The following is a 60,948-nucleotide window of genomic DNA, read 5'->3' as shown; positions in this document are numbered from 1 at the left end:
TGAGCTTTAATAGTTCTTTGTGCATTTTGGATAATAGTTCTTTCTCAGATACAGTCTTCCCTCAGTATCCATGGGGGATTGTTCCAGGACCCCTGCAGGTACCAAAATCCATGGCATTGAAGTTTCTTATATAAAAGGGTACAGTGTTTGCATATACCTATACACAACCTCCCATATCATCTCTAGATTACTTATCATTTGATTACTTATCATATAATACCTAATACTAATGTAAATACTATATTAATAGTTGTAACTATATTGTAAATGCTATGTAAATAGTTTCCCATGTGGCAAACTGAAGTTTTGGTATATTTTTGATCTGCAGTTGGTTGAGTCCACCAGTGAGGAACTCATGGATACTAAGGGACAACGGTCAGCAAATATTTTCTCCTTATCTCTGGTTTCTCTTCATATTCTCTTGATCCTCAAATTTTACATGCACATGTTAAAGCTACGTGGATGATTTGGGATATAATTAAAATTCAGATTCATATGCAGTAGGTCTAGGGTGGAGCTTGGGATTCCACATTTACAGCAGTCTCTCAAGTGATGCTGATGCTGGCCTAAAAAGCAAGGCTACAGATCACTCTGGCCACTGTTGGAAGGGATGAAAATGCAGGTGACAAGTTCCTGTTAAAATGATTCTGGCCACAGAGAACAATGTGTGAAATAGGTAGGGTGGTGGCAGTGGCGATGGAGAAAAGTGGATGAATTTGATCACTCTCTAGAAGGTGAAATCATTAATAACTTGGGGACTGCATTGGGAGAGAGGTGAGAGAACACCATCATGCGTGGCCGCTGTCCAGAGCGGGCAGAGCGACAGAATACAAAGGCCTTGGGGCTGGGAGAGTGAAGACCTCAATCCTGGCCCCAGATCTGCTGCTCACTTGCTCTGTAGCCTTGGGCAGGCTACTTAACTTCTTGGGACCCTTTCTTCTGTCAAATGGGCACCATCATCACTGCTGTGATGTCACCCAGGCGTTTTGAGGCGCTAATGAACTAACTCAGGTGAGAGTGCTTTGCCAACACTAGGGCAGGACACACATGAAAGTGATCATTGTAATTATTATGAAATGTAAATCTATTATAAAGTACTATGGGGTTTATTTGTTACTGACCCTTTCGAGTTAGGTCCTAACAAGGGTCCTCCAGCACAGTGAGCCAACGGAACGAGACTGAGTTTGGTTTTGAAGCCAAGGAAAGTTTTATCCTTTGAAAAAGAACAGAGGGGTGTGAGCCTGTGTGCCAGAGCCCCAATTCTCCTGGAAAGGCTGTGGCCGGGGCTGCTAGTGGTTTCCTCTGCGGGGGGAGGGGAGGAGTTCTCCCAGGCGGAGCACAGAGAACTGCTCAGCACACACAGCACTGCTCAGGCTCGAGAGCCGGGCGCAGCCCTTCTGCACACGGCCTGCGGCCGACGTCTTGAATACGGTGTCTGCCTGAGTTTCTACCCCCGGCCTGTGGATCTACAGTGTTGGGAGCATCCATTTCGCACTAGGAACTCTGGTCTGAAGAGCCCAGTGCAGGGCCCCCAGTACAGGTACCCTGAGAGCAAGTGAAGCTTGCTCAACACAAAGAAGAAATAAGGGTAAGACTTTATTTTATCATCAGAGACTATGTTTATTTCCTGGGAGTTGTTAATGGGCTTTGCTGGTAACATACTGACACTTTCTTTGGCCCTGGGACTATTCAGTCTGGTAGTAAGGCTCAACCTGGAAAGACAATAGAACAAGTGCTACAGAATAAATAGATCATATAAATTGCAGCCCAGTTCTTCTGGGCACTGGGGCCTTAAGTGTGAATTTGGGGGCCTTATTTTACCTATTGGGCTGCAGCGTATACTTTTAATATGAACTCCTAGGAGAGGCCCAGACAAGCCTGGTGTTCAGCCCCTGTCTGAGCCCAGCCCAGGTACCGCTCAGTGAATTCTTTCAGAGGTGAATTTGGGGCTTCCATTCTTTAATGCTGAGCCTTGCTGGTGTATGATCCTGGGTATTTCTAGGTGGGAAAATGTCTAGCTTGTCACGGAGCCCAGGACTTTGTGCCATGATTGTGATAGCATGGAGAATTACTTTTCCTACAAGAAGAAACTGGTTTTCCTGGGAGATCGGTAATGGGAAGGAAGAGACTCAGGGCTCCTCACCTTTCCTCACTTACTTATCTTAAAGAAGGGATAATCCGGTCTTGACTCTGGGATATTGTGGCCTTCAAGGTGTTTCTGGTTTGCCTAGATATCAAGTTTGTTACTTGACAGGGTACCTGTACAGGCCCTGCACCGGGCTCTTCAGACCAGAGTTCCTAGTGGGAAATGGATGTTCCCAACACTGCAGCTTCTCAGGCCGGAGGTTGGTTATACTTGTCAGGAAGGGTCAAGCCCAAGTAAATTATTAAAAAGAAGTAGCTATGTTTACAGGCCAATATCACTGATGAACATAGATGCAAAAATCCTTAACAAAATTCTAGCAATCAGAATCCAACAACACATTAAAAAGATCATACACCATGACCAAGTGGGCTTTATCCCAGGGATGCAAGGATTCTTCAATATCCGCAAATCAATCAATGTAATACACCACATTAACAAATTGAAAAATAAAAACCATATGATTATCTCAATAGATGCAGAGAAAGCCTTTGACAAAATTCAACATCCATTTATGATCAAAACTCTCCAGAAAGCAGGAATAGAAGGAACATACCTCAACATAATCAAAGCTATATATGACAAACCCACAGCAAACATTATCCTCAATGGTGAAAAATTGAAAGCATTTCCTCTAAAGTCAGGAACAAGACAAGGGTGCCCACTTTCACCATTACTATTCAACATAGTTTTGGAAGTTTTGGCCACAGCAATCAGAGCAGAAAAAGAAATAAAAGGAATCCAAATTGGAAAAGAAGAAGTAAAGCTCTCACTGTTTGCAGATGACATGATCCTCTACATAGAAAACCCTAAAGACTCCACCAGAAAATTACTAGAACTAATCAATGACTATAGTAAAGTTGCAGGATATAAAATCAACACCCAGAAATCCCTTGCATTCCTATACACTAATAATGAGAAAACAGAAAGAGAAATTAAGGAAACAATTCCATTCACCATCGCAACGGAAAGAATAAAATACTTAGGAATATATCTACCTAAAGAATCTAAAGACCTATATATAGAAAACTATAAAACACTGGTGAAAGAAATCAAAGAGGACACTAACAGATGGAGAAATATACCATGTTCATGGATTGGAAGAATCAATATAGTGAAAATGAGTATACTACCCAAAGCAATCTATAGATTCAATGCAATCCCTATCAAGCTACCAACAGCATTCTTCACAGAGCTAGAACAAATAATTTCACAATTTGTATGGAAAAACAAAAAACCTCGAATAGCCAAAGCGATCTTGAGAAAGAAGAATGGAACTGGAGGAATCAACCTACCTGACTTCAGGCTCTACTACAAAGCCACAGTTATCAAGACAGCATGGTACTGGCACAAAGACAGAAATATAGATCAATGGAACAAAATAGAAAGCCCAGAGATAAATCCACGCACATATGGACACCTTATCTTCGACAAAGGAGGCAAGAATATACAATGGATTAAAGACAATCTCTTTAACAAGTGGTGCTGGGAACTCTGGTCAACCACTTGTAAAAGAATGAAACTAGAACACTTTCTAACACCATACACAAAAATAAACTCAAAATGGATTAAAGATCTAAATGTAAGACCAGAAACTATCAAACTCCTAGAGGAGAACATAGGCAAAACACTCTCTGACATACATCACAGCAGGATCCTCTATGACCCACCTCCCAGAATATTGGAAATAAAAGCAAAAATAAACAAATGGGACCTAATTAACCTTAAAAGCTTCTGCACATCAAAGGAAACTATTAGCAAGGTGAAAAGACAGCCTTCAGAATGGGAGAAGATAATAGCAAATGAAGCAACTGACAAACAACTAATCTCCAGAATATACAAGCAACTCCTACAGCTCAACTCCAGAAAAATAAATGACCCAATCAAAAAATGGGCCAAAGAACTAAATAGACATTTCTCCAAAGAAGACATACAGATGGCTAACAAACACATGAAAAGATGCTCAACATCACTCATTATCAGAGAAATGCAAATCAAAACCACTACGAGGTACCATTTCACACCAGTCAGAATGGCTGCAATCCAAAAGTCTACAAGTAATAAATGCTGGAGAGGGTGTGGAGAAAAGGGAACCCTCTTACACTGTTGGTGGGAATGCAAACTAGTACAGCCACTATGGAGAACAGTGTGGAGATTCCTTAAAAAACTGGAAATAGACATGCCTTATGATCCAGCAATCCCACTGCTGGGCATACACACTGAGAAAACCAGAAGGGAAAGAGACACGAGTACCCCAATGTTCATCGCAGCACTGTTTATAATAGCCAGGACATGGAAGCAACCTAGATGTCCATCAGCAGATGAATGGATAAGAAAGGTGTGGTACATATACACAATGGAGTATTATTCAGCCATTAAAAAGAATACATTTGAATCAGTTCTAATGAGGTGGATGAAACTGGAGCCTATTATACAGAGTGAAGTAAGCCAGAAAGAAAAACACCAATACAGTATACTAACGCATATCTATGGAATTTAGAAAGATGGTAACAATAACCCTGTGTACGAGACAGCAAAAGAGACACTGATGTATAGAACAGTCTTATGGACTCTGTGGGAGAGGGAGAGGGTGGGAAGATTTGGGAGAATGGCATTGAAACATGTAAAATATCATGTATGAAATGAGATGCCAGTCAAGGTTCGATGCACGATACTGGATGCTTGGGGCTGGTGCACTGGGACGACCCAGAGGGATGGAATGGGGAGGGAGGAGGGAGGAGGGTCAGGATGGGGAACACATGTATACCTGTGGCGGATTCATTTTGATATTTGGCAAATCTAATACAGTTATGTAAAGTTTAAAAATAAAATAAAATTAAAAAAAAAAAAAAAAAAAAAAAAAAAAAGAAGTAGCTATGTTTCCTTACCTATAAGATGGGGATTATTAATATCTGTATTGTAGAATTTCATGAGTATTTGGTGAAATAATGCAAACAGAATTCTTAGCACATGCCTGGCTACCATAAATGGTAGATTTGCAGTTGCCCTCTGAAACCAGTACTGCCAGATGATATGTAGGGAGTTCTCTGTGAGTTTGTTTAGACCACATGGCCCTGTTCTCTACCTCCTCCCTAGGAGATTAAAGGAGGAGGAACCCTGGCTGGAGGAAATGGAAGATTCCTACAGATTTTTAAAATCTTGGCTCTGTAGGTCCCCATCTAGGAAGAAAGATCATCAGGCTGAGCCTGCTGCTGCTGCTAAGTCACTTCAATCGTGTCCGACTCTGTGCGACCCCATAGATGGCAGCCCACCAGGCCCCTCCATCCCTGGGATTCTCCAGGCAAGAACACTGAAGTGGGTTGCCATTTCCTTCTCCAATGCATGAAAGTGAAAAGTGAAAGTGAAGTCGTTCAGTTGTGTCTGACTCTTCGCGACCCCATGGACTGCAGCCTACCAGGCTCCTCCGTTCATGAGATTTTCCAGGCAGGAGTACTGGAGTAGGGTGCCATTGCCTTCTCCGAGCAGATTGAGCCTAGGAAGATAAATATTTAAACCCATTTAGCTGGGTTGCATTTGTAGATGGCTGCGGAGAAGGCAATGGCACCCCACTCCAGTACTCTTGCCCGGAAAATCCCATTGACGGAGGAGCCTGGAAGGCTGCAGTCCATGGGGTCGCTGAGGGTTGGACACGACTGAGCAACTTCATTTTCACTTTTCACTTTCATGCATTGGAGAAGGAAATGGCAACCCACTCCAGTATTCTTGCCTGAAGAATCCCAGGGATGGTGGGGCCTGGTGGGCTGCCATCTATGGGGTTGCACAGAGTTGGACACAACTGAAGCGACTTAGCAGCAGCAGCAGCAGCAACCATAATGAGACGCTATTGAAACATTTTAAATGGGGGAGTCATACATTCTAACACAATGCTAAATAACCACCCCAAATACTTTGAACCATGCTTCCAGCAGTGGGGATTGGTTTGCTCTGAGTCATTTGTACCCTTATCAATTATAAAACAAATTTTCACATATCCGACACCTTGTGGCACACCAGCTCCTTTCTTATTCAGTATCTATTTTAATATTCACAGGTGTTTTATGAAGCAGCTTATTATCTTCATTTTATAAAAGATAAAACTGAAATCAAGAAGGGTTAATGGCAGTAGGTATGTGATTCTCAATATTTATTACTTTCCTCTTATTCACTCTTTCATCAAATGAAAGAGATGTAATTAAAAGACGAGGATGAATTTGCAAATGTTAAGGTGTTTGGGAATTTCTCCCAGTTGTTGAACTGTAAATTATTGAAGAAGAGGCCTGAATGAAGCTGAGCCATGCTTTGTGGCTCAAATGTTTTTATGCTTTCATAGAAGGAGTAATAGCTATTATTTATTGAATAACTAATATGTGCCAGGCACTGTGTTAATAAATTTATATATGTTAGCATATATAACACAATTACCTTGTGAAGAAAATATTATCCTCCCCACTTTGCAGGTGAGAAAACAGACTTTCCTGAAGGCTCATAATTGCTATTGGTGGTACAACCAGATTAGAACTAGGATATTCTGAGTCCCTGTCCTGGATTTTTTTTCACTGTGGCAGGGAACTGAGAAAGAAGATGTTGGAGAGGTCTTATAAAGGAGACTGCAGTAAAGCCTTTGGTCTGTTGTTCCTTAGAGGCAAAGAGGAGCCCTGGGGCGCATGCCATATGGCAGAGAGGAGAACACCTGCTTGGTAAAAACCTGTATTAGTTTAGAATCTACAATTAAAACCACCAGGCTGTCAAGATTATTTCTGCCCCAATTCAGAACATGTCCCTGTGACTCAGTCCTCTTTATCTGCTTGTTAGTATTACGTGGGGGATATGGTTTATATTGTACTAGCCTGGCATTGTTTTCATACTAGTTTCGCATGGATCATTTGGCTTGTTTTGTAAAATAAGTGGATGGGATTGTTATCTCCATGACACAAGAAACAATGAATCAGAGAGATTAAAAGACTCTGTACCCTGGATGAGTCAGTAGTAGAGACCAACACAAAATTCAGTTCTCCTGAGCTTTTATTTATTCACTCATAGCACACATGTTTTTGTAGCACCTTCTTTTGCTGAGGTATTGATGATACAAAGTTGAATATGCTCTATCTTTGTCCTTAAGGAAAAATTAACAACAGAATAGAGGTTGAGGGCTGCAAGAGATGTGTAATTAGTATACAGTGGGGGTCATATTTTATGCAGTGATTTATTCTGTCTGGTAGTACAATGAGGTTTGCATGGAGCTGTTGGCACATTAACTATGGGTTCATTTAACAAAGATGATCTTAAAGTTTCCTTCAAGCTCCAGAATCGTTTTATTTGTGGCTCACTGATCTGAGATCTGGCCCTCAAATTCTAGCATTTTAGTGCCTGAATTCTCATTTATAAAATAAACACTTTCTATGTAAAAGGCTCTTTTGGTACCAAAGACTCAAGGACTAGTAAGGTCTTTGCTCTTGATCTCACAATTTAGTGAGGATTCAGAAATATAAATAAGAATTTATAATGTCAGATAAGCACTGCTAATGATCCTAGCCAGAGGAAAGGGCAATAGTTTTTGTGTGAGGTGACATGAACAAAAGCCAACTTAAAGATATATCATGTTAGGCCAGAGAACTTGGACTTTGTGCTGAAGCTATGGAAGTATTTTAGATCAGATATTGATATAGTTGGATATACATTTGAGTGTAAACTACAATATCTGAATAAATTTGAGGGCTTCCCTGTTGGCTCAGTGTAAAGAATCCACCCACCAATGCAGGAGACATGGGTTCAGTCCTGGTCCAGGAAGATTCCACATGCCTGTGATCAACAAAGCCTGTGCACCCAAACTATTGAGCCTTGCTCTTGGGCCTGAGAGTTACAGTTACTGAGATGCCAAGCTACTGAAGTTCACATGCCTTAGAGCCCATGCTCTGCAACAAGAGAAGCCATTGCAGCGAGAACCTGTGCACTGCAACTGGAGAGCAGCCCCTGCTTGCTGTGACTAAAGAAAAGCCTACACAGCAACAAAGACCCAGCCCAGTTAAAAATAAATAAAATCAGCCTATCTCTCTTGCTGTGCTAAATTGCTTAACTTCAGATGCCATTGCCTTCTCCTCTTAACTTCAGAAAAGATACGTTAAAAATCAATTCAAAATAATGCACCAGCATAAAAACAGGATATAAATGGACCATTGCCAGAAATTCATGGAAGAGAGAAAGCAGATAAAATCAGATTGATCGGAACAGAAGAAACCATAGCTTAATGTGTATAAAAAGGGAAAATCCTAGTAAAATCAGACAAGCTCTAGAAAATACTGGCTGAGAGAGAAACAGGAATGAGTCATGGGTCATCTTCATGGATAAATTATTTTAAATTCTGTATTCAAAACAGGAGGGGCAGTCTCCATTTTGCAATTCACATGAGGTAGCAGAATTTTGATTCCAAGCTTACACAAGATAATTTTTTCTTTTTTTCACTGAAGTGTAACTGACTTAGAATATGATATTAGTTTTGGAAGTACAACATAGTAATTCAGTATTTTTATGTGTTACAAAATAATCACTGTGATAATTCAAGCTACCATGTTACCATAAAAGTTGTTATCATGTTGACTGTATTCCCTGTGCTGTACATTATGTCCTTGTGACTTACTTATTTTATAACTGGAAGTTTATACTTCTTAATTGCCCTCACACATTTTATTCATCCTCTTACATGCCTCACCTCAGGCAACCAAATGTTCACTGTATCTGTGAATCTTTTTCTTCTGTATTGTTATGTATGATTATTTTGATTTTTAGATTCCATGCATAGGTGAAATCATATGGTATTTGTCTTTCTTTCTGACTTATTTCACATGGCATAATACCCTCTAGGTTCATCAGTGTGATCACAATTGGCAAGATCAAACTAGCATTCAAGCTGGATGTCAATATAAAGACAGCTTTGCACATGTAAAGTTCTGGTTTTATCACTCATAGGTGATCTTGGAAAGGCTAAACACCAAATGGTAATAATAATAACCTCCAGGGTTAGTGATTATGAACATTTACTTTAAAACTTTTATTTTTTTTCTCAACTATTAGATTAAAATCAAACAGGACTAAAATCCTTGTAACTAACAACTGTTGTTCTGGGATCTCCCTGCAGTATTGACTTGGTAGTATTTTTGAATTTTGGAGTTGGAGTTTCTGTGCAGTGCCTCCCTCAATTTTAGTTTGCTTTTGCAGTTGGTGGAGCCTATATTACAGTAGGTTTGGGAAAGTAAATGGAAAGTAAATATTTAGTATCTTTTAGGTCTCAAAATGGAGTATTTCTATTCTACTCTCAGATTTGATTTATACTTGACAGTATGGAATTCTAATCAGGTTGAAAATTTTCCATTGGAATTTGGAAAACATTGTGCTTTTGTCATTTACATTTCCACACTGGCTATTGATGTCCAAAACCATTTTATTCCTGCTTCTTTATTTTCTTCTTAAGTTGAGAAGCTTGTGGCATTTTTGTTACCATCACGTTCAAATTTTATTACTACTTCCTTATATTCACCTCTTTATTTTGTGAGGAGCTTTGTGGACACTTTCAACCTGGAAAGTCTGCCTTCTGCTTTAGAAAATTAGTTTGAGTTGTTTTGTTGATGAGTTCTTCCCCTCTGTTTTCTTTTTTTTTTCTTTCAGGAATTCTTTTTATTCAGATTATGAGCTTTCTGTTCTGATTCTCTATTTTTCATATATTTCATTCATTCATATATTTTCCTTTCTTTTTTTTTATTGTATTGGTTTTGCCATACATCAACATGAATCCACCACGGGTGTATACGTGTTCCCCATCCTGGTCCCCCCTCCCACTTCCCTCCCCATACCATCCCTCTGGGTCATCCCAGTACACCATCCCTGAGCATTCTGTATCATGCATCAAACCTGGACTGGCGATTCATTTCACATATGATATTATCCTTGTCTTCATTTTGTTTTGATTTATGGGAGATTCCCTCAAATTCATCTTTCAAAATTTTTATTTCTTTTCTAACATTTAATTTCTAACAGGTTTTAAAATTTTTGTTTATAAAATTATACCATTAGATTCTTGCTGGACCATAAAGAAAGCTGAGTGCTGAAGAATTGATGCTTTTGAACTGTGGTGTTGGAGAAGACTCTAGAGAGTCCCTTGGACTTCAAGGAGATCAAACCAGTCAATCCTATAGGAAATCAGTCCTGGATATTCATTGGAAAGACTGAGGCTGAAGCTGAAGCTCCAATACTTTGGCCACCTGATGCAAAGAACTGACTCATTGGAAAAGACCCTCGTGCTGGGAAAGATGAAAGGCAGAAGGAGAAGGTGATGACAGAAGATGAGATGGTTGGATGGCATCACCGACTCGGTGGACATGAGTTTGAGCAAGCTCCAGGAGTTGGTGATGGACAGGGGAGCCTGTTGTGCTGCAGTCCATGGGGTCGCAAAGAGTGGGACATGACTGAACGAATGAACTGAACTGAACTGAACTGATAGCTACTTCAACTTTCTTATGGTTCCTGTTTGCATAGTATATCTTTTCCATTGTTTTGTTTTCAACATACTCATGAGTCCCAAACAGGATAAACCCAAGGCGAAACACCCCAAGACACATATTAATCAAATTAACAAAGATCAAACACAAAGAACAAATATTAAAAGCAGCAAGGGAAAAACAACAAATAACACACAAGGGAATTCCCATAAGGATAACAGCTGATCTTTCAATAGAAACTCTGAGCCAGGAGGGAATGGCAAGACATACTTAAAATGATGAAAGAAAATAACCTACAGCCCAGATTATTGTACCCAGCAAGGATCTCATTCAAGTATGAAGGAGAAATCAAAAGCTTTTCAGACAAGCAAAAGCTGAGAGAATTCTGCACCACCAAACCAGCTCTCCAACAAATACTAAAGGATCTTCTCTAGACAGGAAACACAAAAACGGTGTATAAATTCAAACCCAAAACAATAAAGTAAATGGCAACGGGATCATACTTATCAGTAATTACCTTAAACGTAAATGGGTTGAATGCCCCAACCAAAAGACAAAGACTGGCTGAATGGATACAAAAACAAGACCCCTACATATGTTGTCTACAAGAGACCCACCTCAAAACAGGGGACACATACAGACTGAAAGTGAAGGGCTGGAAAAAGATTTTCCATGCAAATAGGGACCAAAAGAAAGCAGGAGTAGCAATACTCATATCAGATAAAATAGACTTTAAAACAAAGTCTGTGAAAAGAGACAAAGATGGTTACTACATAATGATCAAAGGATCAGTCCAAGAAGAAGATATAACAATTATAAATATATATGCACCCAACACAGGAGCACCACAATATGTAAGACAAACGCTAACAAGTATGAAAGGAGAAATTAACAATAACACAATAATAGTGGGAGACTTTAATACCCCACTCACACCTATGGATAGATCAACTAAACAGAAAATTAACAAGGAAACACAAACTTTAAATGATACAATAGACCAGTTAGACCTAATTGATATTTATAGGACATTTCATCCCAAAACAATGAATTTCACCTTTTTCTCAAGCGCACATGGAACCTTCTCCAGGACAGATCACATCCTGGGCCATAAATCTAGCCTTGGTAAATTCAAGAAAATAGAAATCATTCCAAGCATCTTTTCTGACCACAATGCAGTAAGATTAGATCTCAATTACAGGAGAAAAACTATTAAAAATTCCAACATATGGAGGCTGAACAACACACTGCTGAATAACCAACAAATCAGAGAAGAAATCAAAAAAGAAATCAAAATTTGCATAGAAACGAATGAAAATGAGAACACAACAACCCAAAACCTGTGGGACACTGTAAAAGCAGTCCTAAGGGGAAAGTTCATAGCAATACAGGCACACCTCAAGAAACAAGAAAAAAGTCAAATAAATAACCTAACTCTATTCCTAAAGCGACTAGAAAAGGAAGAAATGAAGAACCCCAGGGTTAGTAGAAGGAAAGAAATCTTAAAAATTAGAGCAGAATTAAATGCAAAAGAAACAAAAGAGACCATAGCAAAAATCAACAAAGCCAAAAGCTGGTTCTTTGAAAGGATAAATAAAATCAACATACTCATGACTTTGATTTTATAGTGTGTAATTATGGATATATTTGGATTTACATTTGCCATTTGCTGTTTGTATTCTATATGGATCCTGAATTTTCCTGTTTCTCCTTCAGTGTCTTCTTTTGTTAAATAAATACTTTTATTTCACTATTTCTACTCTTTTTTAAAAAACATATTTCTTAGTGGTGGCACTCAGGATTGAAATATACATTTTAATTTATCATACTCTTCTTCTAACCAACACAAACTGAATTCCACACAGACACACACACATTTATATATGTTATAGGCCCAACAGTAAAGTGTTGTAATGATTATTTTATACAATCTTCTGTCTTTTAAATAAAATAATGGAAGGAAAAAATGTATTTATAGAATCTTTCATGTTAATTTTCCAATTTACCATTTCTTCTGCTCTTTGATTGTATTTGTGGATTTAAGTTACCATTTGTATTATTTCTTCTTAGTCTGGCAGACTTCCTTCAATATTATTTATTATTTTTTTAATTTTATTTTATTTTTAAACTTTACATAATTGTATTAGTTTTGCCAAATATCAAAATGAATCTGCCACAGGTATACATGTGTTCCCCATTCTGAACCCTCCTCCCTCTCCCTCCCCATACCATCCCTCTGGGTTGTCCCAGTGCACCAGCCCCAAGCATCCAGTATCATGCATCGAACCTGGACTGGCAACTTGTTTCATACATGATATTTTACATGTTTCAATGCCATTCTCCCAAATCTTCCCACCCTCTCCCTCTCCCACAGAGTCCATAAGACTGTTCTATACATCAGTGTCCCTTTTGCTGTCTCGTACACAGGGTTATTGTTACCATCTTTCTAAATTCCATATATATGCGTTAGTATACTGTATTGGTGTTTTTCTTTCTGGCTTACTTCACTCTGTATAATAGGCTCCAGTTTCATCCACCTCATTAGAACTAATTCAAATGTGTTCTTTGTAATGGCTGAGTAATACTCCATTGTGTATATGTACCTTCAGTATTATTTTTAAACAGCTCTGGCAGACTTCCTTCAGTATTATTTGTAAGTAGCTCTGCTGGCAGCAAATTCTCCTTGCCCTTTTTTATCTGGGTATTTCCTTATTTCACCTTCATTTTTAAAATATAGTTTTGTTGGATATAGCTTTCTTCATTTTTTAAAATTTTATTTTATTTTTAAACTTTACAATATTGTATTAGTTTTGCCAAATATCGAAATGAATCCGCCACAGGTATACCTGTGTTCCCCATTCTGAACCCTCCTCCCTCCTCCCTCCCCATACCTTCCCTCTGGGTCATCCCAGTGCACCAGCCCCAAGCATCCAGTATCATTCCTTTGAATATGTTATCCTACTGCTCTCTAGCCTTCATGGTTCAAGTAAGGAGTTAGTTTTTAATCATATTGTCATTTTACATCATGCACCATTTTTCTCTTGATGCTTTAAGCATTTTTACTTTGGCTTTGACTTTTATCAGTCTGACTATGATGTCTCTATGTATGAATCCTCATGTATTTTCCTACTTTGTGTATGTTTTGGGATTCTTGCATCTCTATATTAATATTTTTCATCAAACTTGGGAAATTTTTCTCCATTAGTTTTAAAATATTTTTCTCTTCTTTTTTTTTTCTCTCCCTCAGACTTTTCCATTTTTGTATGTTGGTGTGTTTTATGTTGTCCCACAGTTCTTTGATACTCGTTACTTTTTCTTCAATTTTTTTCCCCTCCAGGTTCCTTATATTGGGAAATTTCTATGGATCTTTCTTCAAATTCACTAATTCTTTCTTCTCCCGGGCTGAATCCTTTGTTTAGCATCACAAGTGAGATTTTTCATTTACTATGTTATTCTTCAACTCCAGTATATCCTTTGTTGTTTTTTTTTTTTTAATAATGAGAATCTATATTTGTTGATTCATTATTATACTTTCTTTTAATTCTTTGAACATATTTGTAATACCTGATTTGAAGCCTTTCTAAATTATTTTTCTTTGGAGTATAGTTTACAATGCTAAATTAGTGTTTGCTGTACAGCATAATGAATCAGCCGTACATTTACATACGTCCCTTCCCTTTTGGACTTCCTTCCAGTTCAGATCACCACAGTGCCTTAAGTATAGTTCCCTGTGCTGTACAATATGTTCTCATTAATTATCTATATATGCATAATATCAATAGTGTATATGTGTCAATCCCAATCTTCTAATTTCTCACACCTCTCTTTTCCCATGGTGTACATATATTTGTTCTTTACATCTGTGCCTATTTCTGCTTTGCAAATAGATTTATAATTTTTTTAGATTCCATGTATATGCATTAAAATACAATATTTGTTTTTCTCTTTCTGACTTATTCTGTATGTTACTCTCTAGGTCATCCATCTCTCTACAAGTGACCCAGGTTCGTTACTTTTTATAGATGAATAATATTGCATTGTATGTATATTTACCACACTTTTTATATCCATTCCTTTGTTGATGGACAATCAGGTGGCTTCCATGTCCTTGAAGCAGCTCTATTTAGAAGATTTAGAATAGTGCTACTATGAATTTTGGGGCATACATCTTTTGAATTATGGTTTTCTAGGGCTTTGTGCCCTGTAGTGGGAGTTCCCTTTTGTTCACACCCTCTCCAGCATTTATTATTTGTAGATTTTTTCATGATGGCCATTCTGACTGGTGTGAGGCAATACCTTATTGTAGTTTCGATTACAGTTCTCTAATAATTAGTGGTGTGAACATCTTTTCATGTCTTTGGTGGCCACATGTATGTCTTCTTTGGGAAAGTGTCTATTTAGTTCTTTCATTCATTTTTTTTATTGGGTTGTTTCTTTTCTTGATATTGAGCTGAATGAGTTATTTTTGTGTTTTGGACATTAATCATTTTTTTTCAGTTGCTTTGTTTGAAATTATTTTCACCCATTCTGGAGGTTATCTTTTCATCTTGTTTATGGTTTCCTTTGCTGTGCAAATGTGTTTAGTTAGGTCCTATACATATATATTTTTTATTTCCATAACTCTAGGAGGTGAGTCAAAAAATATCTTGCTATTATATATGTCAAAGCATGTTCTACCTGTGTTTTCCTTTAATAGTTTATGATGTCTGGAGTTATATTCAGATCTTTAATCCATTTTGAGTTTATTTATGTGTATAGTATTAGAGAGTTTGTAATTTCATTCTTTTACATGTGCGTGTATGTGTGCTCAGCCACGTCTGACTCTTTGTGACTTTTTGGACTGTAGTCTGCCAGGCTTCTCTGTCCTTGGGATTTCCCAGGCAAGAATACTGGAGTGGGTTGCCATTTCCTCCTTCAGGGGATCTTCCTGACCCAAAGATCGAACCCATGTCTCCTGTGTCTCCAGCATTACAGGCAGTTTCTTTCCCCATTGAGCCATTGGAGAAGCCCCTCTTTTACTTGTTACTGTCCAGTTTTCCCAGAACCACTTATTGAAGAGTCTTGTCTTTTCTTCATTGCATATTCTTACCTCCTTTGTCATACCTTAGTTGACCATAGGTGTGTGAGTTTATCTCTGGACATACCATCCATTCTAAATGTAATAGCTTGCATCTAACAACCTGAAATATCTTGAATAATGCCATGGGGTTTTGCAGCCTGCCGAGGATGTTAAATGGCCAACTTCTGGACCATTATTTTGGCTGGTCCTGATATGGGAGAGAGGAACTGCCATATTTTACTTTGTGTGTGCAGCTAGCAACTGTTTTGGAGGCTCTTGACTCAATTCTGTTTTCCATCCTATTTTGTGTGAAATAGTTTTATCTACGTAGCAGCTTTTGACTCCCTAAATTCCCTACGGTTCCACTCACATCTTTTCCTGTGTAGAGCATTGCAAAGTACATAGGCACATGCTGGGTGAGAGCAGTGTGAGAAGTCAGGGTAAAAAATGTAACTGCTTTTAGAGAAAGGCTGTTCATCAAGAAGCTGGCCTCTTTTTTCCATCTTGGATAAGGAGCTAAAAATTAAGATCTTGTGATGGCCTTCAGTCCTTAAAGAGAAGGATCTCCAAATCTGACTATAGGTTAGTTTTGGATGGGTTTGTTGGCCTGAGATGGTAGTCTGCCAGTTGTGAGGGGACCTTGTTTTTACAATGCTTGGCCAAGCTCTCTACAAATAGAAATGTTTGCACTGAATGTTAGCTCTGTCCTGCTGTCTCTTTGGTTTTGGTCCTCCCATTATGGCAGGACCCCTGGCCAGCATTGTGGCTTGTCATGTCAGCCCCATTGGCTATCCTGTCATACTCTGAGGTACCATTGCCTCTGAAGGACAAGTTTTATTTCCTTCAATAGAAGGAGTATACTCTAATTGGAGTATGCCTTTCTTTCTTCCTTTCCTTTTCCGCTTCCTTTCTTTTCCCTCTTACACTGTTGGTGGGAATGCCAATTTTAAATTTTGAAGTAGTTTCAAACTTAAGAAAACCTAAGAAAAATATATTATGACATAGATATTTCTTCTTCCAGAATCATTTGAAATTAAGTTGCAGATAAGATGTCCTTTTATCACTATGTGCTTCAACGTGTATTCATTCTTTTCACTTTTATTTTAAATATTAATTGATTAAGAGAAATGGGTCCCAAATGTTTGTGTATAATAAGATATTGACTAGGCAGTTACACAGGCTGAGAAGTCCCATGATCTGCATTTGCAAGTTGGAGACCCATGAAAGCCAGTGGTGTAGTTTGAAGGTTAGACAGCCAAAGAGAAGTAGTGTAGATTCTAGTCAAAGTCTGATGCCTAAGAACCAAGAGCACTGAGGCCAGGAGAAGATCCATGTCCCAGGTGAATAGTCAAGCAGTGAGCAATCTTCCTCTACTTTTTTGTTCTTCTTAGGCCCTCAATTAATTGGATGATGCCTACCCCACCAAGGAGGGCCATCAGCTTTATCCAGTCCACCAATTCAAATGATAATCTCTTCTAGGGACACCATCTCAGATCCACACAGAAATAATGTTTAACCAGGTACTGGGCTTCCCATGGCCCAGTCAAGTTGACTCATAGAGTTAACCATCACACTCTCCATCCCCACCTCCAGGTAAGGAGCTAATTGTAGGAGGGCTAAGGGAGTGGAAAGACGCTTACTCCTTGGAAGGACAGTTATGACCAACCTAGATAGCATATTCAAAAGCAGAGACATTACTTTGCCAACAAAGGTCCGTCTAGTCAAGGCTATGGTTTTTCCTGTGGTCATGTATGGATGTGAGAGTTGGACTGTGAAGAAGGCTGAGTGCCGAAGAATTGATGCTTTTGAACTGTGGTGTTGGAGAAGACTCTTGAGAGTCCCTTGGACTGCAAGGAGATCCAACCAGTCCAGTCTGAAGGAGATCAGCCCTGGGATTTCTTTGGAAGGAATGATGCTAAAGCTGAAACTCCAGTACTTTGGCCACCTCATGTGAAGAGTTGACTCATTGGAAAAGACTCTGATGGTGGGAGGGATTGGGGTAAGAGGAGAAGGGGATGACAGAGGATGAGATGGCTGGATGACATCACCAACTCGATGGACGTGAGTGTCAGTGAACTCTGGGAGTTGGTGTTGGATAGGGAGGCCTGGTGTGCTGTGATTCATGGGGTCACAAAGAGTCGGACATGACTGAGCAATTGATCTGATCTGATCTGAAGGGAGTGGATATCTCCTATAATGCTATGTGGTTTTGGCTTTTAGATCAAGGGGTCAAGATTGATAAAGGACTCGTGACTTTTAGTGTTGGTTTATGAGGGGGAAAACAATTAAAAATAAACAATAAAGGCACAGGAGATCCTCCATTCTCTTACTAAAAGGACAGGTACAATTGGATTTCTTATCTTGCTAAGATAGAAGGAATGTTAGATCATGGTTTGGCCCACCAGCAGGCAGGCTTGACATTGACCCAATGTCAATGGGTCTCACTTTGACTGTGTGGTGGTAAATGGTTAATCTGATGAGCGCCTAACTCCTAACTGATATATGATGAAATGGTGGAAGAGACTAGAAGCCACAATTCTGCCATGTCATGCAGCTATTGGATCACAACTCTTATGAGGCTCACCATTCTATGCTTTTCCAACCTCTTCCTTTGTGAAGCAACAACCTCCCTCATAGGCAGTGAAGGGGGACGGGAGGGGATTAGACGACACTACACAGTCGTATATATGCAAGACCAAGGGGCCTTCTCATTCCTGTGTGTTGAGTACAAATGGAATAAGCAGCAGCAGACTTCCAAACCTGCTATTGGTTTCCTCCAATAAAGCCTATGATAAAGGCCTGGTATATGTACTGTTTGGCCACCTGGCTTTGTTTGCTCCATGTTATTCAGTTGCCTGAATGTGCTGACATTATTTATTAATTCTTATCAATGAGCATTTGGATTTTTTTTTTTCTTCTCTTTGGGGCTATGACAAGCAATGCTGCTATGAGCAGTGCTGTATATTTAGTGACCACAAACACATTTACCTAGGAGATATTCTAGGTGTGGATTTATTAGATAGTAGAGCATATGTATCTTCAACTTTTTGAAATATTTTCTAAGAGTTTTTCAAAGAAGTTATGCCAGTTTTATCAGCCACCAATCTGGGAGTTCATATCTTTTGCTCAGTGTTGCTCTCATTGCTCAGTCCTTGCTAATGTTTGATAGTCTCAGACCATTTCATCATAACCAATCTTGTGTGTGATACTGTAGTATTTTATTGTGATTTTACTCTTTTGTGAAGTGAGTTTTCAAATGTTTTCTTCATTTCATTTATTTTGCTATCCATTGAATATTTTTTGTTAGAATTCTTTCATTACAGCCTTAGGTATGATCCACAAATTGTGTGTTATATTTTCACTTTCATTGAGTTCAACATATATTTATAATTTACCTTGAGACTTGCTTTTTTACCTATAGATTATTTCAAAGTGTGTGGTTTAGTTTCTGAATATTTGCAGATTTTCATGTTATCGTTCTACTATGATTACTAGTTTGATTCCAGTGTATCATAGAACACACTGTGTATGATTTAACTACTTTTTAAACTGTGAAGGTTTGTTTTAAGACCACTATGGTCATATTGGTGTATGTTCCATAAGAATTTGAAATGAATGTAGATACTGATGCTGTTGGATGGAATGTTAGATAAATATCAGTTAGATCCTATTTGTTGATGCTGTTGAATTCTTGTATATATTTGCTGATTTTCAGTCTAACTGTCCTATTAACTTTTGGGAGTTTAGTGTTGAAAACTTAAACTATTGTAGATCCATGTATTTTACCTTTCAGTTCTATCAGGTTTTCATTCACATATTTTGCAATTCTGTTGTCTGCTGCACACAAACTTAGAATAGCTATGTCTTCTTTGTGGATCGGTCCTTTATTATTATATAATGTCCTTCTGTGTTTCTAGTAATTATCTTTTCTCTGAAATATAATCTATCTGGAATGAATGTAGGCTCTTCTGCATTCCTTTGATTTATGTTTACATGATATAACCTTTCCATCCACTTACTTTCATCCTGATCGTATAGTTATTTTTGAAGTGAGTTTCTTGTAGGTAGCATATAGTTGACTATTCTGCACCTTATACCAGGGAGGTCATGTAAAACCAGATGAGGTGTCCTGATTTTTATTTATATTTATTTCCTGACCTTTGCTGCAAATGACTTAAGAACACCTCCAACAAGAACTTTTTCAATGAGGTAGTAATTAATAAACACAGAAAATTAGGCTCAAGGAAATGATGATGCAGATATGCTTTTCATGGGGGCTAAAATATTGTTATACTTGAGCTTAAACTTTGGAAGTCAGTATTGCTATCAGTTCAGTTCAGTTTAGTTACTCAGTCATGTCCGACTCTTTGTGACCCCATGAATGGCAGCACGCCAGGCCTCCCTGTCCATCACCAACTCCCGGAGTTCACTCACACTCACATCCATCGAGTTGGTGATGCCATCCAGCCATCTCATCCTCTGGCGCCCCCTTCTCCTCTTGCCCCCAATCCCTCCCAGCATCAGAGTCTTTTCCAATGAGTCAACTCTTCACATGAGGTGGCCAAAGTACTGGAGTTTCAGCTTTAGCATTAGTCATTCCAAAGAACACCCAGGACTGATCTTCAGAATGGACTGGTTGGATCTCCTTGCAGTCCAAGGGACTCTCAAGTCTTCTCCAACACCATAGTTCAAAAGCATCAATTCTTCGGCATTCAGCTTTCTTCACAGCGCAACTCTCACATCCATACATGACCACTGGAAAAACCATAGCCTTGACTAGACAGACCTTTGTTGGCAAAGTAATGTCTCTGCTTTTGAATATGGTATGTAGGTTGGTCATAACTTTCCTTCCAAGGAGTAAGCATCTTTTAATTTCATGGCTGCAATTGCCATCTGCAGTGATTTTGGAGCCCCCCAAAATAAAGTTTGACACTGTTTCCACTGTTTCCCCATCTATTTCCCATGAAGTGATGGGACGGGATGCCATGATCTTTGTTTTCTGAATGTTGAGCTTTAAGCCAACTTTTTCACTCTCCTCTTTCACTTTCATCAAGAGGCTTTTGAGTTCCTCTTCACTTTCTGCCATAAGGGTGGTGTCATCTGCATATCTGAGGTTATTGATATGTCTTCTGGCAATCTTGATTCCAGCTTGTGCTTCCTCCAGCCCAGTGTTTCTCATGATGTACTCTTCATGGAAGTTAAATAAGCAGGATGACAATATACAGCCTTGATGTACTCCTTTTCCTATTTGGAATCAGTCTGTTGTTCCATGTCCGTTCTAACTGTTGCTTCCTGACCTGCATATAGGTTTCTCAAGAGGCAGGACAGGTGGTCTGGTATTCCCATCTCTTTCAGAATTTTCCACAGTTTATTGTGATCCACATAAAGACTTTGGCATAGTCAATAAAGCAGAAATAGATATTTTGCTATAGTTGAGCTTAAATTTTGAAATTGAACTTCCCTGAAGTCAAAGTAATAAGGTATTTCATGTAATTCTCATTATCAGCAAAGAGGGAGGGCATTCAAATTACCTGCGCTTCTAGACCAGCACTGTCCAGTAAACTTACAGCACTAACTTTCTCTACCTTCTTTGTCCAGTACAGTAGCTGCTAGCCATACATGGCTGTTAAGCACTTGAAATGTGGTTAGTAGCTCAGAAAATGACTTTCATTTTTATTTTCTTTTTATTAATTAAATCTTAATTAGCCACTGGTGTCTCATAGCTACTTAACTGAAGGACCCAGGTCTAGGGAAAAACATGTTGCATCAAGTAGACTAGAATAATTTATGAGTCAGATGTATATGCGACTGTGGAGAAGCTACTTAACCTTTGAGTATCAGTTTCTAGATCTGTGAAATGAGTACAATGGTGATATCTAATGCTAAGACTTTGGGGAAGTAAATAATATGTGCAATGTATTTAACACAAAAATCCAGTCCTGTTTTATAATGTTCAGATAGTAAAGAATCTGCCTGCAGTGCAGGAGACCTGGGTTTGATCCCTGGGTCAGGAAAATCCCCTGGAGATGGGATTGGCTACTCACTCCAGTATTCTTGCCTGGAGAATTCCATGGACAGAGGAATCTGGTGGGCTACAGTCCATGGGGTTGCACAGAGTTGGAAACTAGTGAGTGACTAACACTTTAACTTTATAATGCTTGGAAATACCTGATTTGTCAGACTTGTATGCCACAAAACCTTTTACATGCTCTAATGTGGAAGTTTTGTAGAAGACTCAATAACTAGCTATATTTAAGCATCTTGGCCGATAACTGGTTTCTATCCATAGAACCAAAGGCCAATCAACACTGATAACAGCCTGAATCTGTTCAAAAGCATGGGATTCTCTTTTTTTTTCTTGTCAAATTATTAAGGATTTCAATCCTAATAGTACTATTTAGTAGCTCTTTCAAACTTGCTGTTCAGTATTTCTTCATTATGAGTGTATTAAGAGCAAAAATATTAATTTCAATGAGCTTTCATGAGGAGATTCATTACTTTTAATAAAAAGGACAGTTGCTAAGGTAGGAATACCATATGTATTTAACAAAGATAATGTCCAGACTTTGGGCTTGATACACTGCTGTACAACTGACTAGAGTCTGGCATCAAGCCCCAGCACGATGTCAAGATAGAGAAATCAAAGGCTGGCACTCAGTTGGTAAGGACATGTATCAGTAGGTCTTGAGTTTATCCTTTTTTTGTGTGTCAATTTTATTGTTTTGCAGATTTAGGTAACCGGTACTTAAAACAACCCCTGACTCATCCTTCAGATCTTCAGGAAGATACCCTAGAGTAGGGATTGGCTACCCACTCCAGTATTCTTGCCTGGGAAATTCCATGGACAGGCTACAGTCCATGGGGTCACACAGAGTCAGACATGACTGAGTGACAAACACTTTCATCCTTCAGTACAAGAAGTAATCAACAGAATGCTCTTACAGTAATTAGAAAGCTACAAATAAAGTTTGGGATTGCTATTGACTAGACTGTACACTGAAGGGCAAGTTAGGAATTTGGGTGTTTTTTAAAATATTGCTAGCTTCTGATATTTTCCTGTACAAAAGGCCCAAGTGACAGAGTGCCAGCCTAGATGTTTAAATAGCAAATGACTGTGTTTGTGTGTGTATACATATGTTTGCAAAGTATATGAAATAGGTCTTATGGACTATAGCAAACTGCAAACTCTCTTATGCTGTTTCCAGTAGAATTTCTCCCTAGATGATAGTGTAACAGTGATCACTAGAAACAAACTTTATTTCAGGTTGGTTTGCCCCATTTGGAAGCTATTTGACTAAGAGCTCCTACTCTATAGGAGAGTGGAGTTTTGAAAAAAATGACTGACATTCTTTGTTTGCAGGTTTGAAAGTGTCTTTAAAAAATAACTCAGTTTTTCCAGTACAGTCTTATATGAGTTCATCATATTTTTTGTCTAACATCATTTATGGCCCATTAGACTTTGAACAGTATTCATTACAAAATAACCACTTAATTAGATGAATAATGTGTGAAAACTGTGTCAGGACAATAGAGCTGGGAAAAAATATTTCCCAGATATCAGCGGGAACTGTGGTCTCTTATGCTACATCATGTCTTTGAGTCAACTTATTTATTTTTTGCAGTCAGGTTTGAAGCCATATACAGAGATTAAGTACTTAACGTTCTTTGAAATAAAAATGTGATACTTAGACTTATTTGATAAACTCTTTGATACCCTTTTTATATTCTGCTTTGCATGCTTTAATTTTGTCTTGCTTCTGCTTTAAAATCAGAAATGATAGGATCAGGCCTTATCATGTGTCCAATCTCTAGAACTTGTTTCATTTCAGAGAAGAGAAAAAAGTGTCTAAAGAAGGAGTCAGAATACAGTTTTAGAAAATCTTCATATCACAAAGTATTTCTTAATCCCTTGATTGCCACCTAATCTCACTGGATACAATGATTTCAAGGTACATATAGGACAAGAGGAGGAAGTATTTAACTGAGTATGGTTCTGAGGTGGTGATCAAAGATGATCAGCTTCCTAAACTGAGTCTTACACCAACAAGAGTGGTGAAAGCTGGGTGTGGTAAGTGGGTCAACCTGGCAGTAGGGACAACATGATGAAAGATATATAATGATCTAGGGGAGCAGTATAGGGGTTTGCTTTTGCGGGAGTTTTCCCCACTTTTGCTGAGGGGGGATGAAAGAGAGTAGCAGGAAGATGAAGCTGGAAAGGAAGGCAGGATCCACTTTAAGGAGCTAAAACTTTAACCTTAGGAATGAATTTTAACCATGGTGAGGCCTGTGTTTTTAAAAATATCACTAGCCAACCCTTGATAGGTAAATTTTGGGAAAGATAAACTGGAAGTAGTGAGATTCTTACCTTAACACTTACCATAGAACTACTAAGTAGTTGGCACCAGGGTGATGATTACGGACCTAGCGAGCACTGAATTCAAGTGACTAGGGGAAATGAGAAGGAAGAATAATAATCAGAATTTAGTAAGTATCCATGGGAGTGGAGTTGGAAGGGAAAAAGGGAGGAATTACAAATGAGGTATTGGTTTCAAATCTTGTCATTTAGGGATTTGGAGGCAGAGGCGATGGAGTGTATTCGAAGGGAAAGATCATTTAGGTTAGGGTTTACTGAGTCTGAGGTGTCTACAGTAGGACATTCAGATGAAGATGACCAGTAAGCAGTTGAATATGAGTCTAGGGGTCAGAAATGAAGTCAGAGCTAGAGAAATGCCTGGAAGAATCAGAGATAAAACAAAAAAGGTAAAACAGGTTCATTTTTGAAGCAGATTAGTGAAGAGAAAAAGAAAAAAACAGCAAAAAAAAAAAAAAAAAGAATTAATGAAAACTGGGGTACTGGCTGAACTAAATGATGGACAAGAACTAAGTTTATGTGTAAGTTATTTTTAGAAAGAGCAAGACAAAACAAACCGGCTATACCTCAGAAGACATTTAAAGTGTGCTGCTCTGAACAAAGGTTGGGCATTAGCCTTAGTGTCTGACTGGACACCTGAGGCCACGCCCCTGGCCATGCACACCCGCACCTGCAGCCATGGGCACTTCCTGCTGCCTGGCCGCCATCTTGAGAGATGTTGGCCTTTTCTAGCCTGAATTCCCGATTTAGGTTAAGGGTTGTGAAATCACAGTACATACAGCTCCTTGCTTTTACCCTTTGAGCATCTCCAGAAGGAGGAAGCTACATTATTAATACTCTCAAGTTGACAGGCGCACCTGGGGCACCGTATCCTGTCAGCTCACTACCTCTGGTGAATCATCCTTCCCTACTCAAGGAAGGACTCTAAGAACGGAGGGCACCTGTGCACCTAAGCCGGCCCACAGCCCCCATGCGGGGCAGGTGGGGTGGGGTTAGGGTGGGGGGTCACCAAGCCCTGCAGTCCCTGTGCAGGCCTAGTGGCTCAGCTTATCAGGAAGTCCTGCAGGTGTGAATGGTACTCTTGTTTCTCTTCTCAAGGGTCACTGCTCATGGCTGCCTTTTCGAGTTGTTACATGCATTTTGTCCAGTTTTTTAGTTTTTCATGTCTCTTGGGTAACTCTTGTTTTACCTCTCAGTCCTGACAGCCACATCCTGGATTTTGCCTCAGATGACTGGGTGAACAGTGTTACCATTTACTAATAGAACTGACCTCAAGAGAAATAGGATTTGGAGGGAAAGTCAAGGGTTTGGTTTTGGATATATGTAATTTTGAGATGCCTGTGAGAAACTAGATTGAGATTGTAGTAGAGTTTTGGATGTATGGGTTTGGAAACCAGAGAATCAAATATGTAAGTAATTCCAAGTAATCCTATAAGAGAAACCATGTTTATTAGTCTTTCTCTAAGTATTACTAAATTTTCATGTGAATTTGGCCACCTTGGCTGGTAAATGCAAAGGTAAAGAATCGGTCAATATGTGGGATATGATTATGATAATGATTCTGGTTAGAATGCTTTCTTTTATTCAGTATTCAAGCAGTATATCTTCCTTCCAGTCACATAACTTTTGTTCACAATGTCTTTCCTTGACCAATATTTGCAATATCTGTATTACAATTCATATTGCAGTTTCAACATCAACCAATTAAAACTTTTTTCTCATTTAATTGTAATTATTTTCCTTTGACTCATGGTTTTTTTTTTTTTTTTAATGAATACAGTGTTTCATTCTCAAATGTGAGTTTTTCTAGTTATTTTCTGATTGATTTTTGGCTTGATTGGACTGTAGCCAGAAGGTATACCCATGAGATTTTGTTACTGAACCACAATTGTTTTTTTCAAGGGGCTTTATGGTTCCATAAAGTCCACTTTAGTTCTTTAATGCTGTCAGGTCATATTTGACTTTATGTATTTTCCAAATAGGACATTCCACTTAAAGACATGGTAATATAGCCATCATTACTGTATCCTGTTATAAGGAGAACAAATTCTTAGTAAACTCGTACAAGTAGCTATATTTCCATGAAAGTAAAAATACTGAGTTTCCAATTGTGGAGGGCTTGGGTAGAGAAGAGATAAATGTTTCAGTTTTACTTACAAAGATATAACCTACCAGGTTACTATATGTCATAATTAGCTTAAGAGGAAAGCTTTCCCCATATCTGGAAATCACAGATTAAAAGTCAGTAATATTTCAGATAAAAACTATAAAACATAATTATATTCATCAGTTATAATCATCATAATTATATTCATCTGTCCTACATAGTAATCCTTGATCTTAATATTTTGTTAACAGTTTGAAGAAACCATCAGGGTTCCATCAGTGTTTCCATTAGATTTCTGTAATTTCTTGCTCAGTTGAGTAGTCTGATCTGAATGTTTTCAGAAACCTGTACTTGTCAAAATTCCTTTCTATAAATCTTCTTTTTTTTAATTAATGAAGCCCCTTTTGCAAAAAGCATCAGAGTGAAACAATAAATCTCTTTGAATGACAAATAAAACTTAAAAGTCTTGATTAAATATCTGATCACAATGCAATTGACAAAGAAACATGATTACCAAGGTGACATACAATGTGTGATGATAGTAGCTAGAATTATGACTGGTATTATTATACTAGGACGTAGCCAATTTGTAGAAATTTCATATGATTTCTAGGACATTTATATTAATGACAGTTACCCATACAGTATAACTTGAGATTTATCACCACTCATTTTCTAATGCTTTTCATGTAGTTTAAAATATCAAATAATCCTAATTAGTTTAATATTTCTCACTGAGATGCTTCAGGGCCCCTCTGAAACATCCCAAAGTTAACTCAAGATCCAAAAAAACTTTAGTTAGAATTTGATCCTTCGAATTTTGTCAGAAATATCAAAAAAGTTTCAAAATACTTGGTCAGATAGTGTTTTAAGGGGACTGTAAAGCACAAGTTATTCACTTAACCTAAGTGTTACTATGAAGGAAATGGCAACCCACTCCAGTGTTCTTTCAAAGGCAAATAGAGAAAGTTACAACAGATCACTTAATAGGTAAGAAATGTAAAGTCTGTAATCCAAAACAACTCACTATTCCAAGAAAACTTGATTCTCTTAACAGAGAGAACATCAAACTTCAGTCTTACATTTATTTATTTTTAATATCAAAGTCCCTAATTAGATTCATTTACCTAATTACAATCCAATCTAATCCTAACCATTCCTGACCATGTGCAAAACTCTTTTCTCAGGGTTCCTTTCCCATAAACCATCTACAATTTTATGTATGCATATTGTTGTTTAGTCGCTAAGTCATGTCCAACTCTTTTGTGATCCCATGGATTGTAGCCTGCCAGGATCCTTTGTCTATGGGATTTTCCAGGCAAGAATACTGGAGTGGGCTGCCATTTCCTTCTCCAGTGTATCCATATTAGCTTATCCTTTATTTTCACTCCCATTTAGAAATAACCAAGATTAGGACAAAATAAATTTGTTTTCCCTTAACAAAATGTATTTATGTTTTTCATACTTTCTTGCACTGAAAACACATATTTTACTTTCCTATATGCTGAAATATTTCCCTTATTATTTCTAGTAGCTTGAATTACACATATTTTACAATTTTTCCTTATTTTTTAAAAGGCTAATATTCCATTAGAATACACCTGCCGATGCAGGAGACATGGGTTTGATCACAGTGTTAGGAAGATCTCCTGGAGAAGGAAACTGCAGCCCCCTCCAGTATTCTTGCTTGCAAAATCTCATGGACAGAGGCGCCTGGCCAGCTACAGTCCACAAGGCTACCAGAGTTCGACATGACCCAGTGACTAAATAACAAAATTTCCATTCCATTCCATATACATTGTGTGTGTATATATATATATATATATATATATATGTATTTGTGTGTGTGTATATATATATCACATCTTGTTTATCAATTCCTTCGTCAGTGCTGCAATGAACTTTGGGGTTCATATTTCTTCTCAAATTACAGTTTTCTCCAGATACATGGCCAGGAAGGGTGTTGTTGCATCATAGGATAGCTCTATTTTTAGCTTTTTAGGGAACCTCTATACTGTTCTACATAGTGGCTAAACCAATTTACACTTCCACATTGTGGGAGGGTTTCATTTTCTCCACACCCTCCCCAGCATTGATTGATTATAGATATTTTGATGATGGGTATTCTGACTGCTGTGAGGTGGTGAAGAAGAAGTGAAGTGAAAGTAGCTCAGTTGTGTCCAACTCTTTGTGATTCCATGAACTATACAGTCCATGGAATTCTCCAGGCCAGAATACTGGAGTGGGCAGCCTTTCCCTTCCCCAGGGGATCTTCCCAACCCAGGGATCGAACCCAGGTCTCTTGCATTGCAGGCAGATTTTTTACCAGCTGAGCCACAAGAGAAGTAATTACAATTACTTCATTGTAATTTTGATTTGCATTTATCTAATAATTAGTGATGTTGAGCACCTTTTCAGGTGTCTCTTGGCCATCTTTGTGTCTTCTTTGGAGAAATGTCTATTTAGGTCTTCTGCCCATTTTTTGATTCTTTTACATTTTACTTTTGAGCTGCATGAGCTGTTTGTGTATTTTGGAGATTAATCTCCTTATCAGTAGCTTTATTTGCAAGTATATTCTCCCACTCTAAGGGCTGACTTTTTGTTTTTTAGTTTTTTTTTCCTAACTTTTAATTTTATACTGAAGTATAGCCATACTGGGAGAAGGAAATGACAACCCACTCCGGCATTCTTGCCTGGAGAATCCCAGGGCCGGGGGAGCCTGGTGGGCTGCTGTCTATGGGGTCACACAGAGTCGGACATGACTGAAATGACTCAGCAGCAGCAGCAGCATAGCCATACCTTGTAGGTCCATCCAAGATGGATGGGTCATGGTGGAGAGTTCTGACAAAACATGGTCCACTGGAGAAGGGAATGGCAAACCACTTCAGTATTCTTGCCTTGAGAACCCAATGAACAGTATGAAAAGGCAAAAAGATAGGATACTGAAAGATGAACTCCTCAGGTCGGTAGATGACCAATATGCTACTGGAGAAGAGTGGATAAATAACTCCAGAAAGAATGAAGAGATGGAGCCAAAGCAGAAACAACACCCAGTTGTGGATGTGACTGGTGATGGAAGTAAAGTCTGATGCTGTAAAGAGCAGTATTGCATAGGAACCTGGAATGTTAGGTCCATGAATCAAGGTAAATTGGAAGTGCTCAAACAGGAGATGGCAAGAGGGAACATCGACATTTTAGGAATCGGCTAACTAAAATGGACTGGAATGGGTGAATTTAACTCAGATGACCATCATGTCTACTACTGTGGGCAGGAATCCCTTAGAAGAAATGGAGTAGCCCTCATGGTCAACAAAAGAGTCTGAAGTGCAGTACTTGGATGCAATCTCAAAAATGACAGAATGATCTCTATTCATTTCCAAGGCAAGTCATTCAACATTACAGTAATCCAAGTCTGTGCCCCAATCAGTAATGCTGAAAAAGCTGAAGATGAACAGTTCTATGAAGACCTACAAGACCTTTTAGAACTAACACCCAGAAAGATGTCCTTTTCATCATAGGGGACTGGAATGTAAAAGTAGGAAGTCAAGAGATACCTGAAGTAACAGGCAAATTTGGTCTTTGATTACAGCTGTGATAAGCTGCAGTAATCATGATTATAATTTTGTCTTTAAATATTCAGTTATCTTCTAAAGTGATATTATAAATAAGAACATTCTTTTATACCTATGGGCTTCCCTGGTGGCTCAGATGGTAAAGAATTTGCCTGCAATGTGGAAGACCTGGGTTCAATCCCTGGGTTGGGAAGATCCCCTGGAGAAGGAAACGACTACCCACTCTAGTATTCTGGCCTGGAGAGTTCTATGGGCAGAGGAGCCTGGCAGGCTACAGTCCATGGAGTGTACACATATTTATACCTACACATATATTTACTATTTCCAGTGTACTTCATTCATTTATTTAGGTGTCCATTCTCAACCTGGCACTTTTCCCTTTCTTATCAACAGACCTTCTTTAACATTTCTCATAGTAGAAGTCACCTGTTGATTAATTCTCCAGTTTTTAATATCTGAAAGGGTCTTTATTTCACTTCTTTTTTTTTTTATGACTTTCATTGTTGTGTGTCGAATTCTAGGTTAACATATTTGTTTCTTTATTTCTTCAGTTCTTTAAAGATGTTGCTCCACTATTTTGAGGCTCACCTTTAAGTTTGTTTGGCCAGACCATAGCAGCCTTTATAAGGCCTTTTTTATTTTTATTTTTTTGCACTACTGAGGAAATGCCCTTCTAAGTATGCTACCTGGTGCCGCATGCAAGGTTTTTCTGCTTTGGTGGAAACTATCCCCAGCCTTTTATGAGCCCTGGAAATTGACTCACACTTTTTTTGTGTGGTTCGCTCTCTACTCTCAGATAAGTTCTTTTAAAGCATGTATTGATTAGTATTCAATTGAGAAACACAGGAGAGACACAGGGGAACACTAGTCTCCCTCAACTCCTGTTTATTTTTGCTCAGTCTGGGATACTGCCAGGCTCTACTACATACCCACACCCAGAGCGTTACCCTAGAAAGTGAGATTTTAAGTGAGGCATTCATAACATTCACTTCCTTTGTTTTCCTTCTATCGAGGATTGCTCTCCTTCACTGCTTATTGTATGCTGTCTGAAAGCTATTTCATATTTTGCAGTTTTTAAATCATTTAATGTGGGCAATTTACTCTAGCCCTTATTATTCCATTTTGGCCAGATGTGAGCATTCAGACATTGTGTTCTTAGTTACATTAGAGTGTCTTTCACAAAAAAAAAACAAAATGGAGCATAACAAAGTTTTCAGGGGCAACGACTGTCATCTGGGATCAACTCTTAAGATTTTTTTGTCATTTGATTTAATTTTTTCTTTCTTCCCCCAATTCCACACATTCTCTGGAAGTTCTGAGAATTTTATCCTGTCACAGGGGGATGAGAAAATGTGGTAGTGACAACTAGATATCTTTCAATATCTGTTTTTCCTTTTTTTTAAAAATTTAAATTTGTTTATTTTAATTAGAGGCTAATTACTTTACAATATTGAAAACACCTGTTAATGAAATGTCATGTCCAATTTCTTGAAATATCCTTAAAGGGGAGCACCCTTCTTTGTTCTTCCTTCCTTCCTGCTAGTTGGTATTTGAAGTGATAGTTATAGTTTGAGCTTCCAGTTTGTACCCTGAGAAGGAGCCATGTGCTGTAATGGAAGAGCAGACTGGAAGGTGTCTCAGTTCTAATGACACTGGGAAGCCACATACCATATTATTTGTTTATACCATTTTGGGGCAATTTTTACGGCAAAAGCAAAAATAAACTTGTCTAATTTCAGCCATTGCTGTTCTGAATCGTCCATCATTTTTGATTGAGGCTCTCAAAAAGCCATATGTGAGAGAAGAGAATGACAATGGGAAGGCATGTGTGTGTCTGAGTAACTCATTAGCCAAGGATTGTATTTTTTCATATACTTCACCCATGCCTCTAAGTTCTAAAGTTACTTCAAGACTGCACTACAGTTTTAAAAACACATTCATATCTATTATCTGACTTGATGTTTTCAACATCTACTAGTTGGCTAGGGCAGAGAATATGGTACCATTTTAGAGGTAAAAAAATTAAACATTGAATAGTGTAATGTCTGCAATAAGCACTAAACTAGTTCATGGGAAAGAGAGGGTGGAGCTCTATTCTTCTACACCAAATCCAGTGCATCTTCCAAGAACTTTTGAAAGATCTATCTATTGTTGATAGAATATTCTGTAGAATTGTGAGGTAGGAAATGTTTGAAGGAGCTACCGGATTCTGACTGTTTTATTTACCATTCCAGCAAAAGGGTGAACCATGGATGACATTGACAGGACTGAGACTGAGAATGAGGAGACAGGAAGATGGAAAAACTTTAATTCATGGATTAAACGCAACTTCAACTATGAATGCTATATGACTTTCCTTAATGGCTGCTACGGCTGCAACTGGGAAGCCAAACAGGAGAAGAAAGCTAGACGACCACTCTGCTGCTGCTCTTTGGTGCAGAGAGTTGGGCAGGGGGAGACCGACCACACTTGCTTTTGCCTTGAGAGAAGTGCTATAATTGTGTGTGTGTGTGTGTGTGTGTGTGTGTGTGTGTGCGTGCGCCTACATACATCATGTGTAATGGGTCAAAAATAACTTTATTTAGTAGGTTAAAGGTGATCAGAATTGGATAGCTAAAGAATAGAGAATGGCAGAAGAAATGGTATCGGAGGAGGAGTCAAAGGACTTAGTATAAGGTGTATTTTAGGTGGAACAGAGGATAAGAAGGGAGAAGTGATGCGAACTGAAGCTAGAGATGGAGGCAGGACAGATGTTGTGTGGTTTTAAGAATTTGACTTCTGCCATGTAAGCAGTAAAGAGTCCCTAGAGATTTTTAAGATACGGAGAAACACAGTACTGTGTTTAGTGAAAAAAGAATTTCCATTGTTGAATTTATGCATACATGGCAATAAACAATAAGTGATCGGATGGAAAAAAATGTGTTAACCAAATTATGAAGTATCTTTATGTCAAACTAAAATATTTGAAATTTATCCTGATAACAGTGTGGAGGCTTTGAACATTTTTGAATGAATGGCAGCAAAAAAAAAAAAAAAAAATCAAAATAAGAAGATGGATTTATTCATCAGGCTTATTGAATGTGTGCCACAGTGAATAAGACCATTAAGGCTTCTAACCCTCCTGCACCTCACAATCTAGTAGGATGAGTTAGGTAGTAAACGGTAGTGAAGAAAGATGGCTTTGGCTACAGAGAAGAGCTCTGAAGATAATACATAGGAAAATGTGTTATGTGATGGGAACGTGGTTATAGAAGACTGCTTTGAGACAATGTTATCTGAGCAGTCTGTTAAGACGACACAGGGGCCAGCCGTGTATATGCATAGGGGCAAAAATATTTCAGGCAGAGGAACCAGTAAGTGTGAAACTCTTGAGGTAGGAACAGATTTGGTCATGTTCTAGAAACAGAAAGAAAACCAGTGTGGCTGGAGTTGAGAAATGGCATCAATTGGTAGAATGAGTGGAGATCAGGAATGGGCAAGGCTTGACCATGTAGAATTTTTGGGCCATGGCAGGTAGTTTGGGTGATATTCTTGTATAGTAGAAAGCTCTGGAAGAGTTGTGAGCAGGGGATTGACTTTATCTGATATATGTTTTTAGAAGGGCACACATGTTTTGTGTAGAGAGTATCAGTTCAGTTCAGTCTCTCAGTCATGTCTGACTCTTAGTGACCCCATGGACTGCAGGACACCAGGTCTCCCTGTCCATCACCAGCTCCTGGAGTTTACTCAAACTCATGTCCATGGAGTCAGTGATGCCATCCAACTATCTCATCCTCTGTCGTCCCCTTCTCCTCCCGCCTTCAAACTTTTCCAGCATCAGGTCTTTTCAAATGAGTCAGTTCTTCACATCACATGGCCAAAGTATTGGAGTTTCAGCTTCAGCATCAGTCCTCCCAATGAATATTCAGGACTGATTTCCTTTAGGATGGACTGGTTGGATCTCCTTGTAGTCCAAGGGCCTCTCAAGAATCTTCTCCAACACCACAGTTCAAAAGCATCAATTCTTTGGCTCTCAGCTTTCTTTATAGTCCAACTCTCACATTCATACATGACTACTGGAAATATAGCTTTGACAGATGGACCTTTGTTGGCAAAGTAATGTCTCTGCTTTTTAATATGCTGTCTATGTTGGTCATAGCTTTTCTTCCAAGGAGCAAGTGTCTTAATTTCATGGCTGAAGTCACCATCTGCAGTGATTTTGGAGCCCAAAAAGATAAAACCTCTCACTGTTTCCATTGTTTTCCCATCTATTTGCCATTAAGTGATGGGATCAGGTGATATGATCTTAGTTTTTTCAGTGTTGAGTGTTAAGCCAGGTTTTTCACTCTCCTCTTTCACCTTCATCAAGAGGCTCTTTAGTTCCGCTTTGCTTGTTGCCATAAGGGTGGTGTCATCTGCATATCTGAGGTTATTGATATTTCTCCAGGCAATCTTGATTCCAGCTTGTGCTTCATCCAGCCTGGCATTTCTCATGATGTACTCTGCATATAAGTTAAATAAGCAGGGTAACAATATACAGGTTTGATGTACTCCATTCCCAATTTGGAACCAGTCCATTGTTCCATGTTTGGTTTTAACTGTTTTCTTTTTTTTTTTTTTTGACTTGCATACAGGTTTAGAGGTGGGTAAAGTGGTCTGGTGTTCCTAACTCTTTAAGAATTTTCCACAGTTTCTTGTGATCTGTATACTCAAAGTCTTTAGCATAGGCAATGAAGCAGAAAGCAGATTTTTTTCTGGAATTCTATTGCTTTTTCAATGATCCCACAGATTTTGACATTTTGACCTCTGGTTCCTCTGCCTTTTCTAAATCCAGCTTGAACATCTGGAAGTTCTTGGTTCACATACTGTTGAAGCCTAGTTTGGAGAATTTTGAGCGTTACTTTACTAGAGTGTGGAATGAGTGCCATTGTGCAGTAGTTTGAACATTCTTTGGCATTGCCTTTCTTTGGGATTGGAATGAAAACTTACCTTTTCCAGTCCTGTGGCCACTGATGAGTTTTCCAGATTTGCTGGCATATTGAGTGCAGCACTTTAACAGCATCAGGTTTTAGGATTTGAAATAGCTTAGCTGGAATTCCATCAACTCCACTAGCTTTGTTTGTAGTGATGTTTCCTAAGGCTCACTTGACTTCCAGGATGTCTGGGTCTAGGTGAATGATCACAGCATTGTGTTTATCTGGGTCATGAAGGTCTTTTTAATGTAGTTCTTCTGTGTATTCTTGCCACGTCTTCTTTATATCTTCTGCTTCTTTTAGGTCCATCCCATTTCTGTCCTTTATTGTGCCCATCTTTACATGAAATGTTCCCTTTGTATTTTTAATTTTCGTTTTTTCCTCATCACTTTCTTTTTTTTATTTAAATATATATATATTTTTATTATTATTTTTTTTTTACTTTACAATATTGTATTGGTTTTGCCATACATCAACATGCATCCACCATGGGTGTACACTTGTTCCCCATCCTGAACCCCCCTCCCTCCCCATACCATCCCTCTGGGTCATCCCAGTGCACCAGCCCCAAGCTTCCTGTATCCTGCATCGGACCTGGACTGGCGATTCATTTCTTATATGATATTATACATGTTTTAATGCCATTCTCCCAAATCATACCCCCTCTCTCTCCCACAGGGTCCGAAAGACCGTTCTATACATCTGTGTCTCACATACAGGGTTGTCGTTACCATCTTTCTAAATTCCATATATATGCGTTAGTATATGGTATTGGTATTTTTCTTTCTGGCTTACTTCAGTCTGTATAATAGGCTCCAGTTTCATCCACCTCATTAGAACTTTGAGACTCTAGTCTTTACCATTCTATTTTTTCTTCTATTTTTTTTTGCATTGATCACTCAGGAAGGCTTTCTTATCTCTCCTTGCTGTTCTTTGGAACTCTGCATTCAGATGGGTATATCTTTCCTTTTCTCCTTTGCCTTTCACTTCTCTTCTTTTCTCAGCTATTTTAAGTCCTCCTCAGACAACCATTTTTTCTTTTTGCATTTCTTCTTCCTGGGGATGTTTTTGATAACTGCCTCCTGTACCTCCATCCATAGTTCTTCAGGCACTCTGAAGAACTACAGCAAGTCCCTCCCATCAGGAAGCTTCCACAATCCTCTTTTCCTCACCCATCAGAGGGCAGATAGAATGAAAACCACAATCCCAGACAACTAACCAAGCAGATCACATGGGTCACATTTCTAACTCAATAAAACTATGAGCCATGCTATGTATGGCCATGCAAAACAGATGGGCCATGGTGGGGAGTTCTGACAAAATGTGGTCCACTGGAGAAGGGAATGGTAAACCACTTCAGTATTCTTGCCTTGAGAACCCAATGAACAGTATTAAAAGTCAAAAATATATGACACTGAAAGATGAACTCCCCAGGTTGGTAGGTACCCAATATGCTACTGGAGAAGAGTGGAGAAATAACTCCAGAAAGAATGAAGAGATGGAGCCAAAGTGGAAATAACACCCTGTTGTGGATGTGTCTGGTGGTGAAAATAAAGTCTGATGCTGTAAAGAACAATATTGCATAGGAACCTGGAGTATTTGGTCCATAAATCAAAGTAAATTGGAAGTGCTCAAACAGGAGATGGCAAGAGTGGACATCGACATTTTAGGAATCAGTGAACTAAAATGGACTGGAATGGGCAAATTTAATTCAGATGACCATTATATCTACTACTGTGGGCAAGAATCCCTTAGAAGAAATGGAGTCACCCCCTCATAGTCAACAAAAGATTCCAAAATCCAGTACTTGGGTATAGGTTCAAAAATGACAGATTGACCTCTGTTTGTTTCTGAGGCAAACCATTCAGTATCTCACTAATACAAGCCCATGCCCCAACCACTAATGCTGAAGAAGCTGAACAGTTCTATGAAGACCTACAAGACCTAGAACTAACAGCAAAAAAAGATGTCCTTTTCATCATAGGGAACTGGAATGCAAAAGTAGGAAGTCAAAAGATACCTGGAGTAACTGACAAGTTTGGCCTTGAAGTTCAAAATGAAGCAGGGCAAAGGCTAACAGTTTTGCCAAGAGAATACACATGTCATAGCAAACACCCTCTTCCAACAACACAAGAGATGACTCTACACATGGACTTCACCAGATGCTCAATACTGAAATCAGATTGATTATATTCTTTGCAGCCAAAGATGGAGAAACTCTATACAGTCGGCAAAAACAGGACCGGGAACTGACTGTGGTTCAGATCATGAACTCCTTATTGCAAAATTCAGACTTAAATTGAAGAAAGTAGGGAAAACCACTAAGTCATTAAGGTATGACCTAAACCAAATCTCTTATGATTATAATGTTATAAATAGGCTTCTACAAAATTCCATTAGGGTAAAAGAATACAGAGGTCTCTCCAGCCTGAGGAGGGTAATGCTGCACTGTAACTATATAGACCTTTGGGGAATATAAACAGATATTGCTGAGGTACCATGGATAAATGGAGCTAAATGAGACCTCCTTTTTTCTCTTCCCAGAGAGAGCGATTATTTTACCCTTGGTTGATTGTGTCATTTTGCTTGTCTGCGCTTTTACTTTTCACATGGATAGAAACTTCAAATGAATTCAATGGCTTTGACTGGTGAGTTTCACTTTTTGTATTTTCATTTGTGTAAGGGCTCTTTGGTATAATTACCACATGGATCTTACTTCAGACTGAAAAAATCTGGTGACATAAGAGGGAGGGTGGACAAAGTTGTAGTTTTGCAGCTGGTGGATGGGAGGCCTGACTCTGAGGAAGCATAAGCATGCTCAGCACCCTCAGCTACTATACCTCCCTTCCCTGCTCAGTCTCACTCTTAGACCAAATCCGGCTCAGGGGGGAGCTTTCTCTGTGCTTCCAGTCCTTCTATTCAGATGACTCCCTTGTTTCCCAGCCTCTTTTGCCTGCGTTCACTGATGCCTACACCAGTTAGTCTTCATGATCTTGGTCCATGAACCCTGATGTCTCTGCCTCACCTCCAGCCTCTACTTCTTCCTTCTGTCCCCACTGGGTTTCATAAGACTCTGGAGACAGAAACAGTGTCCAATCTCAGCACGTTTGTAGCCCAGTTCCTACTCTGGACTGCTCCTGGCTCTTCCCGTTTTTCTGGCCTGACTGGAACAGCATACCCATTAGTTGGTCTTTGAGGGGAAAAGGGGTATCTTTGAGCGTGAGGCTTTTAAAAAATGTAGTATAGTTTATTTTTTCCTTCGTAGAAGTACAGTATGGTTTGTTATTTTAAACATTAAGAAATGTAGAAAAGTAGATAATATCATCTTATTCTTGAGTAGCAATCACTTGGTATACTTCCCAGTCTTTTTTCCTGTGCCTGTTTTTATATTATGTTCATACTATATATATATAATTTTTATTTTTTCTCTCATTTAAAATAGTTGTACACATTTTGACAAATTATTAAAACTCTTAATGATAATCACTTTAAATGGTTTTAAAGTATTTCCTGATATGAAGGTAGTATAGTGTTGCTTACTTAACCACTTTTTATTGTTTAGGCATTATGATTAATTTTCTGTTTTTATAAAATAAGAGTGAAGAGAAATCTTTGTGTTCTGACTTATGGTCTTACAGGAAATTCCCACAAGTGGCATTATTCAGTCAAGAAGAATAAGCACTAGTAAAACTCATTGTGCCTGCTACCAAAGTATTTCTCAAAGATAGTACAGTTTCCATTCACAATAGAGGTATTTGACTTTCTGTTTTAACCCTCCATTGACAGCATTGACTATTCTAATTTTGAATTGTTTTTATTAATTTTATTGATGAAATTTGCTTTATTTTAATTATTTACCAGGTATCAAAACTTATTTCTTTAGTAACTTATTTTCTTTTTAGTTCTCTCTGTTTGAATATATTTATCTTGTGGAATCTAATTTTCTCATTTATATGCATTCTTTATTTAGAGATAAGTTCTAAGTTTCTCCACAATATTGGAAGTAAGAAATGTTTCATTTCTTTATAAAATTTCCCTCAGTTTTAAATAACTTTACATTGAGATGTAATTGAAATATAATGTTACATTTATGTTAAGTATATATTATAGCGTAATGATTTGCTATTTCTATATATTGTGGAATGATCACCATAGTAAGTCTGGTTAATATTCTTTATCACACATAATTTCAGATTTTGTGTGTGATGAGAATTTTTAAGAAACTTTCTTTTAGCAACTTTCAAATATACAATACTGCATTTGTAACTATAGTTACCATGCTGTATGCATTTTATCCCCAAGGCATGTTTTTTTATAGTTGGAAGTTTATACCTTTTTATCCATCTTCACTCATTTGTCCACCTCTCACCCCTGTCCTCTGGCAGCCACCAATCTGTTCTCTGTGTCTATGAGTTAGTTTGGTTGGTTTGTTTTTATCTTTCATGTATAAGTGAGGTCATATCTTATTTATCTTTTTCTCTCTGACTGATTTCAATTAGCATAATGCTGACTGGGTCTATCCATGTTGTCATAAATGACATTTTTCATGTTTTATATGACTGAATAATGCTCCCTTGTGGTATGCATGTGTAAGTATATTACCACATTTAAAAAATTAAGTCATCTGTGGACACTAAGGTTTCTTTCATGTCTTGGCTATTGTACATAGTGCTACAGATGTTTTTAAATGATGGCCATACTGACTGGTGTGAGGTGATATCTCATTGTAGTTTTGAATTGCATTTCTCTAATAAATAGCAGTGTTGAGCATCTTTTCATGTGTTTGTTGGCCATCTCTATTTCTTCTTTGGAGAAATGTGGTCTTCTGCCCACTTTTTTATTTCATTATTTGTTTCCTATTAAGATGCGTGAGTTGTTTGTTTTGTAGGTTAATATCATGTCAGTCAGATAATGTGCAAATATTTTCTCACATTCTGTGTGTTGTCTTTTCATTTTGTTAATGGTTTCCTTTGCTGTGCAAAAGCTTTTGAGTTTAAGTAGGTTCCATTTGTTTCTTTTTCCCCCATTACTCTAGGAGTTGTATCAAAAAATATTTTGCTGAAACTTATGTGAAAGAGTGTTCTTACTTATTTTATTTTTGTGTATGGTGTTAAAGAATGTTTGTAAAGTTTAAAAATAATATAAAATTAAAAAAAAATAACAAAGAAAAAAAAAAAAAAAAAAGAATGTTCTAATCTCATTCTTTTAAAAGTGGCTGTCTAGTTTTCCCAGAACCATTTATTGAAGAGACTGTATTTTCTCCATTGTATATTCTTGCCTCTTTTGTCATGCATTAGTTGAGCTTATGTATGTGAGTTTACTTCTAGTTTTTCTATCCTGTTCCATTGATCTGTATTTCTACCTTTGTGCCATACTGTTTTGATTACTGTAGTTTTGTAGTATAGTGTGAAATAAGGAAGCCTAATTCCTCCAGCTCATTTTTTTTTTTCCAAAGATTGCTTTGGCTATTCAGGGTCTTTGTGTTTCCATACAAGTTCAAATTTTTTTGTTCTAGTTCTGTGAAATATGGCATTGGTATTTTGATATGGATTGTATTGAATCTGTAGGTTGCCTTGGGTGTATAGTCATTTTGACAATATTGATTCTTCCAATCCAAGAACATGTTTTGTCTTTCCATCTTTGATTTCTTTCATCAGTGTCTTATAGTTTTTAGAGTACAGGTTTTTTGCCTCCTTAGGTGTTTTATTCCTAGGTATTTTATACTTTTGATGCTATGATAAATCAGTTTGTTTCTTAAATTTCTCTTTCTGATATTTTCATTGTCAAAGAGTCAGACATGACTGAGCGACTGAACTGAACTGAATGTGTAGAAATGTAATAGAATTCTGTGTATTAATTTTGTATTCTGCAACTGTACCAAATTAATTGATGAGCTCTAGTACCTCTCTGGTAGCATCTTTAGAATTTTCTGCATATAGTATAATGTCATCTGCAAATAGTGACAGTTTTACTTATTCTTTTTCAAGTTGAATTTATTGCATTTCTTTATCTCCTCTGCATGCCATGGCTAGGATTTCCAAAATTGAATAAAGCTGGTGAGAGTGGACATTGTAGTCTTGTTTGTGACATTAGAGGAAACAGCTTTTGGTTGTTGAGTATAATGTTAACTGTGGGTTTGTCATATGTAGCCTTTATTATATTGATGTATGTTCCCTCTTTGCCCACTTTCTGGATTTTTTTTTTTATCATATATGGCTATTGAGTTTTTGTCAGAAGGTTTTTCTGCATCTATTGAGATAATCTTATGATTTTTTTACTCTTTAACTTGTTGATATGGTATATCATACTGATGTATTTGTATATATTGAAGAATCCTTGCATATCTTGGATAAATGCCACTTGATGGTGTATGATTCTTTTAATTCGATTCATTATTTTCAGTTTGCTAGAATTTTGTTGAGGATTTTTGCATCTATATTCATCACTGTTATTGACCTATAATTTTCTTTTTCTGTGATATCTTTGTCTGATTTTGGTACCAGAGTGTTGCTGGCCTCACAGAATAAGTTTGGGAGTATTCTTTCTTCTGCAATTTCTTTGGAATAGTTTCATAAGGATAGACATTAACTCCTCTCTAAATGTTTGATGGAATTTGCCCATGAAGCCATTTGGGCCTGGACATTTATTTATTGAAAGACTTTTAATTACACTTTCAATTTCAGTACATATTGGTCTTCATATTTTCTATCTCTTTCTGTTTCAGTCTTGGAAGGTTGTAACTTTCTAAGAATTTGTCCATTTCTTCTAGGTTGTCCTTTTTTATTTTTTCCCCACATATAGTTACTTGTAATAGTCTCTTATGATCCTCTGTATTTCTGTGGTGTCTATTTTAATTTCTTGTTTGTCACTTCTAATGTGAATGATTTGAGTACTCTCCCATTTTTCTTTCTTTTTTTTTTCCTATAATGACATTTATTCTTACTTTATTTCTTATGTAGATTGATATCAGAATTTCTTACCCGTCCTATTGATCTCAATTCTTTACCCTTCCTATCTTTTTTTAAAATTTTATTTTATTTAAATTTACAATATTGTATTGGTTTTGCCATATATCAACATGAATCTGCCACAGGTATACATGTGTTCCCCATCCAGAACCCTCCTCCCTCCTCCCTCCCCATACCATCCCTCTGGGTCGTCCCAGTGCACCAGCCCCAAGCATCCAGTATCATGCATCGAATCTGGACTGGTGATTCGTTTCATATATGATATTATACATATTTCAGTGCCATTCTCCCAAATCATCCCACCCTCTCCCTCTCCCACAGAGTCCAAAAGACTGTTCTATACATCAGTGTCTCTTTTGCTGTCTCGTATACAGGGTTATCGTTACCATCTTTCTAAATTCCATATATATGCATTAGTATACTGTATTGGTGTTTTTCTTTCTGGCTTACTTCACTCTGTATAATAGGCTCCAGTTTCATCCACCTCATTAGAACTGATTCAAATGTATTCTTTTTAATGGCTGAGTAATACTCCATTGTGTATATGTACCACAGCTTTCTTATCCATTCATCTGTTGATGGACATCTAGGTTGCTTCCATGTCCTGGCTATTATAAACAGTGCTGCGATGAACATTGGGGTACACGTGTCTCTTTCAATTCTGGTTTCCTCAGTGTGTATGCCCAGCAGTGGGATTGCTGGATCATAAGGCAGTTTTATTTCCAGTTTTTTAAGGAATCTTCACGCTGTTCTCCACAGTGGCTGTACTAGTTTGCATTCCCACCAACAGTGTAAGAGGGTTCCCTTTTCTCCATACCCTCTCCAGCATTTATTGCTTGTAGACTTTTGGATCGCAGCCATTCTGACTGGTGTGAAATGGTACCTCATAGTGGTTTTGATTTGCATTTCTCTGATCATGAGTGATGTTGAGCATCTTTTCATGTGTTTGTTAGCCATCTGTATGTCTTCTTTGGAGAAATGTCTATTTAGTTCTTTGGCCCATTTTTAGATTGGGTCATTTATTTTTCTGGAATTGAGCTGTAGGAGTTGCTTGTATATTTTTGAGATAAGTTGTTTGTCTGTTGCTTCATTTGCTATTATTTTCTCCCATTCTGAAGGCTGTCTTTTCACCTTGCTTATAGTTTCCTTTGTTGTGCAGAAGCTTTTAAGTTTAATTAGGTCTCATTTGTTTATTTTTGCTTTTATTTCCAATATTCTGGGAGGTGGGTCACAGAGGATCCTGCTGTGATGTATGTCAGAGAGTGTTTTGCCTATGTTCTCCTCTAGGAGTTTTATAGTTTCTGGTCTTACGTTTAGGTCTTTAATCCATTTTGAGTTTATTTTTGTGTATGGTGTTAGAAAGTGCTCTAGTTTCAATCTTTTACAAGTGGTTGACCAGTTTTCCTAGCACCACTTGTTAAAGAGATTGTCTTTAATCCATTGTATATTCTTGCCTCTTTTGTCAAAGATAAGGTGTCCATATGTGTGTGGATTTATCTCTGGGCTTTCTATTTTGTTCCACTGATCTATGTTTCTGTCTTTGTGCCAGTACCATACTGTGTTGATGACTGTGGCTTTGTAGTAGAGCCTGAAGTCAGGCAGGTTGATTCCTCCAGTTCCATTCTTCTTTCTCAAGATTGCTTTGGCTATTCAAGGTTTTTTGTATTTACATACAAATTGTGAAATTATTTGTTCTAGCTCTGTGAAGAGCTAGATAGCTTGATAGGGATTGCATTGAATCTATAAATTGCTTTGGATAGTATACTCATTTTCACTATATTGATTCTTCCAATCCATGAATATGGTATATTTCTCCATGTATTAGTGTCCTCTTTGATTTCTCTCACCAGTGTTTTATAGTTTTCTATATATAGGTCTTTAGTTCCTTTAGGTAGATATATTCCTAAGTATTTTATTCTTTTCATTGCAATGATGAATGGAATTGTTTCCTTAATTTCTCTTTCTGTTTTCTCATTGTTAGTGTATAGGAATGCAAGGGATTTCTGTGTGTTGATTTTATATCCTGCAACTTTACTATAGTCATTGATTAGTTCTAGTAATTTTCTGGTGGAGTCTTTAGGGTTTTCTATGTAGAGGATCATGTCATCTGCAAACAGTGAGAGCTTTACTTCTTCTTTTCCAATTTGGATTCCTTTTATTTCTTTTTCTGCTCTGATTGCTGTGGCCAAAACTTCCAAAACTACGTTGAATAGTAATGGTGAAAGTGGGTACCCTTGTCTTGTTCCTGACTTTAGAGGAAATGCTTTCAATTTTTCACCATTGAGGATAATGTTTGCTGTGGGTTTGTCATATATAGCTTTGATGATATTGAGGTATGTTCCTTCTATTCATGATTTCTGGAGAGTTTTTATCATAAATGGATGTTGAATTTTGTCCAAGGCTTTCTCTGCATCTATTGAGATAATCATATGGTTTTTATTTTTCAATTCGTTAATGTGGTGTATTACATTGATTGATTTGGGGATATTGAAGAATCCTTGCATCCCTGGGATAAAGCCCACTTGGTCATGGTGTATGATCTTTTTAATGTGGTGTTGGATTCTGATTGCTAGAATTTTGTTAAGGATTTTTGCATCTATGTTCATGAGTGATATTGGCCTGTAGTTTTCTTTTTTTGTGGGATCTTTGTCAGGTTTTGGTATTAGGGTGATGGTGGCCTCGTAGAATGAGTTTGGAAGTTTACCTTCCTCTGCAATTTTCTGGAAGGGTTTGAGCAGGATAGGTGTTAGCTCTTCTCTAAATTTTTGGTAGAATTCAGCTGTGAAGCCGTCTGGACCTGGGCTTTTGTTTGCTGGAAGATTTCTGATTACAGTTTCAATTTCCGTGCTTGTGATGGGTCTGTTAAGATTTTCTATTTCTTCCTGGTCGAGTTTTGGAAAGTTGTACTTTTCTAAGAATTTGTCCATTTCTTCAACGTTGTCCATTTTATTGGCATATAATTGTTGATAGTAGTCTCTTATGATCCTTTGTATTTCTGTGTTGTCTGTTGTGATCTCTCCATGTTCATTTCTAATTTTATTGATTTGATTTTTCTCCCTTTGTTTCTTGATGAGTCTGGCTAATGGTTTGTCAATTTTATTTATCCTTTCAAAGAACCAGTTTTTGGTTTTGTTGATTTTTGCTATGATCTCTTTTGTTTCTTTTGCATTTATTTCTGCTCTAAGTTTTAAGATTTCTTTCCTTCTACTAACCCTGGGGTTCTTCATTTCTTCCTTTTCTAGTTGCTTTAGGTGTAGAGTTAGGTTATTTATTTGACTTTTTTCTTGTTTCTTGAGGTATGCCTGTATTGCTATGAGCTTTCCCCTTAGGACTGCTTTTACCGTGTCCCACAGGTTTTGGGTTGTTGTGTTTTCATTTTCATTCATTTCTATGCAAATTTTGATTTCTTTTTTGATTTCTTCTCTGATTTGTTGGTTATTCAGCAGCGTGTTGTTCAGCCTCCATATGTTGGAATTTTTAATAGTTTTTCTCCTGTAATTGAGATCTAATCTTACTGCATTGTGGTCAGAAAAGATGCTTGGAATGATTTCTATTTTTTTGAATTTACCAAGGCTAGCTTTATGGCCCAGGATGTGATCTATCCTGGAGAAGGTTCCATGTGCACTTGAGAAAAAGGTGAAATTCATTGTTTTGGGATGAAATGTCCTATAGATATCAATTAGGTCTAACTGGTCTATTGTATCGTTTAAAGTTTGTGTTTCCTTGTTAATTTTCTGTTTAGTTGATCTATCCATAGGTGTGAGTGGGGTATTAAAGTCTCCCACTATTATTGTGTTATTGTTAATTTCTCCTTTCATACTTGTTAGCATCTGTCTTACATACTGCGGTGCTCCCGTGTTGGGTGCATATATATTTATAATTGTTATATCTTCTTCTTGGATTGATCCTTTGATCATTATGTAGTGACCTTCTTTGTCTCTTTTCACAGCCTTTGTTTTAAAGTCTATTTTATCTGATATGAGTATTGCCACTCCTGCTTTCTTTTGGTCCCTGTTTGCATGGAAAATCTTTTTCCAGCCTTTCACTTTCAGTCTGTATGTGTCCCCTGTTTTGAGGTGGGTCTCTTGTAGACAACATATGTAGGGGTCTTGTTTTTGTATCCATTCAGCCAGTCTTTGTCTTTTGGTTGGGGCATCAACCCATTTACGTTTAAGGTAATTACTGATAAGTATGATCCCGTTGCCATTTACTTTATTGTTTTGGGTTCGAATTTATACACCGTTTTTGTGTTTCCTGTTTAGAGAATATCCTTTAGTATTTGTTGGAGATCTGGTTTGGTGGTGCAGACTTCTCTCAGCTTTTGCTTGTCTGAAAAGCTTTTGATTTCTCCTTCATATTTGAATGAGATCCTTGCTGGGTACAATAATCTGGGCTGTAGGTTATTTTCTTTCATCATTTTAAGTATTTCTTGCCATTCCCTCCTGGCTTGAAGAGTTTCTATTGAAAGATCAGCTGTTATCCTTATGGGTATTCCCTTGTGCATTATTTGTTGTTTTTCCCTTGCTGCTTTTAATATTTGTTCTTTGTGTTTGATCTTTGTTAATTTGATTACTATGTGTCTTGGGGTGTTTCGCCTTGGGTTTATCCTGTTTGGGACTCTCTGGGTTTCTTGGACTTGGGTGATTGTTTCCTTCCCCATTTTAGGGAAGTTTTCAACTATTATCTCCTCAAGTATTTTCTCATGGTCTTTCTTTTTGTCTTCTTCTTCTGGGACCCCTATGATTCGAATGTTGTAGCGTTTAATATTGTCCTGGAGGTCTCTGAGATTGTCCTCATTTCTTTTAATTCGTTTTTCTTTTATCCTCTCTGATTCATTTATTTCTACCATTCTCTCTTCTAATTCACTAATCCTATCTTCTGCCTCTGTTATTCTACTATTTGTTGCCTCCAGAGTGTTTTTAATTTCACTTATTGCATTATTCATTATATATTGACTCTTTTTTATTTCTTCTAAGTCCTTGTTAAACCTTTCTTGCATCTTCTCAATCCTTGCCTCCAGGCTATTTATCTGTGATTCCATTTTAATTTCAAGATTTTGGATCAATTTCACTATGATTATTTGGAATTCTTTATCAGGTAGATTCCCTATTTCTTCCTCTTTGGTTTGGTTTGGTGGGCATTTATCCTGTTCCTTTATCTGCTGGCTATTCCTCTGTCTCTTCATCTTGTTTAAATTGCTGAGTTTGGGGTGTCCTTTCTGTATTCTGGCAGTTTGTGGAGTTCTCTTTATTGTGGCGTTTCCTCACTGTGTATGGGTTTGTACAGGTGGCTTGTCAAAGTTTCCTGGTTAGGGAAGCTTGTGTCGATGTTCTGGTGGATGGAGCTGTATTTCTTCTCTCTGGAGTGTAATGAAATGTCCAGTAATGAGTTATGAGATGTCTATGGTTTTGGGGTGACTTTGGGCAGCCTGTATCTTGAAGCTCAGGGCTGTGTTCCTTTGTTGCTGGAGAATTTGCTTGGTATGTCTTGCCCTGGAACTTGTTGGCCCTTGTGTGGTGCTTGGTTTCAGTGTCGGTATGGAGGCGTTTGATGAGTTCCTGTCAATTAATGTTCCTTGGAGTCAGGAGTTCCCTGGAGTCAGGGTTTCGACTTAAGCCTCCTACTTCCTGTTATCGGTCTTATTTTTACAGTAGTTTCAAAACTTCTCCTTCTATACAGCACCATTGATAAAACATCTACATTAAAGATGAAAAGTTTCTCTACTGTGAGGGTCACTCAGAGAGGTTCACAGCGTTACATGGAGAAGAGAAGAGGGAGGAGGGAGTTAGAGGTGACCCAAATGAGATGAGGTGGAATCAATAGTGGAGAGAGTGGGCTAGCCAGTAGTCACTTCCTTATGTGCACTCCACAACTGGACCGCTCAGAGATGTTCATGGAGTTATACAGAGAAGAGAAGAAGGAGGCAGGAGACAGAGGTGGCCAGAAGGATAAAAGGGGGAAATGAAAAGGAGTGAGACAGATCCAGCTAGTAATCAGTTCCCTAAGTGTTCTCCACCGTCTGGAATACACAGAAATTCACAGAGTTGGGTAGAGTAGAGAGGGGTTAGGGAGGAGATACAGGCGACCTGGTGGAGAAAATGGAGAGTCCAAAGGGAGAGACAGCAGTCAAGCCAGTAATCTCGCTCCCTAGTGAAAAATGGGTCCTGAAGATTGGGTTCTTAAAGGTACAAAATTGGTAACAAATACATAAAAGCAAAAATTAAAAATCTAGAGTAGAGTTTGGAATTTCAAAAATACGATGTTAATGAAAAGAAGAAGGAAAAGAAAGAGAGAAAAAACGAAAAAAGAAAAACAAGGTCGCGAAAATTATAAAGAAACTACAGGTACAAAATTGATAACTAATACCAAAAAGCAAAAATTAAAAATCTAGAGTAGTGTTTGGAATTTCAAAAATACAATGTTAAAAAAAAGAAGAAGAAAAATAAAGAGAGAAAACAAACAAACCAACAAAAACAATGTTGAAAAAATTATAAAGAAAATACAGGTACAAAATTGATATCAAATACCAAAAAGCATAAATTAAAAATCTTGAGTAGAGTTTGGAATTGCAGATATACGATGTTATATAAAAGAAGAAGAGAAAGAAACAGAGGGGGAAAAAAAGTCACAGAAATTATAAAAAACACTATAGGTACAAAATTGATAACATATACCAAAAGGCTAAAATTAAAAATCTAGAGTCGAGTTTGGAATTTCAAAAATACAATGTTAAAGAAAAGAAGAAAAAGAAAAAAAAAAAAAACAAAACACGGTCAAAAAATTATAAAATATATATATGAAGTTTGCTGAAGAAGAAAAAAATAGGGTCTTTTTATGTTTTTTGTTTTTTGCAAAGTAATAGGTTATAAAAGTGAAAATTAAAGGACAATAGAGGACTTAAAATTTTTTTTAAAAAAATTTAAAAAAAAAAGAAAGAAAGAAAGATTGATCGTAAAAATAGTAAAAATATATCTAGGTCTTTCTCTGGTTTTGTTGTGAGTATTGTGGGTTCAGTTCATTTTTGGCTAGTTCCTTGGTCCGACTTATATTTCGGAAGATCTATAGGCCCCTTCCTATATAGTCCGTAGTAACCACAGGGTTTTAATCTATTGCCTGTAGCTTCCAAGGCGTTTCCCTCTGTTATAGCTTCTTCTGTTTGCTGGTCTCTTCAGTGTCTGGTTTCCGCCCTGACACAAAGGGGATGGTGGAGGACACTTTTTTTTTTTTTTTTTTTTTTAGGCTCACTTGTTCAGTCGCACTGTGGGGAGGGAGGGAGGGATGCTGCAAACAAATAACACTGGCGTGCGCTCGCAGTGCCTCAGCCACACTGGGTCTGCCCCCGCTCACGACGCGTGTAGCCTCCCTGCGCACACTGCTCGGGCTCTAGGTTGTTCCGCCGGGAACAATCAGAGGCCGGCCCTGGGCTGAGCTCCCAGGTCCAAGCTGCTCAGGTTCTGGCACTCGGGTAGTCCTCAGAGGCGCAGACTCGGTTGGGCCTGCGTTTTGTGATCTTCCCAGGTCCAAGCAGCTCAGGTGATGAGGTGTTTGGCGAGCGCCACTGCTGCGACTTATCGCCTCCCCACCACTCGGTTATCTGGGTGTAAAACCAGCGCACCTTCTCAGGCAGATGTTGACTGTCCAGACCCCCAAGAAGTTTTAGTTAGCAAAGAAGCCTGCTTACAGTTTTATAGACAGTGTCTCTCTGGGGCTGAGATTGCCCCCTTACGGCTCTGGCTGCCTGTCACCGGAGGGGGAAGGTCTGCAGCCGGCTATCTCTGTTCAGTCCTTTGTTCCGTGCGCGGGCCTGGCAGTGTCTTAGGTTAGGGCTGGCTTTTCACGTGGTAGATATCCCACAGTCTGGTTTGCTAGCCCAAATTATTTCGCTCAGATAGCGCTCAGGACATTTGGGTCATATTCTTACTCTAAGCGACGCAGCCCGTGCCGCGCTTCCCTGCCCAGCCCCCGCTTGCTAATGGCGTGTGCAGGTGTCTGCGCTGCTTCTCCGCTGGGGGAGTTACTGTAGGGCTCGCAATCTGCGATTTTTAATTGTTTATTTATTTTTTTCTCCCTGTTATGTTGCCCTCTGTGCTTCCAAAGCTCGGCACAGATTCGGCAGTGAGAAGATTACCTGGTGTTTGGAAACTTCTCTCTTTTTAAGACTCCCTTCCAGGGAGGGAACTCCGTCCCTCCCTCTTTTGTCTCTTTTTTTGTCTTTTATATTTTTTCCTACCTCCTTTTGAAGAGTTGGGTTGCTTTTCTGGGTGCCTGATGTCCTCTGCTGGCATTCAGAAGTTGTTTTGTGGAATTTACTCGACGTTTAAATGCTCTTTTGATGAATTTGTGGGGGAGAAAGTGTTCTCCCCGTCCTACTCCTCCGCCATCTTGGCTCCTCCTCCCCTTAGGTTTCAAGATAATCTTGGTTTGATTGTTTCAGCGTGGATAACTAGGTTATCCTCTTGGTTATGTTTCCAGGCCATGCACAGAAAGTCAAAAGAGGTCACGTGGTAGGACTAGTCTGAGTTACGAATGACATCCGAGGAGCACGGGCTCTTACGATGGCAAGGTCACAGTAAGCCTGGAGTAGAACCAACCACGTGCTTCAGGGTGAATGGAGGGAGTTCTGCCTCCTGGCAAGGCCACCTCACTGGAAGAAGGGTCAGAGGCCACGGTGATACTGTCATGGTGGCCAGCCAGCCCAGCCTCCCTGCCTGGGTAGTCAGGGTCTTCCCCCGGCTGCGGAGGTCGCTGATGGTCCTGAGCCAGCTGCTGCCTGGAAAGTAGGCACGGGGCCAGAGCCACCTTCCCACTGTTCCCTCGCCACTCCTGGGGCCCCACCGTTTGCTCATGGCTGTAAGCATCTGGCTAATATAGGGAGTTGGGAGGTCATCCATCTTGTAGCCCTGAAAACAGCAGCAAGAAGATAAACAGAGCACCGAGAAGGACATGGCCGTCCACTCAGACCCAGAACACAGATAGCTCCCAGAAAACTGCAGTGGACAGAAGCCTGGACAAAGACAAATCCTGCCCCCATCTGGACTCAGTCTCCCTAGCCAGCAGCTGAAGGTATGGATTCATCCACCCAAATTCTAGGATTTTAAGTTGTTGTGACCCTACATTAAGGTGCTAGTTTTTGGGTCCCTTAAATCCTGAATGCCTGTCTCCAGGAGTGATCATAAAGGCTGTACCAACTGAGCTCAGTTTCAGGAGGCCTCATTGCTAATGGCTCTTCAGTTGACCTCAATGACTAAAGGCTCAATCTCTAAATATTAAGGACACTGGGACATAGATCCTGAATGGGTGATGTGTTCCTCAGCTCTAGATTAAGCCCCTACCCCAGACCTAACCTGATCTAACCTTAGGTCCAACTTGACCCTGACCACAGGCTAAGCTGCACACTTCTCCTGTGATGTGAGGCCTGGGAGGATGGCTGAAGCTGCAAGTGGGGCTAGGGAGCCCCCCAGGCCTGGAAGGAAGCCCTCTCACCAGCGATGTTTCACAGAGGAGTTTGCTCCCATGTACCAGGTTCCTGGTGCTGATGTGGAAGAAGGTGTTGCTGCTGCTCCAGTTGGAGAACTTGGTGAAGGGGTGAGTGGTCAAGATGTCCTAGGGGAGCAGAGAGAGTCTGAAGTTGCACAGCTGGACTGTCTGGCCTCAGTCTCCTCAGCTCCAGCCCAGAGACACCACCCACACGAAGCACCTCAGGCCCTCAGATAGGGAAAGAAGCAAGAGGGTAGAGTCCAGCTGTGCCACAGAGCTGCTGTGCGAGGCAGGCCATAGTTGGGACCAGCTAGAGGGACAGCCAAGGAAGCCCAGGAGGCAGTCAGGTGTATAGGGCCAGTACTGGAATTTTAAGAGTTTCAAGAAACTATGCTCCCACATGAGGTGATCCAGTGGAGTTGGAAGAGGGAGATGAGAAGACATCACCTCGGGGAACACAGAGTGTGGGCTGGGTTGAGAAGCAGCCCAGGGAAGTAGAGAAGAGTAGAGAAGCCTGGGAGGACCAAGGGAGATGTGAGGAAAACCAGGCAAGTGGGCCCATGAAGCCAAGGAAAAGATGGTGGTCATCGCCGCCTTCACCAGCAGCCCCAGTTGTGCCCTCCTGTGTCTGTGGTAGGACTCTGCCCCCTTGGTAGGAACTGCTCAGGCCCTTACAACTGAGCACAGTTACCCCAGCACAGCCTGCCACCCCGACTAATGTGGGCAGAGAGCATTCTGGAGGGAGGAAGTGGATGGTAGTGTCTGATGATGCTGAAAGACCAAACACTAAAAGAGTTGAATGGATTTAATAGTGAGGACTTTGCTCGTAACTCAGAGAGCAGTTTTGATGGGGAGATGAGAGGTAAGGAACTAGACACAGCAAAAACAGACAGCCTCTCAAGATGCGTGGCCAGGAGGGTGGGTGAAGTGAGGATGACAGTGACTAGAAAGGTCTTTTGGGTTTGGGTCTGGGATCAAGTGCAGACAGAGAAGCCCACCTTCTCCTGCTCTTCCCTGTCACTGCTCACCTTGATGCTGGGATTGAAGAGGTTGAAATTCTTGTTAATGGCAATTAAGAGGATCTCAGGGTAGAGGAGATCAAGATGGCAGGGTGGGAGAACGCTCACTAAAATATCAAAATTACCAAAAATATAAAGCAACTCGCGCTAAATTCATTTGAGGACAAGCTGAACGCTTGTTCTACAGCCAAGGCTGTAAATAAAGATACACACAGACTCAGGAATGTATGAGAAGCGATCAGGTCGGGACTGACCCCTTTAGCAGGAGACACAGGAGAGGAGAAGGATATCTTGGGCTCAGGGATTCTACTTAGGGAGTGAGGGGGTCAAGCCATGTAATAGGAAAGTCCTGCATATAAATAGCCCTCCAGGACTATACAGTAGATAATTGTTTCTCCTAACTCAAAAAATAAGAGGAATATACACAGAATGCAGAATCAGAGGAACCACTCCCAGTTAAAAGACTTGAGAATTACGGTGATGGAACGAACAATGAAACAGACCTCTTCTGTATAATATTGGGATAGTCAAAAAGTTCATTTGGGTTTTTCTGTAACATTTTATAGATAATGAGTTTGAAACCAAGTTCAAAAAGGAGGTAATGAAAATACTTAAGGAATGAAAAAATGCTGTGAACAGAAATGCAGATTACTGTAAAAAGGAACTACAAACTATAAAGCAGACACAAGAAAAATTAGGAAATTCGTTTGCTGAGATGAAAGCAGAACTAAAGGCAAAGAACAGCAGAATGAATAATGCAGAATAAATCAGTTATCTTGAAAACAGAGTAATGGAAATTACCCAATTAAAACAGTAGATGGAAAAATCAAGTGAAAAAAATGAAAGCAATATAAGAGACTTTGGGTATAATACAAAGTGTGCTGATCTGTGCATACAAGGGATTCCAGAAGGAGAAGAAAGAGATGAGGAATTGAAAATGTATTTGAACAAATTATGGCTGAAAATGTCCCTAACCTAAAGAAGAAAACAGATATGATGATACAGAAAGCACAGAGAGCTCCAGACAAGATGAACCCAAACAGACCTACACCAAGACATAATACAAATGGCAAAAGATAAAAATAGAGGATTCTAAAGGCAGCAAGAGAAAAACAAAGAGTTAATTACAGGGGAACCCCCGTAACGTGAACTATTTGAAGTAATAATGACTGAAAAACTTCCAAACTTAATAACAAAAACCAAACCACAGATTTGGGAAACTCAGAGAACCTGAAGCAGGACAATTACTAAAAATTCTATACCTTGCTGTAATACTATAGTTATGTTACTGTGTCATTCGGTCACCGTCTTGATGATGCATGCACCAGATGTGTAACCTGATGTACTATGTTCACTGCTTGTAACTTATGAACTTAAACACAATGAAGAATGGAAATATCATGAAGCACCCACCAAGAAAGGGATAAATATCAGGAACAGTAAGAGTTTTGGGAATACTGTTTTCCCCCTTTGGTCTGGACAGTCAAAGGAGGACCAGATTGTTTTCCACCTCCCTAGTGCTGCACAGTCTTTGAACTCCTTTGAGAACAAGGAACTCTGTAAGGTATAAAATGGCAGTCATCCACACTTAAGGCAAGGTCCCCTCCACGAATGCGTGCATGTAGTGGATGGTATTGATAAAGTTTATGCTTTTGAATAGTGGTGTTGGAGAAGACTCTTAAGAGTCCCTTGGACTGCAAGGAGATCCAACCAGTCCATTCTGAAGGAGATCAGTCCTGGGTGTTCATTGGTAGGATCAGTCCTGGGTGTTCATTGGTAGGACTGATGTTGAAGCTGAAACTCCAATACTTTGGCTACCTGACGTGAAGAACTGACTCATTTGAAAAGACCCTGATGCTGGGAAAGATTGAAGGCAGGAAGAGAAGGGGACGACAGAGAATGAGATGATTGGATGGAATCACCAACACGATGGACATGAGTTTGAGTAAACTCTAGGAGTTGGTGATGGACAGGGAGGCCTGACGTGCTACAGTCCATGGGGTGGCAAAGCATCAGACACAACTGAGCGACTGAACTGAACTGAACTGAGTGGATGGTGTTCCCACTGAGGCTCTTGTGAGCTGACCCCAGGACTTCCCAGCGGCAGAGAGCCAGATGAAGGTTCTTTCCCCCGGATTGGTGAGATTCATTTACTAGTGCTATATGTAAATTCCATTATTTCCATTATTTCCTTTAGCTTTGACCCTTGATTCATACTAGCCTAAATAATAAATTGATGTTTGCTACCATCTTGTGGACTGCGTCTGGAATTCTTTAAAAGAAACACTGAAGCAAAGCTAAACACTAGACATATTATATTAGAATTGCAGAAAATCAAAGACAAAAAAATCTCTAAAGAAATCAGACAGGAGGAAAAAAAATCCTTATCTATTGAGGAACAAAGATAAGAATTATGTCAGACTTCCCATCAGAAACCACACATACAAGAAAAGAGTGGACTATTTATAATTGCAAGAAATGTCAAAAGAAGTTCTTCAGAAATAAGGAAAACAATATAGGTGAGAAACTCAAATCTACATAAAGAAAGAAAGAGCATCAGAGAAGGAATATGTAACTCGAAAATGAAATTTTTTAAATTTAGTTTAAAACTTCTATTAGAATAATAGTAGAAAATTTTAGTAATCTTGGATTACTTAAAGAGTTAGAACATCAAAAGCATGATCTTAAAAAAAAAAGGATAAATTGGACCTCATCAAGATGAAAAGCTTTTGCTCTGTGAAAGACATTGCTAGTATTTCAAGGCAAGGAATATTGCTAAGGGTAAAAGTAATATGGAGCATAATATACCTAATTGTATTATCTTTGCTTGTCAGAGCTATGCTCGGGTTTACATCCTGAAGGAGACAACTTTTGATATTTTGCTAAGGAACAGCACGTAATTTGGGGTGTAAAAAACTTAATTTTATTTTTCTGAATTTAGGGTCCTATGTTTGGAAGATAGCATAAGAATGTTATAGTATGCAAGTCATTTAAGATTGGAGTGTTATGTATCTGAGAACAGAGAATGATTCTAGTTTTATTGTATATTAAGCATACTGATAAAACAATGTTTTAAAATAAAAATAGCAGAACATAACATAATTTTAAGGAAATTTAATTCCTTAAGGTGAAAAACATTTGTTTTTGCTATCTAAAAATAATAAAGAGCATGACAAACTTAAGGCATGCAATAACAAAGCACAAGTTATCTGAAGGAAATATAGGAATAGATTTTGAAATTCTTATTAAATACAGAAAAAATAGTAGGAGACTAGCCTGTGTTCCTTTAGCTGCAAAGGGAAGTAGGAGACAATGAGTCTCAGATAGTGACCAGTTCAGGACACTAGGTGGTGCTATTAGCCTAGACTATTTGATGTCACTGGCGGCTGAACAGCCTCAGAATAGAAAGTCAAAAATTGCTTATATATTAAAGGTGTGAATTGTTTTGTAGAATATATATCAAAGTATTGTGATAATTCTCGATTTTCTACTCTAGAGATGATTTTGAAATTTTTTTTTGTTTGTTTTGAAGTAGTTTCTTTTTAAATATTTTATTTGATGGGCACTCCATTCTTTTTTTCTTATTTTAAATTCAAGATTATGTATACAGTGTGTTTCTGTTTAGAACTCATAGTAAAACAAGATAACAGGTTTTCATATTGAGATGATAAATTCAGAAAGAACTTGGTGTTAAGTTTTAGTGAACTTAGTTCAAATCGGTGTTCAACTCCATTAAACTTTTAAAAATACTGAAAATAGTTGATTTCAAGATTCATGTTAATTTCTTTTAAGATTGAGAATAATTAAATTCATTATTTGACTTCTGTACATGATTTATACCACTAAATTTTTATTGATACCTACATTGAACAAGTGAGAGAAACCCCTAACTCAGTGTGGCTTAAGCAAATGGAAATTTATTGGGTCACATAATTAAAAAGATATGGCATTGCTGATTTCAAGTGAAGCTTGATCCAGTGGCTTAATTTTTTGGATTCTCTTCAATTGTTAGCTGTGTTTCACTCCCTCTTGGCTTCTTTTGCAAATAAGCTCCCATCTCCTGAAGGTAGGTAGGTCTCAGCAGGTTTATATCCTTCTCATTTTGTTTGTTTGTGTCTAATGACTCCAAGAAGAGTTGTAGTGTTAGATCATATTAGGTCTGTTTGGCTTGTCTTGGGCTGCCTATCTACTCCGGTAGCTGTAGATAGAATTAGCAATCCTAGAAATTTAAAGATTAAGAATGTTGGAGGGATGGTTTCTCAAAAGCAGATTTGAAGATTGTTATAGCTTCCCTGGGAGAAGGCAATGGCACCCCACTCCAATACTGTTGCCTGGAAAATCCCATGGATGGAGGAGCCTGGTAGGCTGCAGTCCATGGGGTTGCTGAGAGTCGGACACGACTGAGTGACTTCACTTTCATGTTCTACTTACACGCATTGGAGAAGGAAATGGCAACCCACTCCAGTGTTCTTCCCTGGAGAATCCCATGGACGGAGAAGCCTGGTAGGCTGCAGTCCATGGGGTTGCACAGACTTGGACACAACTGAAGTGACTTAGCAGCAGCAGCAGCATAGCTTCCCTTGGGCTTCCCTGGTGACTTAGATGGTAAAGAATCTGCCTGCAATGTGGGAAACCTGGGGTTGACCCTTGGGTTGGAAAGGTCCTCTGGAGGAGGGCATGGCAATCCACTCCAATATTCTTGCCTGGAGAATCCCATGGACAGAGGAACCTCATGGACTACAGTCCACAGGGTCACAAAGAGTTGGATATGGCTGAGCGACTAAGCACAGCACAGCCACATAGCTTCCCTGGTGGCTTAGATGGTAAAGAATACACCTGCAATGCAGGAGACCTGGGTTCGATTCCTAGGTTGGGAAGATCCCCTGGAGAAGGCAATGGCTACGCACTCCAGTATTATTGCCTAGAGAATCCCATGGACAGAGGAGCCTGGTGGGCTACAGCCCATAGGGTCGCACAGAGTCATACATGACTGACTGACTAAGCATGAGCATGATAGGACCATTGCTAAGTGGAGAGGTGACCCACAATATAAATAAAGATTTTAAAGAAAAGACTAAATAGTCAAAGATCTATCTGGTGTTTTAACAAAGAGAAAATTGAATTATGGTTGTGCAATAGTATAACATTTGTCAGTAGAGACTTAAAAGCCTTTTAACCATATTTTTAAATGAGCTAATCTGAACTAACTTTGTCAAAATATTCATACATTTCATTGCCTCTTGCCACATTCATTATTTGCAGATATTACAAACCACAGCAAATATATCAGTAGTTCTCCTTCCCTCAAATCTTACATAATTTATTGTACACACTTATTTGCCTTTAATTATTTTGTTTCACATTCTAGAACAACCAAATACTTTCAGCTATTTCACTAAACACACTGTTTAGTTCAGTTGAATAGCCTTATTCTAGCATGATATGTAGAGTGTGAAATAATACACCTAAGGAAAAATCCTAGCATCTGGGCTGTATTTTATTCCTGGAATTGTTCACTGTTGAGTGGAATAATTGGACCTGTCACATAGCTTACCTATTGGTTGAATAGGTAATTGTACTTGTAATTGACAATTGTACTTGTCATTATTTTTTAAGCTTTATTTTTCTCATTTTTAATATATGCTATCATCAAAATTAAATAGTGGATTCTTTTTGCAAATTGCATCTTACTGTTACCATAGTGCAACTCTAAGAGCCAAAAATAATTTTCCATGACCACTGTTGTGAAACTTATGTCATGTTTTATTTTTCTGTGTGTCTTATCTCCCTTACTCAACTGAATATTTTGAGAATAGGATTTGTGTTTTAGGAGCACACTGAGTATGTTGCTGAATAAATGATTATCCAGTATCCAGGGCTTAGTGAGCAAACCTTACACTCCTTTCTTCTCTATCAGTGTCATTGAAATGTACAGTTAATGGCATTGCTAAGTTAAACTTCGAGAACACTGCACCGCAAGTAGCATCCACTGCCACAAAACCAAGGCAACGCAAGCCCTTTTGATTGCATTTAATAAACCCGTCCCTAAATGGCAATCCACTCCAGTATTTTTGCCTGGAGAATCCCAGGGACGGCGGAGCCTGGAGGGCTGCCGTCTATGGGGTCGCACAGAGTCGGACACGACTGAAGCGACTTAGCAGCAGCAGCAGCAATCAAGCCACAGTTGATCTTTAATCCGGTACAACATGAAGTGTTAGCAGTGGTGCTGGTTGGACAAAAATAAGTATGGGGCTTTACTGTGTTCCATAATTACTCAGGCTAAGGAATTTAAGCTGTTAAGTTGTACACATAGACTTCAGTTCAGTTCAGTTCAGTCGCTCAGTTGTATCCTACTCTTTGCAACCCCATGAACCACAGCACACCAGGCCTCCCTGTCCATTACCAACTCCCGACTTGGGTAATGTCATTTATCACATCAAACAAAGTAAAAGACACATTTAAAAAATTGCCTCAAATTATTCAGTTCCTGGTGGGATCCATATTCTTAAAAGGCTATTTCCTAGAAAATATGCTATTCCTTCATATGCTTTATAAGCAGACATGTTTAGCTGAGGGTTTGGGGAGTCTTGCAGCTGCAGAGGTCTAAAAGGCCCACAGAACATCTAACCCTGCCCTGGGTTACCATCACAAAGTCTTATTTCCACATATTTAAAGAATATAGGAGTTATACAATAAAAAATACTGTCAACTTTGGTAAACTTTTAAGCATATTTTCTTTGAGAATTGTCATGATAATCATTCAACTATTACACCACAAGTCCATCTTTATCTTCTTCTAGGTCAGGGATATTTCTCTTCATTTAGTTACTACTTACAAAAATAGTCATTATTAATACATTTCAAGTTGTCTACACTAGTAACATCTTAAGGAACTTAATTACACTTAGAGTGATGACTGAATATAAAAGAGGCAAATTATTATTTTTAGTAAGAAAAACATGATAGGCTAAATCAAGAGTGCATAACTTAGAACTTCCCTGATAGTCCAGTGGTTAAGAATCCACCTGGCAAAGCAGGGGAAATGGGTTTGATCCCTGGTCTGGGACGATTCCTCATCCTGCGGGGCAAATAAACCCATGCACTGCAACTGCTGAGCTCACATGCCTAACTGCTGAAGCCAGCATATCTTAAAGCCCATGCTCTATACCAACAGAAGCCACTGCAATGAAAAGTTTGTGCACTGCAACTAGACAATAGCCCCCCATGCAGCCTAATAAATTCTTTAAAAGTTTATACGCTTAAACAAATAAAAAGAAAATATAGCCAGAAAGATAAGGAACCAAAGCATTCAAAGGCAAGGCTGGCGTTTAACAGGAGAGCCTTTTCCCAATGCTCTTTGGTGAAAGCTGTTCTACTTCATGCAGCTGTTTGCTTGTGCCAAGGATCTTGGCGCAGCTGTTGACCTCTGTGGTTCTCTGGGCAACCTGGGTTTGTAATCTCTGATGGCTGTGACTTTACAATTGTTGTCAGATGAATGTTGTGATTTTCGTTGTGAAATGTGTATCCAAGGATCAATTCCTTCTACTTTAACGGCTCTGTTAGAGTTGAGTGTTCGATATAGTCCTTTTCAGTGATGTTCAACTTTCTATGAGTTGTTTTCTACACACTGGATTTCACTGATGAGGTGGTTGGAAAGGAAAAGCAGCTGTTCTGTTAATGACAGGAGTGAGATATATTGCTTAACCCCTTATAATATTTACCTGAAAAGTTTGGGTAAATTTTGGCTAAAAGGTTTTAAAGCTAGGCTAGAGATATTTCCAAAATGTAGGCTTGCAAGTGATCAGTTGACAGAAGATAATCTGTTGATAATCAGTTGACAGAAGATAATCAGTTGACAGAGATGATGAAGGACAGGAGATGGTGCTGCAGTCCATGGGGTTGCAAACAGTAACACACAACTTACCAACTAAACAGCAATAACAACAAATCTAGGATTACCTGATGGGAAAGAACACAGAGCCTAAGAGGAAAAGAGTGGTCCTTGAGGGTATGGAATATCAAGAGTATCTGATAGTTTGGTTGATTTGTGTTTTTACATGTCGTGTATTCCTCCCACTTTTTTAGAGTACCATGTGTTGAAGGACATTTCCTGTCATTTTTTAGTAAGGAGCTGGACTTCCCAGGTGGCTCAGATGATAACATGTCTCCCTGCAGGGCTGGAGACCTGGATTTGATCCCTGGGTCAGGAAGATCCCCTGGAGAAGGGACTGGCAACCCACTCCAGTATTCTTGCCTGGAGAATCCCATGGACAAAGTTGCCTGGTGGGCTACAGTCCATGGGATTGCAGAAAGTCGGACATGACTGAGTGAATAACACTTTACTTTACTAAGCTTTACCTCATTCAAAGTAACACTCCCAATAAAATGTTTTCACCTCTCACTAAATAGCTGGGTTGGAATGGCTTAGGTAAAGAATGCAAATATATAATAGTTTTTAAAGCCATTTTAAGTTGCAGTGAAATTCAATTGTTAGTGCCTCCAAAATAAACACACAATTACTAGTAAAAATTCATAACCCACAGAGGGAAGAAATGGTACAAAATCTATTTGGAGATCCTCAAATTATCCTGTGGGGCAAGATTCCAATTCATGTCTGACTTTATAGTTTTTCTAGGATTATGTTGGTTATAGATGAGGGAAGAACTGCTCTTATCTTCTGATGTCTTAGAAAGCTATCCCATCAGTGTGTATTTAATACGTGATTTTGGTGATTACTATAGTGATTTTATCTGGTGCTCCAGTGGTTAAGAATTTGCCAGCCAATTCAGGG

At 38.7% G+C, this 60,948-nt stretch overlaps 1 long non-coding RNA gene across 1 annotated transcript; it reads left to right on the top strand.

Annotated features, from left to right (window-relative positions):
- The first annotated feature begins 1,124 nt into the window (after positions 1 to 1,124).
- On the top strand, positions 1,125 to 38,445 carry LOC129652612 (uncharacterized). Its single transcript, XR_008714621.1, has 3 exons — positions 1,125 to 1,588; positions 37,238 to 37,341; positions 38,332 to 38,445. It is a non-coding gene; the product is annotated as an uncharacterized LOC129652612 (long non-coding RNA).
- The last annotated feature ends 22,503 nt before the right edge of the window (positions 38,446 to 60,948 follow it).

Source organism: Bubalus kerabau, chromosome 5 (assembly GCF_029407905.1).
Source record: "Bubalus kerabau isolate K-KA32 ecotype Philippines breed swamp buffalo chromosome 5, PCC_UOA_SB_1v2, whole genome shotgun sequence".
Lineage (NCBI taxonomy): Eukaryota > Metazoa > Chordata > Mammalia > Artiodactyla > Bovidae > Bubalus > Bubalus kerabau.
Note: the sequence above shows the minus strand (reverse complement) of the source record. Positions and strands in the feature narration are given on the sequence as shown.